The sequence below is a fragment of the Oryctolagus cuniculus genome, chromosome 7 (assembly GCF_051225735.1).
Source record: "Oryctolagus cuniculus isolate XC-2025 breed Fujian yellow rabbit chromosome 7, ASM5122573v1, whole genome shotgun sequence".
Lineage (NCBI taxonomy): Eukaryota > Metazoa > Chordata > Mammalia > Lagomorpha > Leporidae > Oryctolagus > Oryctolagus cuniculus.
In genome coordinates, this window is record NC_142873.1 from 20,965,990 (window position 1) to 21,038,078 (window position 72,089).

At 42.2% G+C, this 72,089-nt stretch overlaps 1 long non-coding RNA gene across 8 annotated transcripts; it reads right to left on the reverse strand.

Annotated features, from left to right (window-relative positions):
* Positions 1 to 16,210: 16,210 nt before the first annotated feature.
* On the reverse strand, positions 16,211 to 48,087 carry LOC149125356 (uncharacterized). 8 transcript variants are annotated; one of them, XR_016237014.1, is made up of 5 exons: positions 46,750 to 48,087; positions 44,938 to 45,018; positions 37,113 to 37,191; positions 17,172 to 17,343; positions 16,211 to 16,339 (listed from the first exon to the last, which is right to left on the reverse strand). It is a non-coding gene; the product is annotated as an uncharacterized LOC149125356 (long non-coding RNA). The 8 variants fall into 8 exon arrangements; XR_016237013.1 differs by having other exon boundaries at positions 44,823 to 45,018; XR_016237015.1 differs by lacking the exon at positions 44,938 to 45,018.
* Between the last annotated feature and the right edge of the window lie 24,002 nt (positions 48,088 to 72,089).

The following is a 72,089-nucleotide window of genomic DNA, read 5'->3' on the forward strand; positions in this document are numbered from 1 at the left end:
TATTTCTCTTCTCCTTCCCTTCTTTGTTTTTCCTTCTTTGTTTCTTGTCTCTTTCTTTCCACTGAATTAAAGTGCTGTGATGGTGAGGACTCTTGCTCATGCCTTATCCCAGGGCCTAAGCTAGTACCTGTTACAAGATGAAGAAAAAGTAGAATGCCTAAAAATAATAAATTAGTTATTCTAATCCTTAGGGTTAGCAAAAATAAAATCCAAATGTCAACTGCAGCTCACTTAATCAAGATATTATCCTAATTTAAATAAATTTTTAATGTAGAAATGAATTCTTTTTCATATTCTGCCACTTGAAGCATTATATAGAATAAAATATTGGTTCATTTACTTTCCAAATACATGATATACTATTGTGTATCAAAGGCAAACTCTGTGCTTGGCACAATTTCTTTCTCACTCTTTGTATGTATGTCTCTCTGTATGGATCTCTTGCTAGAAGGGAAGGGAAGAAAAGAGAGAAAGAGAGAAGGAAGGAAGGAAGGAAGGAAGGAAGGAAGGAAGGAAGGAAGGAAGGAAGGAAGGAAGGAAGGAAGGAAAGAAAGGTTGGGGGAAGGGAGGAAGGGAGGAAGATTATATCTTTAACCTACCAGTTTGCTCCTCTGGTTGGTTCTAGATCTAGATCTGGTTGGTTCTGCATCTATATCCAGATGAAAGGTAAATACTCCACCAAAAAGCATTACCGTGAGCCATTGTCTACCTGCTTAAAGGCCTGAAACGTAGGTCATATGTTGCAATGGATAAATAAGGCAGTCATAGATCCACAATACGAGCACTGCCTTGCCAGAGCAGACCTGCGTAAGGAGCTCTAGGCAGCCAAAACTGGAGACTAACACACACCGGACGGAGGTACTTTTTACACTGGTTATTTGAATCCTCCTGGGTATAAGTAAGTGCAATGGGAGAATCGATCAAAAGCTAGTCAGAAAGAACAGGGGAGGCCATGTCTGGGGACCAGTATGATAAACTCGTCATAATCAGCTTAATATGTCCCTTGGCTTTTAAGTACATACGTATGTTCTCATATGTGTGTATGAGCATGTGTGTTTGTGTGTGTGAAAGATGTATGGATGCATTTAAGCAGGTGCATCTACACATTAATTTCATCAGACTTGCACTTTGAAGGGCATTTACTTTTCCATCTTCAAGCCAATAAACAAATACAAATGTCTAACTAACTAGAGACATCTAGGAAACTGGCCAAATGACTGTCCTTCAAATTTCTCCTTTCTCTGAATGTAATTTTCCCAGGTCTGCACAAACCCTCATCTAAAGCAGGTCAGACATTTCTTCTTGATTCTCAACTACATTATTCCTCACATGCCTCTTTCGAGTGTTTGCTTTACTCTTTGCAGTTTGAACAAGACAGCAGCAAAGACCTTAAACCATTTTGTCCTCTGCCATCAGTTATCATCAGATAAACCTCAGGTCTGCTCTTCTTCTTCAACTTGTTCTGAACACTGATTTTCTTCAAAAGTATTTTGAATATCCTAAACATTGTTTTATAAGGAAGTCTGTCCTTACTAACTCTCTTCTTTTAATCTTTTTAATTTGTTAGAAAGAAAGACAGAGACAGAAGACAGCAGAGCAAGCCCCTAACTAGTTCACTTCCCAAATGCCCACAATGGCTGGGCCAGGCTGGGTGCTGGAAACACAACCCAGGCCTCCGACAAAGGTGACAGAAATGCAATTACTTCAGCCATCACTACTGCCCCATAGGGTCCTCATTAGAAGGAAACTGGGGTTGGGAGCTGGAGCCAGGACTTGAACCCAGTTACTCAGATATGGAATACAAGCATGTTAACCACTGGGCCACATGTTCACCCCAATCATGTTTTTTTTTAACTTTTAAATCACACTTGTAGAATTATTATGGATTTTTTGCACCTCTTCCCCTACTCATGAACCTATGCTATCAAAACTTTTGCTGCATCAAAAAGTATCCATATAATTTTTAGTATTTTCTCCTTTTCTGACTTTTCAAGATCACTAAGAAGAGCTATCATTTCTTTATCATCCACTGTTATTGAAACTGTACATACAACCTCTCTAATTCTCATAAGAAGTGAGTGTTATTACAGAGGAGAAAATTGGAAGGTCACAGAGCTAGGACTTAAGATGAAAAGTGACTCAAATGCCCACGTTCTGCATTATAGTAGGCTCCCTCTCATGCTTTTATTGTCAGAATTTCAAGCTTCTGTCATTTTTCTTTCCCTTTGAGGTATACTTTATTGTTAAGTCTCTGACCTAGCCATTGTGCAGATCTTTTCCTTGGGCTTGAAGTCAGCCTGCCTAAGCTCTTCCTTAGGCAGCTGTCTTTTAATGCCCTCACATGGCTTTTATGAATTTCAGAAGACACAGGATTTTTCCCCAGGATCTCTCTGCTCTCAGTGAGCTCATAATGTATCCTCAAAATAACATTTCCTCTCCTTGTCTCCTCCACCTTCTGAACAATGGAAATTACATAAAAGCAAGCCAGGAATCAAGCCACATAATATCACAACCACAGAAACCAAGCTTACATTAGGACCTTAGACCACAATGCACCTGGAGAGAAAAGTCTGAAAGCCCTAGAGAATGATTTCAAGGGTCATTGAGTCTAACTCCCTAGAGAACACTTGAAGCACACATTGGCAACTCTCCATCAACCTGGATCCCACTTGTTCTTCCCTGCACGAACACACACACTCACTCACTCTCCATGTAGGGGTCCTGACTACAGTCCCCCAGACTGTTACAGGGCTCAAGGTCAAGGTGATGCCCAATCAGCCCGTGGTGGAGGATTTCCATTCTGTGATTGGTGACCAGGCCCTCTGGTCTCACTCTCAACTACCCTACCCACAAATGGAAATAAGGAGGTAGCCACAAATGTCACCAACTGCCGTCTTACCATCTGTTGACCAGATGACAGCACCTGAAAAGAAACTTTGGGACCCTGATGGCATCATTCATCACCAAACCTGGAGACCATCAAGGTATGAAAAAACAACTTCCCCATTGTCCAAGTCAATATGAGTTGGGGTTTTTTTTTGTGTGACTTAACAGTCAAGGTTGCTCTAACCAATAGTTTTCTTTCCAAGACAGTCTAGACCTCAAGGAAAGCACATCCTACTCCCATAATGAGACACTTGCACCTCTCCTTGAGCAGTAAAGTCTACAGTGAAAGACGAGAACATGCTAACTGTGGTGAACAACCAGAGCTACTGCTTCCCAGACTTTTTCACCTACATACCAGCAATCACAGGAAACTGATTTGAGATGAGAGTTTTCTGTAGACAGTCAGAAGCAGTTTACCATAATCACAAATCCTTGTTAAAATCTCATATTTCAGTGCAAAAAAAAATCATGAGTAATTTACATTTTGCTTCAAGGTAGTATAAAAGGATGATATTTCCCTAAAAATAAATTTTTCCTTCAAGAAATAGTTTTGATAGCCCTTCCAGACTATTGTTTTGTACCGCCTGGAATCCAGGCACCTCTGTTGGAGAGTCACAAGCCAGATAGGTGCCAACACCAGGGGTTAGTTTGCTGGGCCACAAACCCCTGGGGCTTGACCACAGTTACAGGGAAAGAAAGGCACTTCAATCATTGCATTTCTAAATTCAGAATTTGTGTGATGTTCCCCACTCTAATACATGTTTTTAAAACATTATTTTATATTATTTTCAAGATAAAACCTATGAGATACATATCTATTTTTCTCATTTTACAGAAAAAAAATACGAATATATTCCTTAGTGTCTGAAGATCACAACCCAGGCTTTTTTTGTTTTAGAATCTATATGTATGCACTAGATCATGTTTCCTGTCAATATTTTTGAAACATGAGTAGGCATTATTTCCTGAGGAAGAGGAATATCAGAAAAAATGTAAGTATTATAATTTTCTTAAGAGTTCAAAGCTGGTAAATGGAGAAACCAAGGTTTCAAATCCAGATTTACCTTATTTAAAACCCTACACTGCACTCTTCACTCTACCTAAGATACAGAATCAACCTAAATGTCTGACAGTGGATGAATGCATTAAAGATGATATAGACATAGGTCTTTTGTTTTTAAGATAAGATGTTTTTAAATTTACATTATAGGCCAGTGCCACGGTTCACTAGGCTAATCCTCTGCCTACGGCGCCAGCACTCCGGGTTCTAGTCCGGGTCGGGGCACTGATTCTGTCCCGGTTGCTCCTCTTCCAGTCCAGCTCTCTGCTGTGGCCCGGGAAGGCAGTGGAGGATGGCCCAAGTGCTTGGGCCCTGCATCCGCATGGGAGACCAGAAAGAAGCACCTGGCTCCTGGCTTCAGATCGGCCCACGCGCCAGCTGTAGCAGCCATTTGGGGGGTGAACCAACGGAAAAGGAAGACCTTTCTCTCTGTCTCTCTCTCTCACTACCTAACTCTGCCTGTCAAAAATAAAAAGATGATATAGCTATAGATATAATGATATAGATATGATCATATACATAGAGGAATACTATCCAACCATAAAAAGAATGAAATCCTGTAATTTGCAACAAGAAGGAATGAATTAGAGGATGGTATGTTAACTAAAATAAGCCAGATACAAAAAAAATACCATATAATCTCACCTGTATATGAAATATAAAAAAAAATTGATCATTTAAGAGTAGAGAGAAAAATAGTGGTTATCAGAGATTGAGGAAGGGCGGTGGAGGGAAGAATAGAGGTTTGTCAGTCAATGGGTACAAAGTTGCAGATAGATATGAGAATAATTTCTAGTGTTCTAATTGCACAGTAGGGTAACTAGTTAACAATAATGCATTGTTGGGGCAGTGCTGTGGCATAGCAGGTAAAGCAGCCACCTACAGTGCTGGCATCCCATATGGGCGCCAGTTCGAGTCCCAGCTGTTCCTCTTCTGATCCAGATTGCTGCTATAGCCTGGGAAAGAAGTGGAAGATGTCCCAAGTCCTTGGGCCCCTGCGCCCACATGGGAGACCCATAAGATGTTCCTGTCTCCTAACTTTGGGTCAGTGCAGCTGCAGCCATTGCGGCCACCTGGGGGGTGAACCAGCAGATGGAAGACCTCCCTCTCTCTCTGTGCCTCTGCCTCTCTGTAACTCTGCCTTTCAAAGTAATAAATAAATCTTTAAAATAATAATGTATTTTTTGCTTCAAAATATACAAGAGATTTTTAATGGTCTCATCACAAAGAAACAAGAAGGTTGATGTTTACGTATATGTTAATATCCTGATTTACTCATTAAATAATGTATACATGTATCAAATGATCACATTAAACATCAAAATATGTATAATTGTTATGTATCAATAGAAAACATCAACAAAAATCCCTACAGTAGATCTACATCACTCAGGGGCTCAAGGTCTCATCATAACATAGCAAGCAGGCATTGACGTCAAGCACTTTCTAAGCACTGCATTTAGTACGTGAATTATTATCATTGTCATCCATGCTTTACAGGAGGAAGCGGAGACACAAAACAATGGCATAACTTGCCCGAGATGACATGACTATCAGGTGGCAGAACTGGTAATTAAACCCAAGCATCTGGCTCCAAAACCAGTGTCCTTGGCTCTAACATGTGCTACCTCTAAGTCAAAGCAGGCAGAACATTTGTGTCCTGATGACCAGCTCCAAGTAGACGTTTTTACTTCATTAAACTTAGTGATGCCAGTCCTTAGATGGGTGGATGGATGGGTGGGTGTAGATGGATGGATGAAATGGGATGGACAGGAGAGAGACAAGGGAATCAGCTTCATCAAGTCTTGCTATTTTAAGGGGAATAGCATATATAGAAGCATTATCATGGGCATGTCATTTAGCTTGAATCACACAGATAGTATCAGAGCCTGAATTCAAATCTGAATCTGACATCAAAGCATCACGCTGTGCTATCTTCCACTGTCAGACAATGACTGATAATAATACTGTAGCCACCTCAGTTCCCTGATAGATTTATTGCAACTTGGTCTGTCAGCGGCACCACTACATGTGAGAGTGTGAGTGTGTGTGTGTGTCTGGATGGTGCTTACTGGTAAGGGTAGAGAGAGTTTTTGATTGTTAATGAGATTTCACCTACCTTATGGTAAAAAGAGCCATCCATTTTAAGGATTCTTTCCTTCTGGTCCCCTCAATTTATGGCAAAAACAAAGATTACTCATGCATTTTAAGCTTTCATTCTTAAAGGTCTTGAATTAATAAAAAGATAATAATTATCTGGCTCCAGGCTTTTGAAAGAGCTCTTTATAACTGCATTCTCCAGCACATCATTAGTCACCAGGAATATCACAAAATCCCACTTGTCATTCTCCCATGACATGACAAGCGCTAATACAGTTAAAGTGCAGTCCTGCCAGTGGGAGATGATCTTTCTCCTCTGAAGTTGTGCAAACAAAGCTCTTCACAGTGTACTTCTTGCCAGTGCATGCCTTCTCCATCAAATAAGAGCTTACACGATTCCACAGGAGCCATCAGAGAACCAGGTGTGGGATGCAGGGAAATCATAAGATTTTTAAGAGCCAAAAAGCTCTTGAAAGTTCATTGAAAGTGATCATATAAAATTGGCACAAAATTTTTTCAAAATTCAACTCAGATGAATTGCACATGCCGTCTGTTCTGACTACAGTATTTACTGGGCCACCCCAGTGAACGTAAGAAGTGCAACCTCAGGGACTCTTTAGAGACAACACTGGACCTCCCTCTAATACTAATGATAATCCTCAAGTCCCAATGTTGTCAAAAATTTTATTTTCCCCTCAATCCAAGGAGAAGAGCTGCTATCAGGAAACCAATAAACAGACTTATATTCTGTCCTCCTTTATTTTCCTGACTATGATAAGTAGATGATTTATGCACTGTGCACAAACTCTATGCCAGAGAATTTGAGAGTTTCTCAAGAGTATTTATGGGCACACATTATTCACCAGGCACTGTTCTGGTGAAAGTGCAAAGATGAACAAGAAAAACCCATGTATCAGGGAAGCTGTAATTGCACGGGGCAAAAGAGACATCCCTATAACTAACAAAAATCCAGGGAGAAGCATGGGACTAACAGGTTCACAGCCATGAGATCAACTCTTAAATGCTTCATGGTTACTTTGCCTCAAAGGATGTGTGCATGTACATGTGCAAGTGTGTGTGTGTGTGTGTGTGTGTGTGAATCTAAAGTTTCAGCCAGGTAAAACTGAGATACAAGCCATGTTTACCACAGCTGTCCTCTAACTTCCTTTCATGAACCCAATGTCATTACTCCAGCATAAGCACCCTCTCAAGGCACTCATGCCTCTCCGGAATTGGCCTAACCCAACCCAAGCCTCTTCTTCCCACATTTCACCCCCAAACCCAGCTGGAATCAGGGCTCTGAAGAGGTGATCATTAAGATTCAAGGTTGAAAATGTAATAAAACAGCTGTCTGCGTTTCCCAATCTGTACCACATACTCATAGTCATCTAGAGTAAATGCTCCTAAGAGCTCTCCTTGTAGCTTCCCATCTTTCCTTCCTGTTAAGAATTCATGTGATTAGTTGGGTGGGAAGTACATTCGGTCTAGCAGTTAAGATGTCCATGTTCGACATCAGAGTACCTGGTTTCAATTCTTAGCTCCATTTCTGACTCCAGCCAATACGGGCTGCTACCCCAGTACAGATCAGGCTCCTACCAGCCCATGGGAAATATGGATGATTTTTCTGGCTCTCAGTCTCTCTCTTTCTCTCACTTTCACTCTCCCTTCCCTTTACCACTTCCCTCTCTTCCTCCCTTCCTCAAGCAGATAAATAACTGTTTTTAAAAACTCAGGATTAAAAGAACATGAACAAGAGGGAAATGACATTGTTATACAATCTTTGAAAATGTTGATACTGGAAATTTTCTGTTTATTTCATTCCCCAGATCAACTCTTCACTCTTCATCTGCCCTGTGGCCCAGGAAGTTGGCCTCTGAGTGCAGGTGGAAAGCAAGGCTCTGAGAGAGTTAGTGGCTTCAGTGGCTGGTCACATCAAGTGTAGTGATCACATGCTGTGTCCTCGGGCATGAGGTATGAGAGATAGTTGGCCAGAACCCCATCTCTTACCAGGCTTCATGTGCCTCCACTTAAGTTAGAAGTTCGTGCTATAAATGCCAGCCCAACCCACACGTTCCCTTACTAAGGAGTCAAGGGAATATTGTCTTAAATATGTATGGTGAAATTAAAGGATCCTTTTTCAAGGAAGTTCAGCTTCACATTAAACCTAAAAAAATATGAACATGAGAGCTGGCTCAGATATGGAAATTAGGTAAGAGAATCAAAGTAATTCATTGTGGAGACTGACTTTTTTTCTGTTCACACAACTCAAGCAATATAGCCAGCATACATGAATAAAATAATCATGAATGATTGGCCCTGACCACATATTTTTGTGAGTTAAGAATCTTTATGACAAGGCTAACTTTTGACATCACCACAAGGCTTAGAGCTCCTTGATCACCTTTCCAGTCTGTTGTCCATCATGGCATTTATATCCATCGCAATTCAACAGTTAATTGCTGTCACTTGGCTTCTGCTATTGCAGAATTCTATTACTCCACTGACGAAAAGAGCTGAATTCCTTGACAGTATCTTCTGTCCTCTCTCATGACCAACTCGGGGTAGCCACCACTGATTCAGAAAGATGCTAGCAAACCCTCACTACTACATCTTGCTGCCTTAGTGAATGAGTGCCCTCTGGGTTTTCTTAATGAACAAAAGTGAAGTTTTCCAATCTCGTGCAATAAATATCTTCCAAAATGCGTGTTTCTTTGTGTCTAATGAACCATTCTGCAGTGGGTAGTGGTGCGGGCATTGCTTCCTCATTTACTGTGTTCCTCCTCACTTCCAAACCTTAAGGAGCAGTCTCAGCTATCTATGAGAGCCAGTTCCCAATTTTTTTCCCAATACTCAAAATTGCTAACCACAAAAGAGTGCTCTCATATCAATCAACCCTCCCACACCCAGTCATATTCGGCACTCTTGCTATCACCTTTAAGTTCTACTCCCACACATTTCTTGGTTCATATCAGCTCATATTACAACATTTTCATTAAGTTGGTTGTCTCTTCCCTCTACAGAAACTGTATTTCCCTACTTGGGCTATGCTGAACCATGATTTAGTTGTTTGGAGGAGGTGAAAACATGTATCAGTAGATCTTTTTGTTTTTTAAGATTTATTTATTTGAGAGGCAGAGTCACAGGTAGAGAGAGGTCTTCCATCTGCCGGTTCACTCCCAGAAATTGCCACAACAGATGGAGCTGGGGTGATCTGAAACCAGGAGCCGGGGGCTTCATCCAGGTCTCCCATGTGGGTGCAGGGGCCCAAGCCCTTGGGCCATCTCCCACTGTTTTCCCAGGCCATTAAAGGGAGGTAGAATTAGACCTTGTGTAAGAAAACCATTATCTTCAAGGCATCACCTGTAGATGATATCTTTGACATCTTTGCAAGACCTCCAGAAAATATAGGCAGATACTGTCTGTGAAGGGCACTGCTTCTTCCAGCCTAGAGGCTTCAGGGGTCACTGAGATTTCAAACTTCTTAGGAGCATCTTTCCAAAGTTCCTACCCCAGATCTCAGCAGAGGAAACCTGTCAAAGTCAAGGATTCTGTGTCCTTTGCAGTTCTGAATTAAAGCTGGGCCTGACTTCCCTCACTGTTTACCTCTAGCTGCTATCAAGGGTTTCCTTAAATGCTGCCATGAAACCTTCAGGCCATCACAGCACACCCTGAGTTGACACTTGGCTAACATACACTGTCCCTCTATTTCTTCTCTGTGTCTAATCTGCCTACCACTCTTTTTTTTAAGATTTATTTATTTTATTTGAAAGGCATTAAGAGAGAAAGAGATCTTCCAAGTCCTGGTTCACTGCCCTAAGTGGCCACAATGGCCACAATAGCCAGGGCTGTGCCAAGCCTGAAACAGGAGCCAGGAACTCCATCTGCATCTCCCATATGTATGGCAGGCGCTCAAGCACTTGAGCCATCTTCTGCCACCTTCTCAGATGCATTAGCAGGGAGCTGGAAGGGAAGTAGAACAGCCAGGACTCAAACTAGTGCTCCGATATGGGATAACAGTCTCTCAGGCAGCAGCTTAACACACGGCACCACAATGTCAGCCTCACTCTTGCAATTACCATCCCTTTCGATTGCTATAGTTATTGCATAAGCCAGTGTTCCTCTTTCACCTGCACTTAAGGCAGATCCACCAAACTTGGGTCTTAGTTACTGTGAGGCTGCCACAGGACAGGGCTCATCACTAGCCTGCTTATTTCCAGCAAAAGGATTCTTGTATTCAGCTAACCATGAAGCAATCAGATTTTAGAAGCCTATCTTGAAAGTTCTGAATTATGGGATCACTTTCAGGATGAATTGTGTTCATCTGATTTCTCCTCAAACAGATCCCAACTCAAAGAATTTTGTGCATATAGTTTATTTTGGGAGGTGATGCTAAGAAACAAAAGTAAGGGAGTGAGTAAAATTATTCATGAGTAAAATTTCAATTATTGATCAAATACCACTGTGTCAACTGGAGCTCAAATCCTCTCTAGAAACTATGGAGAATTGATGGGTTATTTATTCACCAACTCCTATCCACCATTGGTAAATGAGGAATAAATGCCACAACTACTACCCGCTGCAGAATGGGTCATTAGATACGAAGAAGCATGCATTTTTGGAGTATATTTATTGCATGAGATGGAAAGCCTCACTTTTTTCATTAAGATAACCTTGGCCAGCGCAGCGGCTCAATAGGCTAATCCTCTGCCTGTGGCGCCGGCACACGGGGTTCTACTCCCTGTCGGGGCACCGGATTCTGTCCCGATTGCTCCTCTTCCAGTCCAGCTCTCTGCTGTGTCCTGGGAGTACAGTGGAGGATGGCCCAAGTCCTTGGGCCCTGCACCCGCATGGGAGACCAGGGGAAGCATCTGGCTCCTGGCTTCAGATCAGCGCGATGCGCTGGCTGCAACGCACCGACCGCGGCGGCCATTGGAGGGTGAACCAACAGCAAAGGAAGATCTTTCTCTCTGTCTCTCTCTCTCTCACTGTCCACTGTGTCTGTCAAAAAATAAATAAATAAAAAAACAAAAATAAAAAGATAACCTAAAGGACACTCATTCACTAAGGCAGCAAGTTGTAAGGGTTTACTAGTGGTGGCTATCCTCAGTTAGCCATGAGAGAGTAAAGAACTGGAGGCTTTAACTTCACTGCACTTTCAATTGTACTTATGCATGGCTGAGCAGCCTTGCACAGCCTCTGAGGAGGCACAGCCAGAGGGAGGCTGTGTCCTGTACTGATTGCTAAACATTGTGGTGGTGCATGGAGCTGTCCATGTAGCTGTGCTGAAATGAGGTCCAAGAGACACAGTGCAGTGCATCACAAACATCAGCTACCATATCTAGTAAAACATGTAAACACCAGAGTGGCACATACACACCAAGCTCTACCCAATGGAGAGTCATATGATGGCATAAATGTTCTTTCTATGGGCTACAATCACAGGTGAGTATCTGAAATGTGGCTACTGTGACTGGGGAACTAATTTTTTTTTACTTTAATATTCCTATGTGGTTAATGACCATGGTACCAAACCATACAATTCTAGAATGCCAGTAATCTGTAGCATTTTAGGACATCCCTTCTAAGGAAAGGGAAAAGTTACTGTACCTTGCAATGCTCAAAGAAAGCCACATGATGCTTGGTGAGCCTCACGGTATTGGGGAGCAGCATGTTCACTCTGAGACATCCTATTCTGTCACAGGTAGCAAGGCTGCCATTTTTGAAGAGTGCCCAGAGTAATAAGAGTCACTATAGTAGATGGAGGTATCAGTCCAGATTGCCCTACTGTTGAGCCTTATGGCCCAGAAGACCCAATGATATTAGATGTATGTACAACAGAGAGAAATGATATATGGATTTCTGGCAATAATCAGGATCAGAACTCTTAGGTTTTGGAGTAAGGTCATGCTTCCTCTGACAACAGCTATTCTCCATTTTAAAAGGTGCTTGTGAACTGTTTTATTCTGAATACCTAACTATAGAATGTCAGATGACTTAGTATCTGAAGCCACTAATCATGAATGAGGTGCTTTCTGGTCCACCAAACCATAAAGTTGCACTTGCATGGCTTCATTTTGATTTACAGAATTTCACAGCATCACTACGGTGTCCCACACAATGTGGTCACAGTCTCTGGTGTATGTGATGCAGTAATGAAAGGGTAACATGAGCCTCATGCCCATGGAATTTATGGACCTTCTGATGGCCTAAACACCCAGCAGCAGCTGCGATGTGGAAAGGCCCAATGAAGGGCTAGGTAGGAGCCACATCAGCAAGGCTAGATGCTTCCTGCTAGGTTCAGTCCATGCTTTGCCACTGACCAATATATGATGCCTTCTCCCTCTAAACCAGAACATGAGATTATGAGTAGAGGAGCAAAGCTGAGAAAACCAAACAACCCATGGGCATAATTTCTGCTTTCTCTTCTCCCCTTCCCCCAAACTTGAGTTTGAGGCACTAGTGCTCAAGAGAGGAATACTTCTAATAAGGAACACAGCCACGAAAATCATCACCCAGTCCAGTTTTGGATCTCAATGCTGCTGCATCAACAGTGAAAAGATATGACAGAATTGGTTAAGGTGATTAATCTTAATTATTAAAAGGAACTTGGGTTGTTGCCACAGAATTAAGGCATGGAAGACTAATGTGAACCTTTCAAAACTCAGTTGGGTATCTTTTAGTTTTCTCGTTTCTAATAGTTCTTGCAAATGCATCACCTGATAAAGACAAGACTATCAATAATTTCAATAATTAAGTTCTATAGAAATGGAGGATGTAGGGCCGGTACCATGGCACAGTAGATTAATCCTCCACCTGCAGCACTGGAATCCCATATGGGTGCTGGTTTTAGTCCTGGCTGCTCCTCTTCCAATCCAGCTCTCTGCTGTGGCCTGGGAAAGCAGTAGAAGATGGCCCAAGTCCTTGGACCTCTGCACCTACGTGGGAGACCAGGAAGAAGCACTTGGCTACTGGCTTCAGATGGGCACAGCTCTGGCCATGGCAGCCATTTGGGGAGTGAACCAACGGAAGGAAGACCTTTCTCTCTGTCTCTCTCTCTCACTTTCTGTAATTCTACCTGTCAAATAAATAAATAAAATCTTTTTAAAAAGAAAGAAATGGAGGTTTTTTTCACTCTATCACACAAACAAGTGTGCCTTTCTGAAGTACCAGCAAAGGTTGAAGAGTGTTGGAAGTGGGTAGTAGGAGAAATCAGCCACAATTATCATTGTCAGCTTTTTAATCAGCTGCAGAAATGTATATATTTATGTTAATCAGTTTATCTTTTCTCCTACCTTTACCAATTTTTAAATTTTTAACTGACAACTAAAAATTGTACGTAACTATAGGGTACCTTCCTTTGATGTCTTGATACATGTACCCACTGTGCAATGTCCAATCAGGGTAAATAGATCTATCTCCTGAAACTCCCCATCTTTTCTGATAGTACCTTTCATGAAAATGCCAGTGATATGATGGCATGACAGCTGATTCAAATTTGTGTTCCCAAATCCATGTTAGGGACATAAACTATTCACCCAGACAAGAACAAGAATAGATAGATGCTTAACATCAATGCCTCCAGTTCTTCTCTGCCCTTATTTCTACCCTATCTATGGTCCAGCATGCTGATCTTTTTAGACTATCTTGTGATTTCAATTTGAGGTTTCCAATGGGAAGCACCAGCAGGCGCAGGGCGTGGGAAGTGTTTGAATGTACTCACTTCCTTGGCTTCCCCTCTTCTGGGTCCCCATATGTGGCCATGTTGTCCTACAAAAAACCACATTTGTGCCAGCAGCCCTCTCCACATAGCAACATCCTCTGGGCTCCACTGCCCGGTTTCTCTCTTTACCCTTGAAGGTCTAGGAGTGGTAATGGGTCCATTGTTGACAGCCCCAGAATCCTGCTATCCCTTCTCAGTTTTCTAAACCCTGCCAATGTCTCCTACAAAAAGTCCCAGGGCACATGTACCATCTGCTTCCTGTCAGGACCAGACCGATATACTTCCCTAACCTATGCTTCTATGTAATGCTTCTGCAAACTGCACTATTCCATAACAAAACACTGAGATACTTGGTAGTTGAAGATATCTCAACATTGAATGAAGTTTGCCACTGAGCCAGGCACTGGATTGACTCCTAGAGAGAACACTTCTGCTCAAGGAGAGCTCACAGACCGGTGGAGAAGACGATTGGACTTATGTCAATTACAGCAGAGCCCAGGAGGGGTTATGGTAGAAATGGCCCCTAGTTGCCTGACAGCAGACTAGAAAGAACATCAGGCTCTCCCTTGAAGATCCATTGTTGAGACAGTTGTGCAGACCAGGTGAAAACTGAATAATTTTAGAGAACAAAGATCACCAAGGGAATGAGCATGAAATCTGGGAATGGCAGACTCCTAACATGCCAAAAAAAAGGTGGAGGATGTGGGCTGGCATTGTGGCATAGCAGATTAAGTTGCTACCTGCTATGCCATCATCCCATATGGGTGCCAGTTTGAGTCTCTGCTTCTCTATTTCTGATCCAGCTCCCTGCTAATGAGCCTGGGAAAGCAGAGGAAGATGGCCCAAGTGCTTGGGCACCTACCACCCACATAGGAGTCCCAGATAAAGCTCCTGGCATTGGCCTGGCTCAGTCCTAGCCATTGCAACCATTTAGGGAGTGAATCAGAAGACAGAGGATCTTCTGTCTCTCCCTCTCTCTCTCTCTCTCTCTCTGCCTTTCAAATCAATAAATAAATCTTTAAAAAAGAAAGAAAAGAAAGCTGGAAGAGGAATCAGGGGTTTTGTGTGATCACAAGGTCTTCACAAAATTCCCTGTCATCCAGAGCTGGGTGATTGCTGTTTCAGAGCACAAGGTCCATCCGGTTTTTCTCCAAGCAAAATAAAATGAAGAGCAGATTCATTAACTAAGTCATCCTTCTAACATAACACACACAAACAGGAAATATTCCCAAATGCACCTCTTTTATGCTCAAATATTCAGCTTCTTGTGTCTTTCAAGCCTTTGGAGGAAATTTTAATTCTTGTGGCTTTTCAAATGAAGCCAGAATATGAGAAATTGGTCACTGCTCTGTTTAGAGCTCTGCGTGGTTTGTCCCTGGAGGGCACAATCTGTCACTAGCCCAGGAAAGTGGCCCAGGAACAGATAGATCAGCAAGGCAATAATTCTCAGTGCAGCCTCACAATGCCACCTCCGTGGCCGCAAAGACATAATGTGCAAAGCATGTGTGATCATTCTCCCTCTGTCACAGGCTCTTGGTGGACAGCAGGAGCAAAGGCCAGGAGATGTGTGGAATGTCTCCAACAGGCAGGAGTATCAGTGCTAATGACATGCAGCTGTCTAGGGGGGACACTGTGCTTTGCTGGAGAGCCATTTGCTAAGGGACCTGTTTAATCTCCTGTCAGCCCATTACCATATTTGAACAATTTTAATCTGGCTTCATCACTTTGATTAAAATTGCTGACAAGGATGGAAAGTATTGCTTTACAGGATGACACACAGCAAACAGTGTGGGTATCAATTGGTGTACTGCAGGGCAGACATTTGCTTCCCGAGGACGTGCAGAGCCAGATCTGCATCATTTTAGCAATTGAGCTCTTCCCAAACATCTCTACATGCGTTGTCTCTGTACACCGTATGACTTACAGATACACGTTTTACTTCATCATCATGCCTCCTGGTGTGTAGCACCTCACAGATTTGAGATCCTTTCTCTTGTGCTATTTTATTTTTTATTTATTTGACAGGTAGAGTTATAGACAGTGAGAGAGAGAGAGAGAGAGAGAGAGACAAAGGTCTTCCTTCCGTTGGTTCACTCCCCAAATGGCTACTATGGCCGGCGTACTGCACCAATCCGAAGCCGGGAGCCAGGTGCTTCCTCCTGGTCTCCCATGCAGGTGCAGGGACCAAACACTTGGGCCATCCTCCACTGCCTTCCCGGGCCACAGCAGAGAGCTGGACTGGAAGAGGAGCAACTGGGACTAGAACCAAGAGCCCATATGGTATGCCGGCGCTGCAGGTGGAGGATTAACCAAGTGAGCTACAGCACCGACCTCTTATGCTATTTTCACAAAGAGAGGCAGGCATAGTACCCCCAGTTTCACTGATCAGGGCACAGAGGCCCAAAAAGTGCAGAGGCTTTCCCAAGTTCAAACATCACCTCCTCCTCACGTTCCTCCTTCGCCTCCTCCTTTTCCTCTTTATCCTTCATCTTCTCCACAATCTTCATCTTCATTACCATTTCCTTCAGCCTTGGATTACATGATTAGCATGTGCCATACGCAGCAGTAGACACCTAATAGATATGAAGATTTCTTTCTTCAGTATACTGAGAGGTAAATATTTTATCTCCTTTATATGAATGATAAAATAACCGATAGAATATTAAGGACCCGTAATGGTTGATTTTATGTGCTAACTTGAATGGTCAACAGGATGCACAGGTAAAACATGATGTCCAGGGGTTCCCCTGAGGATGTTTTAGGGGAAAGATGAGCATTTCAATCTGTAGATTGAGTAGAGAATTAAATGGTCACTCCCCACGTAAGTGGGGATCAGGCAATCAATTGCTGGCCCAAATGGAACAAAAGGGTGGAAAGGCAAAATCTCTCTCTCTTCTATATTATGTTGCTGAGGCCTAGAATTTGAGACACACCAGCAGCCCCTCCATTATGCTCTGTCTCTCAGAACTTTAGACTTGGACTGAATATCTTTGCCAGCTTTCCTGTTATTACAGGTTGCAAATGACAGATAAGCAGGTTAAGGAACTTCTGAACTGCCATATTCATATGAGCCAATTGCCATAAGTATTCTTATATTTTCCGATGGGTGTATAAAATGATAGAGAGAGGAGAGAGCAAGAGCGAGAGCGAGAGCGAGAGAGAGAGAGATCCTATTGGTCCCGTTTCTCCAGAGAAATCTTAATAACCCATCACCGTACCTAGCTACTTTCAGACACACCTAGTAAGAGACAGACCATGAATCAAATATAGTTCTTTCTGATTTGGAAGCACAAGCTAATAGTATTCCTTCCAAAATTAATAACTGTCTCTGTATTTTTTGAAAAAAAGATTTATTCAGATATGCCACCTTCTGTCTCATACATTCCTATTTTTAGAAATGATTACCATCAAATTTTCCTGATGAGGTGGCTTAAGGAAGACAGAGTTGACAAGCACCAGCCAGCCAGCCACAAAGGAAGCCATGAGCAGATCTCAGCAAGTTCCCACAGAAAGCCCAGCGCTCATCTCACCAGCTCTTACTGTGTCAGCTTTATGGCTTTCATCAAAGTGCAGGTCACTAGAAAAAGAAAAGCAACAGGAGAAGTTAGGATCACTGTCAGGGACACAACAAGGAACAAAATAAACATGGTCCCTGCCCTCAAGGATAAAAGGGTCAAGTGGAGGAGACAAAAGATAATTATGAAAATAAGAAAAATAATTGTGCTTCTAAGCAATTGATTTAAGAGAACCCAAAATTGACCTCAGAGGCAACAAGAAATCTGCAAAGTAAAACTTGTGAAAAGGATAGCTTCAGATCCTGGTGAACAACACTCCAGCAGAAGGATCAGGCCATCAAGGAGAGAGGCGCCTTTCTCTGAAGGGAGGAAGGAACCTCCACTGTGATATGGCCTTGACTAAACAAATTCAGAGTCGGTGAACTCAAGGGGCTTCCATAGCCTAGACAGCTCATAGCAAGAGACTCGGGTGATTGCTGACATCATAAATAAGAGTGCCAATTGTTAAATCAACAACAGTAGTCACTGGGTACATGCTTCCCATGTAGGATCTCTGTCCTTAATATGTTTATCTATGAAACTCAAAAACAACACTACTAGTCGAACAATACCCTATACCTGGTTCGGTTGTGTGAGTGCAACCTGTTGAAATCCCTGCTTAGTATATACTAAATTGATCTTCAGTATATGAAGGTAACCGAAAATGAAACGTGATGAAGGGGAGGGAGGGGAGAGGAAGTGGGTGAGGGGAGGGCCACGGGAGGGAGGGAGGTCGGGGGGAAGCCACAACAATGCAAAAGATGCATTTTATATTCTACTTAAAACTATTGGTTGAACTCTGTAATTAATACACAATTACTCTTAGGTGTTTAATTAATGCTATAACTAGTACTCAAATAGTATTTTACACTTTATGTTTCTGTGTGGGAGCAAAATGTGGTAATCTTTACTTAACATATGCTAAATTGATCTTCTGTATATAAAGATAATTGAAAATTAATTGTGATGTGAAGGGGAAGGGGAGAGGGAGTGGGAGAGGGGAGCGTTGTGGATGGGAGGGAAGACACGGGGGAGGGGGGAGGAGGCTATTGTGGTCCAGAAGCTGTACTTTGGAAATTTATGCTCACTAAATAAATTTAAAAAATAAAAAAATAAAAAATAAATAAATAAATAAAAATAAAAATAAAAAAATAAAAAATAAAGAAAAGAAAAGGATAGCTTCAGTGGTCATACAACCTGAGAGATAAGTGAGTATAAGTGAGCTAAGTGAAATCAACCAGCAGCTACATCTCACAGTCTAACCCAACACTTGCCAATGCCCCACTGACTGCTATTTTTCCTCTTTCCTAGAGGAAATAAATGAACAGAAGCCAAATGAACCACAGCTGGCCCTAGAAAAACTGGAGCGCAAGCAAAAATACTGTTATCCTCTCATCCTGCTCCCTTCTCCTCACCCCTGTGTCAGACGCCCTGTGCTTTATGACACCCTTCCCCTTTTAACCTGCTTTCAAAAAAAGATTACGTGATGAAAGATCACTGCAGGAGTCAAAACTCTAGATAGGGCTCTTAGCTCTTCAGATTACCATGTGAGGGGCTGGCACTGTGGGGCAGCAGGTTAATGCCCTGGCCTGAAGTGCTGGCATCACATATGGGCACCTGTTCTAATCCCAGCTGCTCCTCTCCTGATCTAGCTCTCTGCTATGGCCTGGGAAAGCAATAGAAGATGGCCCAAGGCCTTGGGCCCCTGCACCCACGTGGGAGACCTGGAAGAAGCTGCAGGCTCCTGGCTTCAGATCAGCGCAGCTCCGGCCATTGCGGCCATCTGGGGAGTGAACCAGCGGATGGAAGACCTCTCTCTCTAACTCTGTCTTTCAAATAAATAAAATAAATCTTTAAAAAAGACAAATTACCATGTGAATCAAGTGATTTAACTGCTCAAATTCTTAGTTGTTATTTTTAATGCAATAAAACCTTCACATCTCATCACAAGTTTATGATGATAATCAAGTGTGATAGTAACAAAAATATATTCACTTAAAATACTTAGATAACTTATATGTGAACAGTATCTGGCACACTGTGGACGTTCCAAATGCTGCAGAATGTTTAAATTAAATGGTCCTCAGGTTGCTTCACGTCTCTCAAACCCTAGAATTATATGACTTTGGGCTTTTCCTTCCCTTAGTAACTGCTATGTGGGAGAGATGAGAACTTTGGATTGGCTCAGCACTCCTCAGTGGTAAACAGATAAAGGGAAACAATCAAGGAAATAAGCTACCACAGTTTCTGGGAGCTTGTCAATTCATAAAAGCCATCATACCAGCCGATTCATAAAAGCAACCATACCATTCCCCAGTCCTCAGAATCCTTCTATTCAGGATGGGCCATCAGGTAGAATTAGTGACGTGATGTTGGGCTACACACATATTAAAATTATATAGACTGACTCTGGTAATACCAAGATGAAGTATATTTGTGTATATGTGACCTAATCAAGATTCAAACATACTTCTAGAATATTAGGAAGTTCGTTCATGCTCTTTGTCAGTTAATATCTACCCACAAATTTAGCTATCATTCTGAATTCTGTTCCCCATCAAAGATAGAATTCATGAACTTTTATTAAAAGAATCATATAATGGTATAACGCTCTGTGCCTGGCTTCTTTGTTTTGTCTCTCTGTCTTTGATTTTGATCCAAGTTGCTATGTACAGCAATAATTCATTATTTCTTATTGACGTGTCTATTGCATGTGTATATCATGGTTCTGTTATCGTTTTTCCTGTTGATGGACACTTGAGTAGTTCCCACTTTCTGTTGGTTATAAATAAAGCTGCTAGAATCCATGCACATGTCTTTTGATGGACATACATAATCTTTTTTTGAGGTATACACCCAAGAACGGAATTTCTGGGTCATTCGGTAACTGCACTTGAGGCTTTTGTAAATACTATCACTTGTATATATTTACCAGCAGCATATGCAAGTTCCATTTTCTCTTCAACTCCATCAATACTGGTAGTTTTCTAATTTCAGATACTATGTTGGGATATGTAGCAATATCTCCTTGTGGCACTTTCTTGATTTTCCTGATGAGTACTGAGGTTTTCCACTAGCCCATATGCTTACTTGCCATTTGGATATTCTGTTTTATGAACTGCCTCCTCAAGTGCATTGCCTGTCTTTAATGGGATTGTCTTTACCTTATCAATTTTTATGAGTTCCTGACATAATCCATATGCAAGTCATCTGTCAGATCTAAGTATTACGAATATCTGTTCCTCATCTGCAAAACGAATGATCTCTTTCCAGCATCTTCCTTTGTTTCTAGACTGAAATCTTCTTATTGGCATGGAAAAAGCTTATACATCTGAAGAATTTATAGTATTAAATGGTAGGCTTCTTAGACGTTGCTATAATTTGTCTTTTCCCTATCTTAATGATGTTTTATGTAGACAATAGTTTTAAAGTGTAATGAAGTTCAGTTTATCAACTCTGCATTTTTGGTTAGTGTGCTTTGTGCTATATTTTAAAATTTATTTCCCCCTTATATCATGAACTAGCTTATACTTTTATCTAAATCTTATATTTGACTTTTGACAGTCAGGCCTGCTGTTGAGTATTATATTAGAGAGAGAGGCAAGGATTCATTTTTTCTGTATGAATCTTTGATTGGCCTGGCACATTGTTTGATATGATCACCCTCTCCCACCCCCAATTCAATTGCAGAAGCGTCCTCATTGCCCATCAGGTCCTTGGACAGACTCTCCATCACACACACTCTACCTCCCATTCATTCCTATCAGTTCTGTGGGTCTCTAGGCTTTTTCCTATATAAATGAGAGCATTTCAATCAAGAAGCAAATAGCACAGATGGAAAGAAAAGTATTTGCTTTGCAGTTCATTCAAAAAAAAAAGACATTGAATATTAAACTACCTCACCCCTTAATGATAAAAACTGTGTTTCCAGATGCTCCAAGAGTACAACTTAATTAAACTCAATAAGCACCGATTTTACTGGCTTATGGTTCTATGCAGAAATCTGAACTAGGGAGAGAATAATATTTTACAGCCAGTTAAAATCCAATACGAAGAGTTTTATGGGAGACATGCTCCCCCAAAACACATGGCTATATAAAAAAGCAAGTAAAAATCAAAAGTAATAGATTTTTATATTTTCCTTGTTTTTAAAATGTTCAGGACACTGATGGTGGGAAAGCCTGCAGTCCCCACACCCACTCACATGCTAACTACTTTGGGCCTAGAATCTGTCCTGTACTCACTGCTTGCTGCCAGGCCTCATCAAGCACTCCCTTTCTCCTCCTACTTCTTCCTCCTGGGATCATGCAGGCTCCCCTCTTCTACCCAAGGACACCTGTCTAGGACCCAAATTTTTCACTAGCCTGTTACAAGGTGCACTGTCTGATAACACTGGGACACTTCTTCAAAGAAATCAAAATGTATGAGGAAGGAGAAGTTTACATGAAGGCAGCAAAATTGACAATGCTAGCCAGGAGTGCTGAAGATTCACAATCTGTAATACCTGATGGCAGGTGGGGAAAGTAAACCACAAAATAATACCAAGGAATAAACAGATGTCCCGCACGCGTCCTCTAGTTTCTTAACTTATTGCTTTGTTTGGAAACAAAGTTATGGAGAACCAAGTTTCTCACTGGGATATATTCTTAACAATCTCATAGAACTTCCATTAACTACTCATCTTGCAGCAATTCCATCAGAAATAGTAGCATTGAAGCAATCCCACTTCTGGATATTTACCCAAAGGGGTGAATATACTGAAAAGATACTTGCACCCCCATGTTCATTTCAGCATTATTAACAATAGCTAACATATGGAATCAACCTATGATACGAATTATGTGAATGGATTTTTAAAAACATGATATATATATATATATATATATACTCAACAAAATACTATTCAGCTTTTTAAAAAGAAGTTCTGACACTTGTGACCATGTGGCTGAATCTGGAAAACATTACGCTGAGTGAAATAAGCCAGTCACAGCAAGACAAATACTGCATGATCTCACTGGTAAGTGTGTACAAGCTAAAAAAGTTGAACTCAGAAGTAGAGTGGAGTTTCAGGTCTTCTATTTCATCTCTGGCCCATTTCATGTTGATTTTTTTCTATAGGGTGAGAGGTGGTGGGGGAGGTGGTTTCAATCTTCTGCATATAGATATCCAGTTTTCTCAACACCATTTGTTGAAGAGACTGTCCTTTCTCCAGTGTATGCTTTTGGTGCCTTGTCAAGTGTCACTTGGTTGTGGATATGTAGATTCTTTGGGGGGGATCTCTATTTTGTTTCATAAATCTATCTGTTTTTATACCAGTGCTATGCAGCTTTGTTATAATAGCTCTGTAGTTATGTCTTGAAAGCAGACATTGTGAGGCCCCCAGATTTTCCCATTTTTTTCCAAGATTGCCTGAGCTATTAAGGGCATTTTGTGCTTCAGAATGGATTTTAGTTTTGATTTTTCTAGTTCTGTGAAGAATGTCATTTGTAACTTGATAGAAATTGCATTGAATATGTATATCATATTAAGTAGTATGGACATTTTAATTGTTTTAATTCTTCCAATCCTTGAAAACTGGAGGCCTTTCTTTTTGTGTGTCTTCTTCAATCTCTCTAATTAGTGTATTGTAATTTTCACGGTAGAGATCTTTCACATTGTTAAGTTTATTCCAAGGTATTTTTGATCTATTATAAATAAGACATTCTTGTCATCTCTTTCTCAGCAAGTTTAAAATTAGTGTATAAAAATTCTGCTGCTGGCCTACACCACAGCTCACTAGGCTAATCCTCCACCTGCGGCGCCAGCAAACCGGGTTTTGTCCTGGTGGGGGTGCTGGTTCTGTCCCAGTTGCTCCTCTTCCAGTCCAGCTCTCTGCTGTGGCCCGGGAGGGCAGTGGAGGATGCCCCAAGTGCTTGGGCCCTGCACCCGCATGGGAGACCAGGAGGAAGCACCTGGCTCCTGGCTTCGGATTGGCGCAGTACGCCAGCCATAGTAGCCATTTTGGGGGTGAACCAACAGAAGGAAGACCTTTCTCTCTGTCTCTCTCTCTCTCACTGTTTAACTCTGCCTGCCAAAAAAAAAAAAAATGCTGTTGCATAATGTGGTTTGACTTTGTGACCTACAATTTTACTGAATTTATTTATCAGTTATAACAATGTTTTGGTAGACAGTTCTAAGAATATAATGATAATTCCTTCCTCCCACCCTCCTTCTACCTCCATCCTTCTCCCTTTTTCCTTTCTTTTGTTTTTGAGATAAGATATTTTTAAATTTACATTATAGTCAAGGGCTTAATGCTCCACCAGATAAAAATTTCAACAAGTAAAAAGCAAAAAGATCCTAGATGACCATTTTCTGTGATTATAATCATGTCATCTGCAAACAATAATTGACTTCCTCATTTTTTATTTAAATGTCTTTTCTTTCTTTCTCTGGCCTAATTTCTCTAGCTAAAACTTGCAGTACTATATTGCATTAGAGTGGTGAGAACAGATATTCTTGTCTGGTTTCAGATCTTAAAGAACATGTTTTCAGCTTTTCCCATTCAATAAAATGTTGGCTGTGGATTTGTTCAGATATGTTCTTTCTATACCTAAATTGTTCAAAATTTTCATGAGAAGCGAATGCTGAGTTTTATTGAACAATTTTGTTGAGTTTATTAAAATGATCAATGATTTTTATCCTTTATTCTGTTGATGTGATATATTACATTTATTGATTTGTGTATGTAGAACCATCCCAGTAGGCCCAGGATAAATGTCATTTAATCAAGGTGAATGATCTTTTTGATATACTGTTGGATTCAATTTGCTACTAGTTTATTGAGAATTTTTGCATTTGTGTTCATCAAGGAGATAGATATACAGTTTGCTTTTTGTTGTTATTGCTGTTTCTTATATGGTTTTGATGTCAAGTTAAAGCTAAGCTCATAGGATGAATTTGGAAGGGTTTCTTCCCTTTCAATTTTTTGGAATAGTTTGAAAAGAATTGGTGTTACTTCTTCCTTAAAGCCTTGATTAAATTCACTAGTGATGCTGCCTGGTCCTGGATTTTATTTATCAGGAGATTTTGATTTCTGATTCAAACTTATACTCATTTTTAGTGTGTTCAGGTTGTCTTTGGGGTTTAATTTTGGTAAGTTATATATGCTCACAAATTTATCCATTTCTTGGAGGTTTTCCAACTGTTGGCATGTGGAATTTCAAACAACAAGACACAAACTCTCCCTCCAAAAAGCACCGCCAGGCTAACCTAGTGTGTTTTCTTTATTGATAAGGATTACAATATAGCTAATTGTTCGTATTAGTATCTAATGATCCTTTGTATTTCTATGGTATTGGTTGTAACATCTCCTTTTCACATCTGATCTTGTTTATTGGAGTTTTTGCTCCTGTTTTCATGATTATACTAGCTAAAGATTCACAGTTTTATTCACCTTTTCACAAAAAAAGTAAAACTATTCTTTCCATGGACCTTTTGCATTACTTTTCAGTTTCTATTTCACTTTTGTCTTCTCTGATCTTTGTTATTGCTTTCCCTCTATTAGCTTTGGGTTTGATTTCTTATTGTTCGTGATTTCTTATTGTTCATCTCTTATTGAGATGCAATATTAGGTTGTTTATTTGCTATCCTTTATTTTTTTATGTAGGCACTTATTGTGATAAACTTTCCTCTTAGTGTTGCTTTTTCTGTATTTTACAAGTGTTGTTGTGTTGTATCTCCATTTTCATTAATTTCAAGGGATTTTACAATTTCCCTTTTGTTTTCCTCAGTGACCTGTAATTATCCATTCAGAAACATGAACATGCTCCATGTATTTGTATAATTTCTAGGGGTTCTTCTGTTGTTGATTTCTAGTTTTGTTCCACTCTTGTAAAAAGGACACAATATGTGATTTTGACCTTTTTGAATTTGTTAAGATTTGTTTTGGATCTCCACTTATGTTTGCTTTGTGAACAAAGAACATTCCATGCACTGATGAAAAGAATATTTATTCTATAGCTGTTAGATGTCTGTAGGTCCACTTGATCTATACAATAGTTTAACTGTGATGTTTGTTTGTTAGTTTTCTTGTCTGCATGATCATCCCACTGATGAAAGCAGTCATGTGGATTCGTGCCAGGTCTGTGTGAGGCCGGGGGTGGTGCAGGCTGAAATACAAGATCTCCACTTGATCACAGGACAGGTCTAGAGGCTCCATCCATTAGTGCTGGCCTGGAGAAAGGGGCCTAAGTGCTCCCTCTGGTGCTGGATGGCACTGCAGCAGGATCAGCCCTGGGGGCCTGAGCTCAATTTCCTGCCCTACTTCCTGGCAGTTGAAGTCTTACTCCTTGCTGACTGCCAGAGGTTGGGAGAAGGAAGGTAGGGGAAGTCCTCTGGCCACCCCAGCCAATGCTAAGCTGGACTGCACCTGGGTCTCAGTTGCTAAGCCTTGTGCAGTCTCAGGGGAACATGCCAGGCCTCTATGCAGCCAGTATGATACATGCTGAAACGAATCCATCCCGCCAGAGCACAGGTCTCCAGCTGATGCCAGTGCAGATCCAGAGTCTCCATCTTTGAGTGCTGACCTGGAGACAGGGGCCCTTTGACTTTGTCTGGCACTGGTTCTCATTGGGAGGGAAGGGGCAGTACTGGGCTCTGAAATAAAAGCCTAAGCTCATTTTCCCACCTTAATCCTCAGTGGCTGGAATCTTGCTGCATGGTCTCCTGGAGGCTGGGGAGGTGATGATGGAGGCAGTCTCTTGTCTGCTTGGCTAAGGAGGGACCAGAGGCTGTCTGCAGGTACTGGCCTTGGGGTAGGTGCCATGTCCAGCACTGACTTTCACTGTGGTGGGCCTGGGACTGAGTTTCAAGTATAATCCCCGCTTTCTCCCCTAAGCAGGAGGTGAGGCATTTCTCCACGCTAAACTACGTGGAGCTGAAAGACGGGTGATGCAATAATCTTTCCTCCCGCCTTCTTCAGCGCATCATTTCTTCACAGTATACTAAAACAAGACACCTCGGACTGTCATTTGGCTTTGTTCACTCTTGTGAAGGTGGCACAGCATGTGAATAACTGTGCAAACTGGTGTCTCTGTGGGGACATGGTTGCTGGAGCATCTAATTCAGCCACCATCTTGCTCCATCCCCTCCCTCAACTTTTTTTAGAACAAGTGAGGAAGAGACATACTCTCACATGGTAAGGTTTCACAGGAAGCTTCAGAGAAGAGTGGTGCAACTGTCTCCAAAACACATTGACCACACCTGACCCTGTCCTTGTAAGTGCTCTGAGAAAGGATGGTGCCTCCTTGCTCAGAACCTGCTATTTTCCATTCTCCTTCACTTTTTCTCGTTGCAGCTTCCTAAGGAGGCGATGCCTTGGAGCTTTTTTAAATGCCATATTATTGCTGTAAAATGTAATGCGGTACAAGGACAGATCAAATTTATGAAATGCCTTTTATGAGAATATCCCAAAGGGCTCTGTATAATGGCTATAAAATTGTGAAACACGTTGTGGAACAGATTTAATTTTTAAAGCAGCTGAAAATATCTATTAATGATTTACCATCATTATTCCTCATCAGAGGTCTTTAAGAATACTAATAAAATGACTCCACGTACAATTATTTCCATCCAAGTGTTTCTTCATGGAATTCAGTCTGATCTTACAGCATGTAATTGGCCAGTCAAAATAATGTTCTGCACAGGGAAAAAACGTGGAATTGTTTCAGCTGAGGAATCATCAATTTTGTCATCCTATTCCCTCCTCATTCCTTCACCACCTGCTCACCTTCACCTGTTTTGCTCATTGTTGACTTGCTCACAATGATGCACTACCTGGACACTAGGGTACTATGAATTTGAAGAAAATTCATTCATCCTTGGTGTCTTGGCAGGCAAGGCAGACGGGTCTAGGGCTATTGTATAATACACCATTTCCTACTCCTATCCAGCTTTAATATTCAAGTCCCTATCCCAACCTGGTAGAAGTCATGTTTGACTCCCTAACATGCATCCCAACTCTCTTCCATAGCTTTGCTCCCCTGTATTTTGGCAATCATTGACTCCATGTTCATCTCAAAGGAGGAGCCTTAATTGGTCTCGAATCACTTCATTGTGTCTCCAGGCAACTAACTCGGAACTCAAATCTCAGAACCTGCAGTTTCCCTTGCACTGTCATTGGCCCAGGTGTGATCCAATCCGAGTTGTGGTTGAAGAAGCTACACTCTTCCCTGCTGAATGTGCCCCAAGAAGCACGTTTCTGTAATTGCTACAGGCACCCATTTTGTATCCAGAAGGCATGTCGGTCCAAGGCCAGGACTTGACTTAGAGGTGGGCTGCATGAAGAGGACCACAGAGAAAAAGAAACACAAATCTCATTGAACTATACCTAAAACACCATCTGTTTCTGGATGCTTCTCCATTTAGTTAGGTCAATAAATAAGTTTAAATATTTAAATAAATTTTTACATGAATGTTATATTATTTGTAATGCAAAGTGTTCTTTGAAGCTTCTGCACCATGCATGTCGCAATTCCAGGCCCAAGAGCAGTTGAATGAAGGAGGAAGCTACGGAAGAGTGGGGTTATGTGATTGTAGGATATGTAACAATAGGATAGATTGTCTCCCACACACTACTCAGAATAACCAACTACCCAGTGTTTTTTTGGAGACATTGAGACTGAAGCCCACTGAGACAGATGTTGGTTTAAGGGGTCCAATCTGATAAACAACACAAGAACAGAATATTTTCATTAATGCCAATATTTTAAGGTGAAACGGATCTTCTAGTGTGATTTAAGATGCATGAACTCCAGCCAGCTAATAAACCCCCCAGACAGATCAGACATTGGACCCCCGAGAGTGAGGAAAATGCCAGGGCCTGCTTGCTATGACCCTATGACCGTGCTTATCTTGAACAGCTCAGAAACCACAGGAGGCCACGCTTTTCTCACAGCTGGTCAGCCATACAGATAGCAGGTGGTCATTAGCTGCACAATCCAATTCAGACCTGCAAGCATTTGTTGGGTACCGATGCTGCATGGAGAGTAATAAAGAAGCAGGGAATCACATTTATCTTCGAGAAATTAATTATTGGGATTCTTGGCAAGAGAAAAGAAAAGAAAAAGTCAGAGGGAGACAGGGCATAAAGATTTCTTTCCTCAATACATAACAGAATAAATAAAAACCAGACAATGGAAAAAAGAAAGGGAGAATCATACTTCACATCATAAACCTTGAGAAGTCCCATATAAGGAGAAAAAAGAAATACTACCCAAAGTAGCAAACCAAAATTTCCATGTATGTCTCAAGCTGTAAAATGACCTCATAATAAGTATTGGTTAGCATTCAGACAGAACAGCAGTGTAGGAAGAGAGTTTTGGTACAGGGATCCTACCTTTGCAATGTGGGAGCTGATCAAAATGCCTGTGGGAAGCAGTTGCCTCCATCTGCCTGGGGCATGAAGCCAGTCATCAGGAAGAGAGATGAGAGGCAGGCTAGAGCAGACTTAGAAGGCTACCACATCCTTCTCTTGCCACCTCTTATTACAAAGATGTGGGACCAGCGGGAGGACCTGCAGGTGCACCCCTGCCCAGGGTGCCCAGAGGCTGAAGGTGAGACCCTGGCAGGGGATGCCACCTTCCAGCACTAGACAAACCAGGGGGCCAGAAGCAGTGGATGTGAGCTCCAACAGCACCTTCTCTGCACCAAAATTCAGGGTGGAAAAGGGGTCACACATGCACACCTGCCCTGCCAACCTTTCCGAGTTCTCTACTGGCCAGTGTAAACCTGAAACCAGTAAAGAGAAGTCAGGGAACTGCGGTTGCATCATAACCAAATCAACTTATTCCTAAAGAATAAAGAACTCAAGACAAAGGTGGTAACAACTTAGTAAGACCAAAAGGATATGGAAAAGCAAAGCAAAAAGATTTAGGGCCAGAACACCATTTCAGTCATGGGTAGAAAGTAGAACCATGTCTGTTCTCAGTCTCTTCTTGTGCTCCCAGAAATATCTGGTAGAGAGCTGCTCACCAATATGTGGACAATATTTGCTGGCTGACAAGGAAAGATCACCTCTTTGCATTGGATCACTGCATCTGAACATGAGGCATCACAACAGGCACTTCCTGTTTCATTCTGTCCCTGCACATGTGTGCTGTTGACCTGCAGAGCGCCACTCACCTGAGCAGGGCCCTGGAGCATTTATATTTGTATCACCCTACCCACACCCATGCCATTTCTCATCCTAAACTCCCTTGTCATTGTAGGGTGAGAGCCTGTGGGTCACTCACCAGAATGCACGAGGGCAAAGAACAGTCTCCACCACTATACACTGTGTGGTGAAGGGAGGGACTCCACCAGGCAGACAGTCCTTCCAGGTGGCAGCTGGACAAGAAGCAAGGTGAGATCAGAGAATTCAACCTGAAATACTGTGCAGGTTTTGGGAAGTAGAGGCACTGTCCCTGTTCCTCTCTCTAGACTGCTTTGCTTGGGGACAGAGTACAGGTGAGAAGTGAGGAGCCTTGGTTGACAGCCACAGTCTCCCGTCTCCCGATGAAGCAGATAGGCCTTGGTTCTGGTGATCATCCATAACCACTGTGCCTGGTCCTGGCACCTGCATCTGACTCTTATTGTGATCTGGGTCCTCACTGCCTTCCGCATGCTCCTCTATACCTCCTGAGCCCCCTCTGGTGCCTGGTATCCTCTGCCTGCTCACAAACATTCTTAATACCCACTACCTACACGCCTGGGTCTCTGAATAGTCTCAGTTGCTACAACCTATGGGCCACCCCCTAACTCCTAGGGTCTCTCATGCCCTCCCCTCATGGGCCATTGTCTCTGAATCCTATGTCTTCCCTTCCTTCTAGAATGTCTCTAACCTCCTGCAACTGGACCCAAGCCATCAATAGGCATGCCCAGCCAAAAGGTGACCCTGAATTCATCTAAGAGGCACTCACTGTCTACTGAAGACGATGCCCCCAGTAGTCATGATCTTCAAGCAATCAGAAATGGAAAAAATCAGCACCTTCTCAAGAAATAGGGCCAAGCCACGTGTTCTCTCCAAAATGCATAAGAACTGCAGGCCACTTAACACCAGCCACACTCACTACCTCAGTCTAGATGGAAATTTTGCTCAGGGCAGAGCCAAAACATTGAGAAAGAGCCCAGAGAAGGAGGCAGGTGGGACCCATACCCTAGTCCCAGATTTGACCCTGATCTGTCATGACCTTTGACAAGAGAGGGCTGGAAGACCTCAGCTCTGAAACTCCATAGTTCTCTGGAACCCCCCGCCAGCCCAGCAGAGGCCTCCTCATCTGGGAGGTCTTTCTGTCCTGGCCCTGGTGGTTGCTGTGGTGCCCATGAATGCAAAACATGGGGTCATCACTGCCTACAGCGTGCACCACCTCGGAGCATTTTCTCATCATATTTCCATGTTTCCCTTTTCTCTTCTCCCTGGTTCACAATCCCATAACTTCCCTCAGCACACCACTCCCTTGGTTTTCTCTGGTAAAATGTCAGAACTGCTTGCAGCTCAAATTCCATGCATTTCACTGGACAGATACAGAGCATAGCAAATGCTCACCTCCAGTGTACTCTTCCTCCTCACTTGCCAGTCTCACTTCCTGGGGAGAGCAGATTTAAAAAAAAAACAGCAGTGCTAATTCCGGAGACAAAAGACCTGAGTTCTCCTCAGTGCTCTGCCTGGACCCTGCTGTGCGACCTCAAGCAAGTCAGTTAACCTTTCTTGTTCTCATATTTACAAAATGAGCTTTTAGACAGGGATTCCTTCTAAACTTCCTTCTACCTCTTACATTTGATTATTTATGCGTGACAAAGCAACAGAAGACTTCATCAGTTTTGACCTACCTCATTAATACAAATGAAAGAAGAGAACTTGGCATTTTAAGATCAGCAGCCCAGAAGTCAGAGCGCTGTGACCCTCTGGTGATGAGTTTGGAGATCCCAAGAAGGGGAAAGCTCCTTATAGCTTAATCCCTATCTCTCTAACAAGATAAACACAAAATCCTTTCATGAAATCTGATAAACTCAGCTAAGCTTTGAGACGGGACTGGGAAATAATGTATTTTCTGTCCACCCAGATTTGGCCATATGGTCTCCTTCATAAATATGCTCCCAAGTGACGCTGGGAGCAAACAGTAATGGAAAAAGCAAAGATTTGTCATGAGAGAGCTGAGGCCATGATAATAGCTGTGCATGCCATTGAGCTACGTTAGGTAGCTGTCCTCATCACTACAGGGACCAAGGCTGGTCTTACTGTGGATTATTAGGGAAGGGACTATGGAGGGTTCCATCCAAGATGATAGGGTGGACATCAGCAATGGTGGAGGCTTAGATCAGCCTTGGTGATTGGGAATCCATGCTGTTGGGCCCATACATAGTCTCCATTTCAGCCCCCATGGACACTTGCGTAAAGTGTCCATGGTGTCAGTCTTGGGAAGGCCGAAGACAAGGGACGACCAAGTTCATCAACCAAGTCACCTTATCCTTGGTCATTCAGTGAGTCTTCTGTAGTGTTTTCTGTCTGGTGTACATCATCATGCAGTAAAAGATCTTCACACATACCCACTGCCATAATCCCTTCTATACCCCACTTCCCCAGAGCGTCTTGGTACTGATTCTCCAGTTTGGCTCTTGCCATGGCTCTAACTACCCCAGCCATTTGCCACTGCCCACAATTCCATATGTGCTCTATGCTCAGGCTACTTCTACACAAGGTGGATGACAAAGGCCATGCCCATAAGGATTCCTCAGTAGTGTCTTTGAGGGTCACCTCAATGGAACTGAAGTGTGTCCACAGTTCATTTACAACTTGCATGTATATACATAATTGACTTATCAGTGAAAACAACATTTTTTCCTCTCCAGCAAGCGGCCCTAAAAGTTTCCCACCCCAACCATCTGCCATCCCACAATCTAATGAAGAAACCATGGTACAACAATAGTAGATGGCACTGAACTTAATTGGCTGGCTTTACAGCAGGCCAGTGCCTTCTGGTCCTGCTCATGCCTCAACACAAAGCACTATTTTTATATCTCAGTTGGCCATTTGTTTGGCCTACCCACCCTCGTAGCTGGTTAAGGGGTTCAAAACAGCTCATGAGGGGGTTGTTCTGGCTGTGTGGTCATTGATGTCAAGAATCAGATGCTTCCCATCCCCCAGGCCCCTATAAATAAATATTTGCTGTCTTCCCCAAGTAGATGCAAAGAGTGTCTAACAAAGATCAATGTTTATTAATGACTGCATACCAAAATATACCTGAGTATATGTTTGTTTGCTCTAGCGATATGATATCTAGCATAATAGTTGTAAATGAGGCTCATACTTGGGTACCTTTGCATTAGTCTCTTTCATACTCTATGAATGCATAGCTTTGTAAAGGTCAAGCTGGTGAATTAAATTAAAACATAATGAGTATTATAACTCTTGCATCCTTTTAAGTCCTTAATATATGTCCTAATCTCTATCAACCTCCCAGCTGTGATATTATTTTTGATATTTTTTATCTTGGGCATGAGAATGTGGTGTCACACTGATAGACCTTACCCATAGGACAAAATACCAATGTGCTTCAGTGTTTCCCTTTCCTGAGAGCATTGATACGTGAGTGAATGGTTGTAGGTCCCCCTGGAGAAGAACAGGGAGAATCAGCACCAATCCATCTGTTGTGATGTTGCATGGTCCTTCTTTCTGCCTCTAGCCTCTCCTTCAGCCAATGGTTCTAGGTCCCAAAAGTTGTCCATCCTCCTGCTTATCCCTCCTTGATTCCTCTGGCTGTGTAATAGAATATCTTTGTTGGCTACTTATATGCATTGAACCCTAAAGTTCCTTCATTTTGCTAATCATTTCAATAGATCTTTGTGGGCCAGGCCCTCTTGACTGTCACTCCAACTCTGCTGCCTGTTACAATGTGCTCATCTTGCTCCTGTTTAGCATCAACACCTGGTCCCTAATACTTCAGAATGCCATCATCCCATCACTCTCAGGGAGCTCATCCACCATGAGTCTTGACCTACAGAGGGATGTCCACAACTCAAGAAAGATGAACAGTAGTCCCCAAGGTTAAAGTGTGCATGTGCCTGTGAACATGAGTGCATGAGTGTGTATGTGCATGTCGGGGATAGTGGCAAGAAAAGGATCGCTGGTACTGGGGAGAGCACAGACTGCAAAAGGAATAAATTTTCACTTGCCCAGAGTGACCAACTATGGGTATTCTGAAACCTTCAAAATAAATCAGTGTGACCAGATTGGAAGATGGTATGTCTCTCACCAGCACATTTTTATTGCTTTGGCAAACAGAGTACACAGTAGAAAGATATGAGACCTCTTCATCATCTTTACAACTTAACTTAGTTGTCACCTCTCCTGGGAAAACATTCTTGACCCCTAAAACTGTGGCCATAGGCCTCATTTATGGGACACATTTATAATGATTCTATTTATGACACTTATCATACTATACTATAATTATCTAGATAGTCTATTTTAAGAGTAAGAGCTATCCCTGGTTAACAATTATAGCTCAGGAATATAGACATACTGAATCACAGTAGGAGATTGGTATGAATGTTCTGTGCTACCCCAGGGCCACAGTCTTCTTTGATGCCATGTGGATGGCTGCAGCCTTCCTTCTTATATTATGTCTCCCTTCTAGGACTCCCCTTTTCCCTCCCCAACAGATACCCAGCCTGACACAATTGCTCAGGAATTGTTCACTGGTCTGATAAATGCTTATGGGCTGTAAAAAGTATTACAAACTGAATGTGTTACCTTCCCAGGGTATTTGCCACTTAAAGAGGATTCATAATGGAAAAGGCAAGAAATGAATCTCTAATCTTGTAATTCTCAAAACAGTGAGCTCTTTGACCAAACTGTATAAACCTTTACACTAATGACCCTGGTAATCCCACCTACTGCCATCATACAAGATAATACCCCTCGGGAGAAGCAATTCAGACATGTGACACTGTTCATTTTTAGGTGAGGAAAGAGCATTACTTACTTCTGTGCCTTGTCTTTGTCACCTGTAAATGGGGTGACATTAATATCTGCCTTAACAGGTTGATAGATTAAATTAGGTGTTGTACCTCATGGAGTTTAAGATAGAGCATGGTACATAGTAAATGCTAGACATGTTCACTGGGTTTTATTCAAAACAGACTATGGTCAGATGTAGCCCAGACAAGAGGCCTCCACTCTGGGAAACCCCAGTCAGGGCTCATGAACTTTCCTCTTGGCCCAGTTGGCAACCCCTGGTAGCTAGTCCACTAAGAATTTTCTCTTCTGAAACAGGAAGCACAGGCTGTCTTGAGAAGAAACAATATGATGTTATGCATGCACAGGCTAATAATGTCACTTCTTGACTTTCATGGATCCAGAATTTGTTAATGAGGAAAGATGAATATTTCTACCTCTCTGCGTCTCTGATGCCAACTTCCACATTACTTGGGTGAAGAGTTCCAAAATGACAAATGTGTAGGCATTTTTGTTTAAGCTTACTTCATAACTGCTCTGAGTCACATTCTGACTCCTTTATAAGAAACACCCCCTCAAAATAAGAAAATAAAAATCCCAAAAATCACTCTAAATATAAGCTATAAGGTAGATGTAAACTTGATTCCCCCATTTCACACTCTTGCTCCTTGCTCTCATTCTCACTCTCATGCTCTCTTTCTCTCAAGCCATTTCTCACTCTCAGTAACTTACTTTACTTCCAGAAGATTTTAACCCTTTGCCCCCAAGTCTCTACAAAATAGAGATCTTGGAGCTACTGACTTGTCTTATACCAGATGAAGTTCTTTGATAATTAATTTTGTGTGTCAACTTGACTGGGCTACAGGGTGCCCAGGAATTTGGACAAATCTTGTTTTTAAAGTGTCTTGAAGGTGTTTCTGACTAAGATTAACATTTGAATCAGTAGGCTGAATGAAGCATCTTGTCCTCCCTCATGTGGATGATTCTTATCCAATCAACTGAAATTGTAAATAAGACAAAAATGCTAAATAAGAATGAATATCTTCTGTTTAACTTCCTTCCAGTTAGAACATCAGTTTTTTCCTGCCCTTGGGTTCATCAAAACGTTGTCCCTTTCTGAGTCTCAAGGCTATAGTTACACCATCACCTTTCCTAGTCCTCAGGCCTTCAGACTCAGAGTAGGACCACACCACCAGGTCTCCTGAGTTTCCAGCTTGCTGACCCAATCTGCAGATCTTGAGACTTCTCAGCCCACACAGTCACATGAGCCAATTCTCACACTAATTCTCATTATATACATATCTGCCTCCTTTTCTCTGTTTCTCTAGAGAACCCTGAACAACACTGCATTTTCCTTGCCACAGTGTCCTATTTGAGGGTCAAGTTAGTCTATTTTCTACTTATGAATTCTGCTGTGTAGTGAAAAATGTCATAATTAAGGCTAAGTGTACTTGGAGGCCCCCAGGGTTGATAGAAACACTGAGTCGTGTTCCATTTGCATATCAAGTGAGTAAAATGAAGGCTTACAAACTGTTTGGAAACCTTCTGACATTCTGATAGGGCCTCTGGAGAGCCATCTTTAACCATGATTAATGTGCTCCCTCTAATGAGATGCTTTCACTCCTGTGGTTGTCAGTCAACCCTTCACCAAGGCCTCTATGTTCGGAGCAGTGTCGGGTCTAACTATTGTAATCATGGTTTCTTTACGTGTCCCTGGGCCTTAGAATTCAGTCCACTCAAAGTCATCAGAGCACCAAAGTCATGTGAATGGCAGCCTTAATGTGTGGTCAGCTTTCCCCTTATGCCTCCTGTAAGCACATGCCAGCACAGAGAGGTTAAGTGCTTGGCACTTTCCTTCTCCCATAGCGATCACAGTCAGCAATTGAGATTCATGGCAGCCATTTTGGGCTCTTGTTGCATCATTTGTCATGAAAATGAGGTATTAGAATTTCAGTGCCTAATATGCTTTGTGAGTTATAGTGGAGAACAGAGCTGCTTCTTTGGTATTTCTGATAATATGTAGCTTTGTCAAAGGCTGATGGCAAATGATCAGTACCAAAGTGCCTTGGAAAAGCACACTCTTCCTGTCATGGCTTACATTGTGGGAAAAATTACCATCAGACAAAATGGCGCAGTGGAGAAGCTTGTAAGTGGAGGAAGACATTTTTACCCTCAGAAAAGACCTGCAATGTGACCTCCAAGCTGGATGACAGAGGACTTCCATGGGAGCCCATGTGACAATGACCGAGTGTGTGGCTCCCTGCTTCAGAGATACCACCCAGTCCTGAGGCTCCCCTAGAACCTCAGGCCCAGTCCTGTGTGGAGGAGAAAGCAGCTATCTAGACAAAGTTATTTGAACATTCCCCGTAAAACATCCGACTTCCTGAAAGGGTCTATCCACCCACTAAACTTTGTGCACAGAGTGATCACCATTAAATCCACTTTTTAAGAGCCATATGGAGGCAGAGGCATTTAACTAAATTAAACTTCCATCCTCCCAGAGAAAGATAATATGTTCACCAGTTCGGAGGACTTGTGTAGAGGGAAACACTAAGGCCAACTGTTGAGAGCTCTAGGAGATTTTAACTCAAGCAGAACCACAGTGGAAAGGGTTCTTGACAAAGAACTCACTGACAATGGAAGTATTCTGACAATGGCCACAAAGGATTAAAATTCCACAATGGAATGCCAGGTGGGCATTAAGGTTTCTCCTGACTCAAATGTTCTGTAATTTTATCACTAACTAAAAATAGGGAGAACAATGGATTCTCTCCTCTTCTTTGGGAAACATGCATATTAATGATATTAGCAGGTTACCTGGCAGAGAAATCTAAGTCTGCTCCCAATTGTGTAGATTTCCTCGGTTGATCCACATCATTTCTTCAGAGTTTCCCATCTATGAAACAAAGAGGTTATTCTCAGTCTCTAAGGTCCATTCCCATTCTGATATTCAGTAATTCTCTCATCCTGGATAAGTTATAGAGAATCTTTCTGACTATGTTAGAGTGATAAAATAACAAAATATCATCAGGCTGGCAAAGAGGGATCAAGTCTAGTACCAATCCAATTCTAATTGATTGGTAGTGGCTGCTTAGAACACTGTGTCAAAGAAGGATGCTGAGGGCCAAATCCAAAGATGTCTGAGAGATATTTCCACCAATAATTAGGGATAGCTGCCAAAGTGGTTGAAGTGGGAAAATGTTGACAATAATCCATGACAAGTTACCAGTCCTACAGTAGCACCTTGAAAATTTAATTTTTCAGGTTTCAGTTATCACAGATGATTGATAACACAAGACATGGCAAAGAATACAAGGTCTTATTGGGCTGAGAAGTTGAGTGAGTGCCACTAATCATAGCTACAAATATGTCCAAGGCCTTGAGGCCCAGAAACACAGCTTCAAGCTCTGCACTGGGATATAGCTTCTTCCTCATCATGTAGCCTTGTTATTCTCTGCTTATGATGACCAAAGTTATTTCTTTTAAACAGTTTAATTGCATTTTATTCCATTCTATGTAGGAAATGTCACACATGGATTCTGAAGACTTGAGAAGGCTTCTGGGAAAAAATCATTCATAAATGTCAAGAGCTTATTATACAAAGTCTTCTCTATAGTACAGGAATGTTTAAAGCAGAAACTGATATAAGATATCGGGTACATTCCACGATAGGAAGGTGTACATTGTAATGCACAAGTACTATTACTTTCATCTCTTCAAAAATGATATCTAGGGTCAGACAAATTGGCCTAGCAGTTAAGACACTCACATTCCATACTGGAGTGCTTGGGTTTGATGCCTGCCATCAGTTTCGACTCTAGCTTCCTACTTCCTCTGCAGGCCCTGAGAGGCAGTGGTGATGGCTCAAGTAATTAGATTCCTATAATTTACATGGGTGACCTGGGTTGAATTCTTGGCTCTCAGCTTCAGCCTCAGCCCAGACCCAGCTGTCACAGGCATTTGGGTAGTGAACCAGCAGATGGGAATGTTCTCTCTGTCTCTCTGTATGCCAAATAAATAAATATTTTTTAATTTAATGATACCTAAATACATTATGGAAGATGAAATTTCAATCAAACTGTACACCTTAACATTAAGAATATTGCTGAAGAATTAATATCTGATGTCCTAAATAGCGCTCTGGCCTCAGAATCAGCCCTTAAGGCATTTGGATATGGCTGAAGAGCCCATGAGAGTATTTTAGGCATGGAAAGCCAAGTCACTCTGTTAAAAAAAAAAAAGAAGAAGAAGAAGAAGAAGAAGACGACATCGACGACCTAAATGAAAGATCTCTGCGAGTGAGATACCAGTGGAAAGAACAGGCCATCAAAGAAGGAGGTACCTTTCTCTGAAGGGAGGAGAGAACTTCCACTTTGACTATGACCCTGTCGGAAGAAGATCAAAGTCTGGGAACTCAAAAGACTTCCATAGCCTTGGCAACTCATGACTAGAGCCTAGGGAGATTACTGACGCCATAAACAAGAGTGTCAAATTGTTAAGTCAACAACAGGAGTCACTGTGTACTTACTTCTCATGTGGGATCTGTCGTTAATGTGTTGTCCAATGGAAGTAATGCTATAACTAGTACTGAAACAGTATTTTACACTTTGTGTTTCTGTGTGGGTGCAAACTGATGAAATATTTACTTAATATATACTAAACTGATCTTCTGTATATAAAGATAATTGAAACTGAAAAAAAATTAATATCTGAGAGAACAGATAAAATGAAAGAATACTGAGGGGCCAGCACTGTGGTACAGAGGGTTAAAGCCCTGGCCTAAAGCACCAGCATCCCATATGGGCACCAGTTCTAGACCTGGCTACTCCTTTTTAAATCCAGTTCTTTCCTGTGGCCTAGGAAAGCAGTGGAAGATGGCCCAATTGCTTGGGCCCCTGCACCCATGTGGGAGACCCGGAAGAAGCTCCTGGCTCCTGGCTTCAGATCGGCGCAGCTACAGCTGTTGTGGCCATCTGGGGATTGAACCAGTGGATAGAAGACCTCTGTCTGTCTCTAACTCTCTCTGTAACTCTGTCTTTCAAATAAATAATATAAACCTTTAAAAAAAAATAAGAAAGAATAACGAAACCCTGAGAGGCATACCACACACCCTCCATTTGTATATTACCTCCTTTCTTCTTTTTCTGATTCGCAATTTCAAAATGTCTAAATGCAAGGACTGAGAATAAAGAAGAGAATTTTTTCATAATATTTGTATATTTCATGAACTTTTTTTTAACTTTTATTTAATAAATATAAATTTCCAAAGTACAACTTTTGGATTATAGCCACTTTTCCCCCCATAACCTCCCACCTACCTGCAACCATCCCATCTTCCACTCCCTCTCCCATCCCATTCTTCATCAAGATTCATTTTCAATTATCTTTATATACAGAAGATCAATTTGGTATATACTAAGTAAAGATTTCAACAGTTTGCACCCACACAGATACACAAAGTATAAAGTACTGTTTGAGTACTAGTTATACCATTAATTCACATAGTACAACACATTAAGGGCAGAGGTCCTACATGGGGAGCAAATATACAGTGACTCCTGTTGTTGATTTAACAATTGACACTCTTATCTATGACATTGTGGAGTTTCTTGATCTCTTTGTATATTCTGGTTATTAATCCTTTATCTGTTGCATAATTTGCAAATATTTTTTTCCATCCTGTCAATTGCCTCTTCACTTTCCTGACTGCTTCTTTTGCAGTACAGAAACTTCTCAATTTGATGTAATCCCAATTGTTAATTTTGGCTTTGAATGCCTGTGCCAATGGAATCTTTTCCAAGAAATCTTTGCCTGTGTCTATATCTTTCAGGGTTTCTCCGATGTTCTCTAATAATTTGATGGTGTCAGGTCGTAGATTTAGATCTTTAATCCACGTTGAGTGGATTTTTGTGTAAGGTGTAAGGGAGGGGTCTTGCTTCATGCTTCTGCACATGGAAATCCAGTTTTCCCAGCACCATTTGTTGAATAGACTGTCCTTGCTCCAGGAATTGGATTTAGCTCCTTGATCAAATATAAGTTGGCTGTAGACGTTTGGATTGATTTTTGGTGTTTCAATTCTGTTCCATTGATCTATCCATCTGTTTCTGTACCAGTACCATGCTGTTTTGACTATAACTGCCCTGTAGTAAATCTTGAAATCTGGTATTGTGATGCCTCCAGCTTTGTTTTTGTTGTAAAGAAAAGGCTTTTAAAACAGATGACTATGAGCTGCTAAATTGTCCCTTGAAATATTAAGTACAGGCACACTTCTGAAAAAAGCAATCCTCGATGAACCCTTCCAACAAAAACTCAATTGATAAGCCTCATTTGAGACAACAGGAGTATTTGGCTTAGTCTGGAGTCTGAGATCATGTTAGGAAAGCAAGTTTGGGCATCTAGGGTCACTGTCTTCCCAAGGGTAAGTCATTGTTGTAAATGTCTTGATTTAAGCTGAATTGCCACTTCTGGTTTGAATATGAAGGACAGAAAATTATTAACTCAAGATCTCCCATGAGTATATAGTAGTCAAGGGTCTCCAGAGACACAGAACCAATAGGAGATATACCAAGAGTAAGAGAGAGATTTTAAGGAGTTGGCTCATGTGAGTGCCAGGGCTGGCAATTCTGAAAACTTGGGCAGGAAATAGAGACAGGAGTTGACACCAAAATATTCAGGCAGAGTTTCTTCTTCTCAGGGGAACCTCGTTTTTTTCTGTTATCCACGACGTTTTTGTCCTACTAGCACCACCACAAAAATCCGTATGTGGGAGCCCTACCCCTAAATGGGATGGGATTTGGAAATGGAGCCTTTGGGGAAGTGACTTGGGTTATATGAGACCATGAGGATTTGTGATGGGATTGGAGTGACTTGGGTTATGTGAGACCATGAGGATTTGTGATGGGATTGGAGTGACTTGGGTTATGTGAGTCCATGGGGATTTGTGATGGGATTGGCGCCCTTTTAAGCAGATACACCATGGAGTTTGCTTTCAATCATGTGAGGAAACAGTGGGAAGACTGCCAACCGCACACCAAGAAGAGAGAGCTCAGCAGGAGCCAAATCAACTGGCACCATGAACTTGGACTTCTCAGCTTTAGTGCTGTGAGAAAAAATCCCTGTTGTTTCAGCCACCCAGGCTATGGTGTTACAGCTGCCTAGGCAGACCAAGACAAGCTCTTAAGGCCTCCCTCTGATTGAAGCATGACCATTCTCATTATAAAGGATAATATCCTTCACTTGAGTTCAACAGGTTGTAGATGTTAACCACACCCACAAAATATCTTCACAAAAACACCAATTACTTGGTGCCATAGTCTGGCCAAGTGGACACATGAGTCCAACCACCAGAAAGCAGCCCTTGAGAGTGCTTAGAAACATCACTGGTCTAATGCCTGTAGGAAGGTTGTGTAGTGAATCCAGGCAGGAAGGACTTTTCTGCAATTCCACTTTCAGCTTTCTGTGGGAACTTGGTCAAATTCAATCTAACCCAGTTTTCCATACACCGTGGTTGTAAATAAGAATAAACTTCAACAAATAGTAACAAAGATAATAGTCATGACCACTTACTAAGCACACCCTTTGTGCCAAGGCACTGTTTTAAAAGCTTCACAAGGATTATGCTCACAAAAGCCTATGGGAAAAACACTATTATCATCAACTCAGAGATTAAAAAAAAGAACACCACAAACAAGAGTTGAGAATTTGTATGAGGTTAAGAAATAGCAAGTGGCTACAAGAAAATATGAAGTTAAACGACCTGACTTCAGAGTCTGTGGCCTTGCTATCTAGCCTCCCACTTAGCACATTTCTGTTCACTTTGGGACTATCTCCCATATGATCAACACTCTGACACTATTCAGGCCACCACCTGCTAGGCAACCCTCCAGCGCCCTCCATGCCCCTTCTTCTCACCTCCTCTTTCAGAAACTTGTCCTGAGCTTTATTCCTTTGAAACCCTACACTGGCATCTTAGCCTGCCACCTCAAGCAAAGATTTGTCAATGGTCTTGATACAATAACTTAATCTTCCCAGAAAAATTTGCATGTTTGTAGAGACTCCCTGAAGCTATAATGCCTCTAGAAACCAGAGGGATTGTTTATAAATAATAGAATTGCAGGCATCTTGAGTCATGAGGAAGGGGAGCCTTGCAGAACCTCTCAAATCATATCCCACAGTGATAAAACTTCTTCACATAGAATATAGACACACTAACCTCTAGCACAGCCTCCAAATTCAATCATGCATATTTTAACCAAGTGGAAACCAGTAACACCTGGGCAGACAAATATAGTTTCACTCAAAGTAAATTTTAGGCTCTAGTGATGGGCAACTTGCAGTAGGGAGGAAGCCAACATGCGGTAAAGCTGGTTATTCTGAGCCACTGAGTTTCTTGCCCCTACAGCCTTCTAATAAACACAGTTAGATCTATTGAATGCTCATCATGGGAATCCTGGCCCCTGTGGCAGTCTGAACACACCCCTCACAAATATGTTCTACCCCTAACCACTGAAACCTATGAATGTGTTGCCTTACATGAAAAATGAATCTTGCAGAGGTGATTAAGATGAACCTTAAGATGGGGAAATACCTGGATTATCTCAACAGACCCAATCTAATTACTTAAGCTCTTAAGATCAGAGAACGTCAATGGAGGGAGACAAAAATATTGCAATCTTGAGAAAGATTCACCACACCTTTGCTGGCTCTGAGATAGAGAAACCTGTGCAGGGAAAAGAGAGAAGTCCACAGGACTAAGTCCACAGTGGACCCCAACTGTTGATCAGCAAGGAAATGTAGGCATTGGTCCTACAACCACAAGGAACTGAATTCAGCTGATAACCTGAACGAGCTTGGAAGTGGGTTCTTCCACAGAGCCTCCAGAAAGGATCATGGTCTGCCAACACTGGATTTCAGCCTGGCGAGATGCATGTTGAAGTTCTGATTCAGAGACCGAATTAATACATGCATATTATTTTAAATAGATAAGTTCATGGTCATTCATTTTAGCAGCAACAAAAAACTTATAACAAGGGCCAGTGTTAGGGTACAGCAGGTTAAGCTGCCATTTGCAACACCAGCATCCCATATCAGAGTGCTGGTTAGAGTCCTGACTGCTCCACTTCAGATCCAGCTCCCTGCTAATGTGCCTGCAAAGCAGAAGATGGCCCAAGTACTTGGGCCTTTGAAACTCATGTGGGAGACCCAGGTGGAGTTTCTGGCTCCTAGCTTTGGTCTGGCCAACGTATGCCCTTAAGACTATTTGGGGAATGAACCAGCAGATGGAAAATGCTCTCTCTCTCTCTAGCAGATGGAAAATTCTCTCTCTCTCCTTTCAAGTAAATAAATAACACCTTTCAAAAAACATAAAACAGTTAGCATGGACTTCAGGAAAACTCAGAACCTACCTACTTAGCGGTAGCTCAGCAGCTTGGCATCCACTTGTAGTTTTCAGCTGATCTTTTTCTACCCTTAATGTTCTGTTAAGGACTGTCTGCTCCCCCAACTTAGGTCTCTACTCAGCAGCTCTGCTCCTTAAGAGCCTAGGTCCTAAGTCAAGGTCCGTGTTCCCAACTTCAAAGCCAGAAGTCTAGTCCCTGGTGCTCGGTTGCTCTCACAAACTCCCTCGATTTGCCACCTGCTTTGCCTACTCCATTTCCTTCACTGTCTTCGACCCAAGGTCTTGCTAATTCCAGTGAAGGCGTATCCCTGACAACTAAGCTAATGATGCTGTTAACCCTGAAAGGTTGTTTTTTTGTTTTGTTTTGTTTTGGTTTGTTTGTTTGTTTTTTTTTTTTTTTTTTTTTTTTGACAGGCAGAGTTAGACAGTGAGAGAGAGAAAGGTCTTCCTTCCGTTGGTTCACCCCCCAAATGGCCGCTTTGGCTGGCGCACTGTGCCGATCCGAAGCCAGGAGCCAGGTGCTTCCTCCTGGTCTCCTTGTGGGTGCAGGGCCCAAGCACTTGGGCCATCCTCCACTGCCCTCCCGGGCCACAGCAGAGAGCTGGACTGGAAGAGGAGCAACCAGGACAGAACCGGCGCCCCAACCAAGACTAGAACCCGGAGTACCGGCACCACAGGTGGAGGATTACCCTAGTGAGCCGCGGCACCGGCCCTAAAAGTCTTCTTGAAGGAAACCAGTCTTTATTTAAACACAGCTTAGAAGTTAGTGGAGGACAAGATCTTCAAGGGAAATGGCATGAGAAAATGCCCTGAAGCAAGAACGAGTGTGATGCCATTCCACAAAAGAGATCAGTGGACTTAGGAAGTGCTGAGGGCTTGGTGATCAGGTAAGTGTGGGATGCTCTATTAGGCAGACCCGGGTAGTGTGTTTGGAGAGGACTGTCCTAAGGAGACTTAAATACAAGGCTTGGAAGGGAAAGCATTTGATACAAGGATCCAGATGCACAGTTGAGCAGATTGAATTTAACAGTCCAGGCAGGGAAAGAGAGACCAGGAACATATGCAAGAAAGGCAGAAAGAAGTAGGAAAACATGAACAATAGAAAGGAAAAATGCTACCTGACTTCATACCTTACGGGAAGCATTGTGCTCTGCATTTGTTTTCTCATTTAATTCTCCATATTGCAAGGCAGATGGACCTTTCCCTCCCTTACGAGTAAGGAAAAGGAGGCTCCAGGTCAAGTACCTCAGAGGCAGAGCTGCAATTCCTGCCGGATCGGTCTCACACGAAGCTCCCGCTCTTCCAGCCCTCTCCTCTCAGCCACAGCTTCTCATTAAAGGAGAGAGGTTTAAAATGTGTGAAAATCAGAGTGACTCTGGCTCCGGAGAACAGCCTTTGCCATTCATCTGGTGCCTTTCTATTCACTTGCATCAAAAGAAAGAAACTCCCCCAAAGGAGAGAAGTAACAAAGGTAGACAAGGCTCAGCTCCCCTGGGAGTGTTTCATTGTACGCTCAAAGACAGAACAAAATGCAACAGACATTTTCATCCCTAGAAATATCCACTTCCGAGTTCCCAGACAGGTGCCAAAGGTAGTGAGGGGCTGCTGTACTTCTTTCACATCTCTTCTTTCCCTTCCACCAATCACATGGCTCAAGTGATTGAAACAGGGGAGCTTAATAGGATGGATTCTTGGGGGAGGGACTGATTGAGGAATTCTATTTCTCAGTGCAATTGCGTTATTAATTAATAGCTTTATCCTTGGAAACAGTTATTGTCCTATATCTAATTTGTCTGACATAACTGTTAAGTACCAGAAAGCTTTGTTTGTTTATTATATTGTTACTTTAAAGTAGCACGATGGGACAGATACAATTGCCATATAAGGCATTTATTGAAGATTAAAGACAAATTTGAAGGAATGGCTGACTTGACACACATCTGAAAGCTATTTATCCATCAAGTTGCTGAACTTTTTTTTTCGAGACTGGTGTTGTGGCACAGCAGGTTAAGCTGCTGCCTGTGAAGCTGACCTCCCATAGCAGAGTGCAGGTCCAGGCCCAGCTGCTCTGCTTCTGATCCAGCTCCCTGCTGATGCACCTGGGAAAGCAGCAGAAGATGTACCATGTACTTGGGAGATTCAGATGGAGATCCTGTCTCCTGGCTTCCTCCTGGCCCAACCCCAGCTGTTGTGGCCATTTGGGGAGTAAACCAGAGGAAGGATGGTCTCTCCTCCCGACTGTCTTTATAACTTTCAAATAAAAAAAAGATCATTTTAAAAATTATTTTTTCTGGGGCCGGCGCTGTGGCGCAGTGGGTTAAAGCCGCAGCCTGCAGCACTAACATCTCATATAGGTACCGGTTTGAATCCCTGCTGCTCCACTTCCAATCCAGCTCTGTGCTATGACCTGGGAAAGCAGTGGAAGGTGGCCCAAGTCCTTGGGCCCCTGCACCCACGTAGGAGACCCAGAAGAAACTCCTGGCTCCTGGTTTCGGATCAGCTCAGCTCTGGGCGGTGTGGTCATTTGGAGAGTGAACTAGTGGAATGGAAGACCTCTCTTTCTCTGGCTCTGCCTCTCTCTGTAATTCTGTCTTTCAAATAAATAAAATAATTCTTTAAAAATTATTTTTCTTGTTTTTCCACAGCTTTATTAAAGTATAATTGACAAATAAGAATTATATATATTTACAGTGTACTACAGGATATTCTAATATAGGTATACTTCATGAAATGATCCAATGAAGCTAATGAACATATCCATCACTTCACGTAATTCCTTTTTGAGTGGGTACTGAGATTTAAGACCTTGCTCCTTGCCAACTTCAAATATACAGGACAATATTATTAACTATAGTCAACACTGCCGCACAGCAGATCCCAAGAACGTATTCCTTCAGTCTAACTGAGACTTTGTGCTCCTTGACCTCCCCACTTGCCCCAGTATTTCCTTGGCTTGAATTCCTTTTGGGAGACTTCTTCCTTGGGGTCACCATGCACAGAAAGCTCTTTATATTTAGTTTCCTGAAATACCAGGTGGGAATGAAAAACAGTACTAACCTCATCGGCTGTCAGGAGCATTGAAGGAATTGACACACGTGGAGCACTTAGATGGTATGTAAGGCCACTCACACGCAAGACGCTTACCACAAACAGGGAAGAAAGAGGAAGGCTGTGAAATGCCGAAGTGCGAAAGCACACCTGGCTGTCTCCACAGCTCCTCCAAACACGACTACTGTTGCGGTGATCTGGCATCCTCACTTTTCACTCACCGTCTGAGCGAGCCAAGAAATCAGTCAAGCATCAGAGCACAAAAAAGTGCAAGTCTAAAGCCGTAGATGAGGGAGGAAGCTCTGCCAGGTGAAATGACTTATCCAAGATCACACCACCACTGATTAAAGAGGAAGCTGCTGACTTCTAGTCATTCCTCACTCCATTACTGTAGGGCTGAGTTCATCCCTCTTAAGTGACAGCTGGATAAGAAGAAAATGTTAGAGTGAATGCAATTTAGCATCTTGAAGAATGGGATGGGTTAGGCAGCTGCTTCCCATTACTTCTGGAGACAGGATATTGCAACAAGAGAGTCTCAGTGAAAGCTGAGCTGGAGCTGGTTTCCACTGCGCACCTGAGAGTGGGCAGCTTACTCTTAAAAAAAGAGAGAGAGAGAGACATTTATTTATTTGAAAGGCAGAGTTACAGAGAGGCAGAGGCATAGAGAAATAGAGTTCTTCCAGCCACTGGTTCACTCCCCAAATGGCCACAGCAACCAGTCTGAAGCCAGGAGCCAGGAGCTTCTTCTGGGTCTCCCATGTGGGTGCAGGGGCCCAAGCACTTGGGACATCCTCTACTGCTTTCCCAGACCACAGCAGAGAGCTGGATCTGAAGTGGAGCAGCTGGGACGCAAACTGGTGCCCATATGTGATGCTGGCACTGCAGGCAGCGGCTTTACCCACTACACACAGCGCCGCCCCTGGCAGCTTATTCTTGTGACTCCAATCCTGCACCTGGAGAGATGGATGCAAGCCATATGGCTCCTGGATGCTACAGCTCTGGGCTGTGTTAGCGAATAGATCAATGTTTATCTGAGTCACTCCCCCACCCCCAGTACCATGAAAAGGAGTAATGTCACCTTCTCACTCCCACATTTATCAAACTCTCCCTCAGAATGGGCCAAACGGATTCCCAAGAAGCCATGTAGCAGCTGCTGATGTCTAGAGGGAGCCAACACTCATCATCACCATGTAGTGCAAATGATGTAGCTGCCTACCCCACAAGACCACTGGCTGTGGAATGGGATTACTTGCCCCGGTACTGGCCGCCCGGGGAGTCCCTCTGCACTTCCCTGTTCACTTCCTCGCCATACCACCGGAAGGTCTCCTCCCAAAAATCACCCCTGTCCCTGGGCAGCCACAAAACCTGAATCCCCATCATCAAACTTGCCTAAATAATTGGTCTTTGGAGACAGGTAATTTGGCTGAATAAAAACCAAATCTACCCCTGAAAGGTTAACACACTGGAAACCAGCTAAAAAGCAAGGACTAATTAGGCTAATTAACATTTTCATGTTCACTTCAGAATATGTCGTATAAAAAAGAACACTATGTGTAAATTTTAAATTATAGTTTCCCCTCTCCCATCTCATTGCTCTTGGTTCCTCCCCAGAGGTAATTACCATGAAGGATTTGTGTATATTTTTCCAGTCCATTTCTCAAATGTTTACTGCATATAGTACTTCTGTATGTTGTATAATGTTGCATACATTTTATCAACTGCATGTATTACTCTACAATTTGATGCATGTCGACAAGGCTCATACATTTCAACTGCTATCTAACAAGCCACTGTTAATAAGGTAAGTTAATAAGTAATTAAATCTTTTTATTTTGATTGTGAGTAGTAATTAACTGAACATACTAGTGCCATACTTTTTTTTCCTCCTTTCCTGACCTCAGTAGATCAACTTTTCTTTTATTCTTTTACTAGTTTAGCAAGAATATATTTTATGTTTGTTGTGTCAATGATTCTTCTACATGTTTAAAATGTATACTTAACAAAGTCTAAAGATGATCAATACATCCATCTTCCCTTGAAATATAAATAAATGCCTTAGAACTCATTTTAATATTCTGCTTGCTACCTACCAGGATTTTCATTCATTATTTTAATACCATGTTTTGGACTCATAAATTAATGTTTTAAATTAATATTTAATGGTATTTTACATGCTTAGCCTTGTTTTTATTCCACTTGTTTTTGTGCACTCTGCTTTTTCTCAAGGATCATTGCCTGTTGTTGATACACAGCTTTTAGTTGTTTTTCAGCAGGAATCTATGAAAAGCAAACTCTTGTTTATATACCTTAAAATATCTTCATTTGCCCTCACTCTTGGATGACAGTTTAGCTGAGTACAAAATTCTGATTGAAAGATGTTATCGGCCGGCGCCGCGGCTCACTAGGCTAATCCTCCGCCTTGCGGCGCCGGCACACCGGGTTCTAGTCCCAGTCGGGGCGCCGGATTCTGTCCCAGTTGCCCCTCTTCCAGGCCAGCTCTCTGCTGTGGCCCAGGAGTGCAGTGGAGGATGGCCCAAGTACTTGGGCCCTGCACCCCATGGGAGACCAGGATAAGTACCTGGCTCCTGGCTTCGGATCAGCGCGGTGCGCCGGCCGCAGCACACCAGCCGCGGCGGCCATTGGAGGGTGAACCAATGGCAAAAGGAAGACCTTTCTCTCTGTCTCTCTCTCTCACTATCCACTCTGCCTGTCAGAAAGAAAGAAAGAAAAGAAAGAAAGAAAGGAAAGAAAGAAAGGAAGAAAGGAAGGAAGGAAGGAAGGAAGGAAGGAAGGAAGGAAGGAAGGAAGGAAGGAAGGAAAGAAGGAAAGAAGGAAAGAAGGAAAGAAGGAAAGAAGGAAAGAAGGAAAGAAAGGAAGAAAGAAAGTTATCAAGGCCGGTGTTGTAGCACAGGAAAGCAAGCTGTTGCCTCCAATACCAGCATACCATATAGTCACCAGGTGGAGTCCCAGCTGCTCCACTTCTGACCCAGATCCCTAGTAATGCGCCAGAGAGAGTACTGGAGGAGGGCCCAAATCCTTGGTGCCTGAATCCACATGGGAGACCCAGATAGAGTTCCAGGCTCCTGGCTTCAGGCTGGCCCAGCCAAAGCCATTGTAGCCATTTGGGGAGTGAACCAGCAGACAGAAGATCTCTCTCTCTCTCTCTCTCTTTCTCTCTCTCTCTCTTCCTCCCCATCTCCCTCTCTCTCTCTCTAATCCTCCAGCTGACTGTAACTCTATATTTAAAATCAAATAAATAAATCTTTTTAAAAATGTTAGTAAGCACTTCAAAGGTATTATTCTATTTTCTGTTTGAACCCATTGTTGCTAATATTAATTTTGCTTAATAGCTAACTATTCCTCCTTTGGGAAGATTTTCCAATAATTCCTTTTTCTTTGATGATCTACAATTTTGCATGATATGCTTAGATGCAGACAATTCTTATTTATCCAGTTCTGAGCCCTTGTGCTTCCTCAATCTTTAAGTCAAGGACTTCTTTTTATTCTAGTACATGCTCAGCAATTGTTTTTTTAAAGATTTATTTATTTATTTGCAAGTAAGTTACACAGAGAGAGGAGAGACAGAGAGAGAGAGAGGTCATCCATCCAACAGTTCGCTCTCCGATTGGCCGCAACGGCTGGAGCTGCGCCAATCCGAAGCCAAGAGCCAGGATCTTCCTCCGGATCTCCCACGTGGGTGCAAGAGCCCAAGGACTTGGGCCATCTTCTACTGCTTTCCCAGGTCATAGCAGAGAGCTGGATCAGAAGTGGCGCAGCCGGGTCTCGAACCAGCGCCCATATGGGATGCCAGTGCTTGGGGCCAGGGCATTAACCCGCTGTGCCACAGCGTTGGCCCCAGCAACTGTATGTTCAAATATTTATTTTCCTCAATTCTTTCTATCCACAACTCTAGAACTACTATAAAACATATTTTTAATGTATGTTTCACTTTTTTCATATTTGCACCTTTTAATGTATCTATGATACAGTATGGACGATTTCCTCAGGTTTATTTTTTAAAACCTATGCATTTTCTCCTCTGCTAATATTAATGTTTTTTAATTATTTATTTATTTATTTGAAAGAAATACAGAAAGAAAGAGAAAGAGGCAGAGAGATCTTCCATTCTACTAGTTCACTCCCTAGATAGCTGCAACAGCCAGGGCTGGGCCAGACCAAAGCAAAGAGCCAGGAGTTTCATCCAGGTCTCCCACAGGGATTCAGAGGCCCAAGCACTTGGCCATCTTAGGCTACTTTCTCCAGCACATTAGCAGGGAGCTAGATCAGAAGTGGAGCAGCCAAGACTGGAACCAGAAAGCATATAGGATGCCTGTGCTGCAGATGGCAGCTTAACCCTCTGCGCCACAGCGCCAGCCCAATATTCATTTTTTAGTTTAACTTTCTCCTACTCTTTTGAACATTTTTTATTGACATGACTGACTTTACCTTATATGTAACTACACTACAGCAAGAAGTTCTGCAACAAGAAATTATATCACTATGCCACACATGCTAAGCAAATGGACAAATACATACAGCAGGTAGTCAGACAAAGCAAGCAAAATCCAAAGAAAGTCATAGCTAACAAATCAGAGAACAGTGGCCGAATACAAGGATATAGGAAGAGTGAGTTAAGTAGAAAAATTGGTAGTTACTTTTAAATAGTCTAAAGTGTACATATAATATAAACAGAATACACATAAAAATAAAGATAAACAAGGCAAGGAAGACTTTTTTAATTTGATCTATCTACTTTGTGATTGCAGCAACTTGTGAGAAAAAGCAGTCCACCAGCAAAAACAATAAAGTGATACAATGAACTAGAAATTTAGAATTCAAACTGTCCAAGATGAAAGCAGAAACTCAAAATTCAGTTGTGAATAATTATGAAGATTTTTAGATATTTCATGCCAGCAGGTGAAATCCACAGCAAGGTTACATTTACAAGGTTATTGATAGCTGTCCAATAAGCAGAAAAATTCTCCTTTGATTGGGACTAAATGATGGCAATTCTGCTGCTCAAAGTTTTCATCAGGAGGAGAAGAGATGGCTGTCAAGAAAATACTTTTAAGATGAGCCTACTGTGCTTTGTGATATCATGTCCCTGGCTTATGCTTTTATTCATTTCTTTTACCATTTTAAATATATATCGCCAACATTCTGTTATCTCCAGTTCCCGGAACACAAATCTTCATGTGTGTCACTGTTGTATCCAAAATTGGGTTCATTTCCTTATCTGCCTTTAACTATTTATTTAAATTCATGTTCAGTGTTGGCCACTCCTTGGGGGCACCTTGAGCACCTGGGCATACCCAATACAGTGTGGTATAGGTTTGTCTCTTAACAGGATACCTGTCGTGTTCAGCCATTCATAACCAGTTTTTATTACTTTCTCAAGGGAGGCTCCATGATCCATGTAGTTAGAATGAATCCACATACCCATATCTGTGGAATGCAGTGAAGGACAGAGATGCACCAAATGTCAGGTTTCCCTGCAGCTTCCCCAAGTGAGTGGGCAAAAGTCTTCATGATTTCGCATGTAGGGCGGCTCTTTGTATCCTCTGGCTGTCTGTAGCTGGTTGCCTTCCAGTCCTCACGCACATGGACCACAACCCCAGTCACCTGTGTGCACAGGTAGTCAAGCAACATCCAGATGTTTTAGTTTCTGCCTCCTGTCTGAGCCCTGAGGACTTCTCTTTCTTGAAGTCCCATGTAGCTGTGTCTATGAAGCTTTGTTGCTATTGTTGCTACTGCTGTTTTTGCTTTGTCTACTCTTTCTGTGTGTTGTCAGCTCAGTCTGCCATACGAACCTGAAGTCACTCTGATGAACTCTCAGCACCCACTGTAAATGTTACCCACAGACAGCAGAATCCTTGCAGATGGAACACAAAAGGGTTATAACAGGGGTTATAGAATGAGATGAGCTGATAGGTGCCAAAGCTTTACCTGATAAAATTTCAAGAGACTTGATTTCCTCTCTAGCATCACTTGTTAACATTTCCATCCAATGTGATTCAAAAAGCATTCATTGAGATAATTTTGTTTATTTTTATATACTATATATAATATATAAATAATTTAGTATATAGTATATAATTTAGATAATCTATGTCTGGTGGGGCTATAAAAATTGAAGGAAATAAATTAAGAAAATGCTTGCTACCCATAGGAGATAGGTAGTTCACAAATAGTTAAGCCTTAAGACAAAATGTGCTATGTTTGCAGAGCAAGAGAGAAAATGCCATTTGAGTACAAGGAGACACATGGTGCTTCTGGCTGAGGGGCTAGAGACAGCCTCATGGAAAACAGAAATCAGCTTTGAAGGCTGCCTGGGTTGTGAGACCTGAAAATGCACAGAAAGTCAAATTAACAAAATAAATAATAAAATACAAGATTTTTAATAAAACAAAGTATGAGCAAAGGGATACAGTGGCAAATGAAAAACATGTTCTAGGGAGCAGGGCACTGCTTGGTTGGATAGGGATAAAGGGCCTCCAATAAGAAGAAAATGGGATATGAAATTTAAAGGTAGGCTCTGTCATAATTGCCCAATAATCTCACATGATATTGTGCTTTCGGTTTCTGTTGACTGAAGAATACATAATGATAACGACGGATTCAGTGGATACTTTAAAGTCATAGTGAACTGTGCATCCTTACACATGTTATCAAAGTTGGGTAAATACAGGTGCTGTGGTTTGGATGTTGAATGTCTCCCAAAAGCATGTGTGTTAAATGTCGCTCCCCAGTGTGGCACCATCAGGAAGTGGTGGGACCTTTAGCAGATGGGTCCTACTGAGAGTCCCTAGATCATCGGGGTCATGCCCTTGGAAGGCTGTTCTTAAGAGAAGGTTGTCTGAGTTTGGCCCCCTCAACACGGTCTCTGCCCCTTGGATTGTCATGTGAGCCTTCTTCCACATCTCTCCACCACTAGCCATTTGCCACTGGGTTTCACCAGAGCCTGCATCATGCCATTTAGACTTCATCCTCCAACCATGGGTGTTAATAAAGCTCTCTTTCTTTCAGAAATAGCTTGTCTCCACTTTTTATTGTAGAAAAGCGTACTAATACAATATGCAAGTCAATCACTCAAAGTAAAACAATGCTTGGAAGCTAGCACTGTGGTGTAGTAGGGTAAGCCTCTGCTTGTGGCATCAGCAGCCTATATGGGCACTGCTTTGAGTCCCAGCTGCTCCACTTCCAAACCAACTCCCTGCTAATGGCCTAGGAAAGCAGTAGAAGATGGCCCAAGTCCTTGGGTCCTTGCACCCATGTGGAAGACCCAGAAAAAGCTGCTGGCTCCTGGCTTCAGATCAGCCCAGTTCCAGCTGTTGTGGCCATGAGGAATGAACCAGTGGATGGAAGACCTGTGTGTGTGTGTGTGTCTGTGTGTGTAACTCTGCCTCTCAAATAAATAAATAAATCTTAAAAAAAAAAAAAAAGACAGTGCTTGAACCCTGTGCAGCAACTCCTCAGCCCCAAAGTTGGGAATACTGCTTTAGGACATCCTACCTTCTACCCCAAGTTTCCAATTTCCAATACCCTCTCCATCCTTGTCAGAGGAGTTGCCCAGGCAAGTTGGTAGCTAGAATTTCTGGCAGCTGAACAGAGCAATTTTTAAACAAGGAAATGTGCTTTTACAAGAGCATTCAGCATGGCCTGCCAGAATTGGCAGTTCCCATCCCCTTCTCTCTAGGTCAGCAAAGAGAATAAAACATTTTTTAAAAAAATAAGAAATTGCTTTGGGGATGCACAGAGAGGAGGCAGGTGGAAAGTGGGAGAAAGAAAGCATAATTGTAGCCAAGTCTCTTTGAGGTACACTTCCTGCCCCACCCACTATTAGAGGTCAAGGCAGCAGGCACAACTCTTCTCTCCGGTTATCCCTTATTACCTCTCCAAATGCCCCTCCCCTGTCCTCCCATGTTCCACTGACATATGCACGCATACCTGCACACATACACACACAGGGCACCCTTTACTGACATCAAAAGTGTCAGGGAAGCTTGCCTCAAAGTAAAACTAATTACAGCCACTTATGAGCTGTTTATCATTCATGCCTAATTACTAGTAGCATAATATCCATGGTGCATGTAATTAATTACATGTTTGATTAGCTTTATTGTAAGTTTTATTTAATATCAATACTGTTCTGTGAACTCAGCCCTTTTTTGTCTGAGTATCCTGGTTGTGGGAATAGAAGGAAGAGCTAAAACACAGCAGAGGCACCTCTTGTTGAACAGCCAGGAAACGGACCAGCCAAAAGGCACTTCGATGATGGAACCAACAGGTTTAGTGCAGTTCTGGAGATGAGGACAGAGCAGGGTTGGGAATAAGGACAGAGCAGGATGGAAATCCTTCTAACACGGCAGGTAAAGTAGAAGCAAATACAAGTTGAAGGTGATGACTGAGCTCAGACTGAATACAATCTGGGTAGAAGGTGTATATATAAGGAGGTGAAGAAAAGATCCATGAAACAGGGGTCAGTGTGTGGTGGACAATAAAACCACCTCCTGCAGTGCCAGCATCCCATATGGGTGTCTGTTCGAGTCCCAATTGTTCCACTTCCCATCCAGCTCTCTGTTACATCCTGGGAAAGCAGCAGAAGATGGCCCAAGTCCTTGGGAGACCCAGAAGAAGCTCCTGGCTCCTGGCTTCAGATCTGCTCAGCTCCAGCCATTGCAGCTATCTGGGGAGTAAACCAGCAGATGGAAGACCTCTCTCTCTCTCTGCCTCTGCTTCACCCTCTCTATAACTCTATGTTTCAAATAAATAAATAAATCTTTTTAAAAAATTCATGAGACAAGCCTGGTCTTTGTGAAAAGGTTGTTAATGATGTGTTCATTTTTATCCATCACAGAGCCAAAAGGTAAAAACAACAGAACTGTTTGCTAGTGGATGAACAGGTAAACAAAATGTGGTTTGGCCACACCATGGAATATTATTCGGCCCTAAAAAGACAAGAAATTCCATGACATGCAACCTCCAGGACATGATGTTAAGTGAAGAAAGCCAGTCACAGAAGACAAAGGCTGCATGACTGCACTTCTATAAGACCCCTGAGGAGTTGATTTTTTAGACAGAAAGTAGAACCACTGGTGGCTGCCAGTGGCTGAGAGGGGAGGTACAGTGGGTTCAATTTTGCAGGATGACAAAATTCCAGAGATGGATTCTGGTTGTGGCTGAATAAACATGTAAAAATGCTCAACACCACTGAACTATCCACTCAGAAATGGCTAAGACGGTCATGGTATGGTATCTGATATTTTACTACAGTAAGAAAAAAATCTGGAGAACAGCTGGAACACAGAGGGGGAAGGAGGCTAACAAGAGGCGAAGCCATTTAAAACCGTTTGCTGAGGCATTCAGTTCAAGTTGAGAAGACAGGCGGGGGTGGTTTATACCTTAGTGGGCAACGCATCTCCTTTTGCAAGTGCGTTTTGCCTCATTCCTCCACCTTTGCCCCCTGCATCTCCTCTTCCATCTCTAACCATGGTCATGCAAGAGGATACCACACAGACCACAGGGCTGGAAAGCACAATTGCTTAGGAAAGGAAAATGCAGCCAGAAGGCACCAGAGTAGCCTGAAAAAATAAATACCTTTTGATCTTTACCATAAAAAAAAATGTTCTCTTTTTTAAAAGATTCTACCATTTGCTATCCTGAACAGTTTTGGTCTTTTAAAAATTACCTTATCATAAAAAGATGTACAAATGACTACTTATTGTTACATGCTGTTACTTTCACATATGTGATCTAATTTGACCCTCCCAGAAGCTCAACTGGAGAAGTAAAAGCTTCCATGTCAGGGCTGCAGTGAGTTGAGCCCAGCTGGACATTGGCAGATCCCACTCTGCCTGTGAACATCTTCAAGGGACAGGAGGCCACCCTGCAGCACCAAGGCCTGCAGAGTCCGGGCAGGCTTAGCCCTGATCCATATGTCTTTTTCTTACAGTTGGCAGCTGCTATGTGAGTTTAGATGGTAGTGGCAAGAGCGATTTATCATCCTAGGGCACCTCTTGATCACATTTTAATAAAATCATAAATCAACACCTGACAGTGAGCTAAATCCCCAGAAGTCATGGACAGGAGCACAGGAACAAGGGCCAGGCCAGAAGGCAGGTCAGAGCCATCAAGGACACCTGGTACAGAGAGGGGTCTGGCAGAGGAGGTCCCATAGAACAATGTCTGAGATATGCATATAGTAAATAAATACGGACTGAAGAAAAATAAAATCAGAAACCATCCCATGCAACTTCAGAGAAACAAGGGACTGAGGTCTAGGTAGTTACTAGAATAATAACCAATAGAGTCAGCATATATTAAAAACATATAAAAGTACTCTGTGGTTACATGTTAAATGGAACTGGGCTCTGGGCTCAGAAATTATAAACTAATTTTCTACCTTTATAAATGAAATTTTAAAGTCACGTTGAACAAGAACTACACTTTCTTGTAGCAGTAATGTCCTCCACACACACAAAGCATCATCCAGTACTCCATCCTGTGAATGCCCATGTTACGGAAAATTCAGTCCCTGTCCAAGGTGTTGAAGCAAAATAACAAGGACAAAGTCTGAGGGTAAAGGAAAGAGAAAGTTTAATCCATCAACAGATGAAGATAATCGCCAACTTCCATCTCAAGAACTACCAAACTGCTGAATGAGAGTTTTAGAAGGCCACAAGGTAGGGGAGTCAGGAATAGGGCAAGCAAAGAGTAGGGACAGCTACACATTGACCTCCCACCAGGCATTAAGGAGCTGGTTGGAGTCATGGTGGGTATTCAGTCCAGGTACATGTTCAGCTCATGTCCAAGGTACCTTGTTGGTCAACAATGCCATTCCCATGAAGTGGCCAGCTAGGCTTCAGAATATCTGCTGTGGGCCTGGAATTCCCCTCCCGGTACCTGAAAGTCACCTAAACAAAACCCCTCAAGGTAATACTGCTTATCAAAGTGTTATCTATTGGAGAAGCAAATGATCTCATGAGACCACTAATTAGAACCTTGAATGGCTGGCTGTACCACTCCCTCAGTTCAGTGGCTTAAATTTTAGTGCTATCAAAAGGCAGAGCAGGGGCCAGTGCTATGGCATATCGGGTAAGGCCGCCACCTGCAGCGCCAGCATCCCATATGAGCACCGGTTCAAGTCCTGGCTGTTCTACTTCCAATCTAGCTCTGCTGTGGCCTGGAAAAGCAGTGGAGGATGGGCCAAGACCCTGTACCCACATTGGAAGACCTGGAGGAAGCTCCCGGCTCCTGACTCCTGGCCCCTGACTTCGGATCTGCGCAGCTCCAGCTGTTGCAGCCAACTGGGTGATGAACCAGCGGATGCAGATGGTAGATCTGTCTTCTCTCTCTCTCTCTCTCTCTCTCTCTCTCTCTGCCTCTCCTTCTCTCTGTAACTCTGACTTTCAAATAAATAAATAAATCTTAAAAAAAAAAAAAAAAAAAACAGTGCAGGGGCCAGCGCTGTGAACACCTTCAAGGTTGGCACTCCATATGAGCAGCAGTTCAAGTCCCAGCTTCTTCACTACCAATCCAGCTCCCCACTGACCTACCTGGGAAAGCAGAGGAAGATGGCCCCAGTGCTTAGGCCCCTGCCACCCATGTGGGAGACCCGAATGAAACACTTGGCTCCTGGTTTTGGTCTGGCCAAGGCCTGGCCATTGTGGTCAGAGATGAAAGATTCTCTCTGGCACACTCCCTCTCACTCTCTTGCTCTGTGTCCTAAATACAGCTTTTTTAAAAAATAAATAAAGGCAGGGCAAGGACACTTTAAGCTAAGAGATGGAGGCTAGGAGGCGAGGGCCTAATAGTACCCAGTATCGGCACTCAAGGCCAGTGCCTTGGGAGCTCAGTGTAACAACCAGGAATAGGAATACTCCCACAGATTCCCAAAGTACTCCTAGGGCTACCTCAACTCCCTGTGACATGTTTGCATGTATGTGTCACAAGGTTTGAAATGGGGGAGAAATCCAGCCTATTCTCCCAGTGTTGGATATTGGAAGAAAATGGAAAGGAAGAGGGTCCAATGTGAAAGGTTGGGTTTTAAGTGTGAGTGACTTGGATAGTGTGCAGTCAGCAAAAAGCTGACATTACCTCACAGGGGATAAACTATGTGCCATCCTCCCAAACCCACAACTCAGCCTTGGTTGGAATATATACACCCAAAAAAAAATCAGGACCCCGTTTTTCTGAGATCCTGTATACTACTGGGTACATCCATCACTGTAAATGAGAAAGAGAATAGAAAGAGAGCTTTTAGAAACAGAGAATTTAGCTTTAGACATATTGAGTTGGGAGGGTGACAATGTTTAATGGCTAGTTAGTCTACAATTCGCTTAGGAAATCAGAAATTCTAGCTGAGTAATTCTCACTTTCTTCAGTTCTAGAGAAGGGAATGAGGGCCCTGGCCCAATGCTTGGAGTACTGGATGCTGGAGGCCTACCCTATGCTTGCCTGGAAGAGGTGCCTGGGAGACAGCAGATTTGGTGGAGAAAGAGAAGACCTGAGAGGCTCATTTCTCCTTGGGTAAGCATCAGTTCACAACCCAGCTCGGGGGGAGCCCAGCTCACTTGTTTCTTGTTCACTTTGTCACTCCACACAAATCAAAGAGCTCAGGCCCCATACAATGTCTGTCCCCTCACAACGGTTGTCACCAAATAAAATCCATCCTTACCTCTTGGACCAGCATCCAGCTTTATCTTGGACAAAGCACTTGTCCTTTCCCAAGATTCTACACTCCTTTAGGATTCCCACTTGTAGTTACTTTTGTCCTTCAGTGCTGCCCTTAAACAGTGCCTAGCACATATTTTTGAATGACCGGATGCTCTAGGTGTTGACATTACCCAGACTCCTTGAATCAAGAAGGGAAAGAGGTGGGGCAGAAGCATCTGAATTGCCTGCCCTTTGCACAGCTCAGACAGAGCAGGCAGCACCGCCACAGCAGTAAGGCTCACTCTGGACTGATCTGGAATCTTCAGACCACAGAACTCAGAGTCTCCCCACATAAGAGCTGCTCCCTAATGAAGTTCCCTCAGTGTTCACATTCATCATTGTCTTGGATGAGGGCTGCACTTAACCACTGGGAGAATATTAAGTTAACAGGAACACATTAAGTGCTGGTGTAAATTAAAAGCCAAATCATTCTATAATCAAATAGTCATTATTCCAAAAGGAATTACTCACTAGGAACACATTTATCAGTATTTATTGCCCTATTATATTATAATGGGGTACTTAATAATAAAAAAATACATTATATTGATTAGAACTTAGCATTGGATTCAGACAAAATTGCAGAGGTCCTGTGTATATTTCCACTCATCCCATAATTTATCCCCCACTGCTCCACTTTTCTTTTGGCTTGATCTATGAGGACAGTTAAGGACATAGAGATATATGGCCCTCCCTGCCAGGGAACAATACAAGGGGACTGGATGAACCAGTTTTGAATTAGGCATTGTCCTTTGCTGTGCCAATGGAAATCACATATCACTACTTAATAAATAAATCCCCTCTTTTCTGGGATTGGGCCACCTGTGGCCCAGAAGGGAGAAAACAGAATACTCAGGCCACCGTGATTGCCACCAGGAGGGAATGAGCTATGAGAAAAGAGACAGAAAGGGAAGTGAGGAGCCAAGGGAAAGGGGCTAGGGGAGAGGGAACAGGAAAGAGGCAAAGAGGTTAAACCACCACCTACAATGCTGGTATCCCATATGTGTGGCAGTTTGAGTCCTGGCTGTTCACCTTCCTGTCCAGCTCCCTGCTAATGCACCTGAGCTAATGCCTGGCCCAGCCCTGACTGTTGCCCTGACTGCAGCCATTTGGGGAATGAACTAAAAGATAGAAGACCTCTCTCTTCTCTCTCTATCCCTTTCTCTCTCTCTCTCTGCCTATAAAAACAAGTAAAATAAATATTTTTTAAAAAAAAGACAGGAAATTGGAAAGGAAGGAAGACAGAGAGGGGAGGGAAAATAGGATTACTAGGTTTGGGTTACATCTTCAGTAACATTGTAATGTCTTATAAGTCAATAAAATCAGAGAACTTTTGAGGTTATCTTCACTGATCACAGAAAAAAAAATCAGGCTTTATCGGTTCTCTACAAGTTAGTCTCCAATTTTCCTAGGTTGTAACATCTGGGTCTTAATTATTGGTCAAAGACAATTATACTTCCAAAGATCAGATGACTTTTAAGTGGGATTAAAAACTGCTTGCACTTAGCACCCAAAGGTTATGTTTTTGTCAATCTTCAAATGTTGGACTGTATTTCATGAAATTCACTTCATAAAAACTCTATTGCTGGACTTGAACTGGTGCTCTGATATGGGATACCACCATTGCAAGCAGCTTACCCTGATGAGCCACAACACTAACTTCCAGATCTATAATTTTATGGCTTTTCAGATAATTTTGCACCAGTTAAGCCATCACCACAATCAATACAATGAGTGAGATACCCAACCCAAGGTTGGATGAATACACAAGATGGGCAGGTGTCAATGTAGGGACACAGGAGACATGAAAAAGCAAGGTAGCATGATGCCTCTAAAAGAATACAATGCTCCTCCAGAATTAGATCCTGACTGAAGGAAATCTATTACATGCAAGGTATAAAATTCAAAATAATGATTGTAAGGAAACTCAATGAGATGCAAGCTTTTAAAATGAGGTAATCAATGAACTGCATGATTGGAAACATTACTAATGATCTAGAACTCATTAAGAAGTGCTAAACAGGAATATTGGAGATGAAATCTTCAATCAGTGAAATAAAGAATATGAGTGAGAGCTTTAACAGCAGACTAGACCAAATGGAGGAAAGAATTTCTGACATTGAAAATAAGAATCTTGAAATAACCCAATCAGGGAAAAATAAAGAGAAAAGAATTGAAAAATAATGAAGAGTCTATGTGAAATATGGAATATCATTAAATGACCAAGTATTTATATTATAGGTATTCCTGAAGGAGAAGAAAATGAAAAAAGACATTGAGAACCTGCTAAATGACATAATAGTTGAAAATTTTCCTGGTCTTGAAAGGCACACAGACATATAAGAAGCTCAAAGAACTCCAAGGAGACTCAACTGAAAAAGGTCTTCTCTAAGATAGATTGTCATCAAACTATGAAAAGTTAAAGACAAAGAGAGAAAAATGTCAAGTTAAAATATAGAGGAAAACTACATTAACATCAGATGTCTTAGCAAACACCCAACAGGCCAGAAGAGAGGGATGATATATTCAAATTCTTAAAAGAAAAAAGTTTAAACCAAGAATATTATATCCAATGAAGCTATTCTTTATAAGTGAAGGAGAGGGCTGGCGCCGCGACTCACTAGGCTAATCCTCCCCCTTGCGGCACCGGCACACTGGGTTCCAGTCCCGGTTGGGGCGCCAGATTCTGTCCCGGTTGCCCCTCTTCCAGGCCAGCTCTCTGCTGTGGCCAGGGAGTGCAGTGGAGGATGGCCCAAGTGCTTGGGCCGTGCACCCCATGGGAGACCAGAAGTACCTGGTTCCTGCCATCGGATCAGCGCGGTGCGCCGGCCGCAGTGCACCGGCCACGGCGGCCATTGGAGGGTGAACCAATGGCAAAGGAAGACCTTTCTCTCTCTCTCTCTCACTGTCCATTCTGCCTGTCAAAAAAATCAAAAAAAAGTGAAGGAGAAAAAAAGCATTTTCCAGATAAGCAAAAACAAAGAATTTACCACCACCAGACCAGCTTTACAAGAAATTCTGAAGGTCATCCTGCATTAGAAGTAAACACCAAACACCATAAAAACACATGACTCCACTAAATTCACTAACAGAGCAATCAACAAAATGACAGGTCTACATTCTTCTCTATCAATACTAACCTTGAATGTAAACAGATTAAGTTCATCAACCAAAAGACTTATGTTGGCCAAATGGATAAAAAAAATCCATGACCCCACTATATGCTGCCTACATGAAACTCACTTCATAAACAAAAATGCAAACAGATTGAAAGTGAAGGGTTACAAAAAGATATACCAGGCAAATGGAAAACAAAACCAAGCAGATGTAGCCATCCTAATTTAAATCAAAAACAGTAAAAAGGAGGACATTATATTTTTGATAAATGGTTCAATACAGCAAGAAGATATAGCAATCATAAATATATATGTACCCAACACAAGACCACCCAGATATATATAGAAAATGCTATTAGACTTAAAGGAAGAAATAGAATTCAATATGATAATAGTGGGTGGCTTCAACACCCCACTCTCCTCAATGGACAGGTCATCCAGACAGAAAATCAATAAATGTATACCAGAGTTGAAATGTACTATTGAGCAAATGGACCTAACAGACATTTGCAGCCCATTTCTCCCAACAGCTACAGTACACACATTCTTCCCATCAGCACATAGAACATTTTCGAGGGTAGACCACATATTAGGCCACAAATCAAGTCTCAGCAAATTATGGAAATGAAAACACAACATAACAAAACTTGTGGGGTACAGCAGAAGCAGTATTAAGAGGGAAGTTTATAGCATTAAGTGTTTACATTTAAAAGAGAGAAAATTCTCAAACTAAAGATCTAATGATATATTCTGAAGACAGAAAAACAAGAACAAACCAAACCCAAAATCAGCAAGAGGTGAGAAATAAGAAACATCAGGGCAGAAATCAATTAAATTGAACTAAAAAAAAATACAAAAGAGCAACAAGACAAAATAGTTGGATTTTTGAGAAGATAAACAAAATAGATAAATGTCTAGCCACACTAACAAAGAAAAAAAGGAGAAAACTCAAATAAATAAAGTTAGAGATGAAAAAGGAGACACTACAATTGACACCACTGAAATACAAAGGATCAAAAATAACTGCTTGGAAGAACTGTATGCTAATAAACTGGAAAGCTTCAAAGAAATGGATAAATTCCTGGATTCATGTAACTTACCGAGATTAAATCAAGAATATATAGACAATCTAAACAGAACTAAAACAAGCAATGAGATTAAAGAAGTACTCAAAAGTCTTCCATCAAGGAAAAATCTAGGGGGCCGGCACTGTGGCATAGTGGGTTAACGTCCTGGCCTGAAGCGCTGGCATCCCATATGGGTGCAGGTTTAAGACCCGGCTGCTCCACTTCCAATCCAGCTCTCTGCTATGGCCTGGGAAAGCAGTACAAGATGGCCCAAGTCCTGGGAGACCTGGAGGAAGCTCCTGTTTCCTGGCTTTGGATCAGCACAGCTCTGGTCATTGTGGCCAATTGGGGAGTGAACCAGTGGATGGAAGACCCCACCCCCTTCTCTGCCTCTCCTGTCTCTGTGTAACTCTGACTTTCAAATAAATAAATAAATCTTAAAAAAGAAATCATCAAGGACACACCAAAAAATGGAAAGATATTCCTTGCTCATGGATCAGAAGAATCAGTATAATTAAAATATCTATACTACCTAAAGCAATTTACAGATTCAATGCATCCGTATTAAAATACCAATGGCATTCTTTACAGAATTAGAAAAAAAAGATCCTAAAATTCAAACGGAATCACAAAATACCCCAAATACCCAAAGCACTCCTGAACAAGAAAAACCAAGCTGGAGATACCATAATACCTGATTTCAAAGCATACTACTAAGCTATAGTAATTAAAACAGTCTAGTACTGGCATAAAAACTGATATATGGATAAACAGAATATGGAACCCAGAAATTAATCCGCATACACACAGCCAACTGATTTTAGACAGAAGTGCTCAAACCACACAGTGGAGTAAGGATAATCTCTTTAACACATGGTGTTGACAAATCTGAATATATATATATATACACATATATATGTGTGTGTATATATATGTGTGTGTATATATATATATATATATATATACATAGAAGAATGAAATTAGATCCATACCTCTTACCATATACAAAAATCAACTCACAATTTGATCAAAGACTTAAACTTAAGGCCTGAGACTATGGCATTGCTGGAAAAAAATAGGGAAAACACTTCAAGACATTGGTACAGGAAATGACTTTCTGGACAAGACCCCCAAAGCACAAGCAACAAAAACAAAACTAAACAAATGGGACTTTATCAAACTCAGAATCTTTTGCACAGCAAAGGAAATAATCAACGGAGTGAAGAGACACCCAACAGAATGGGAGAAAATATTGAAACCAGCTATCTGGCAAAGGACTAATATTCTGGATAGATCAGCAACTTAAGAAACTCAACAACAAAAAGCAACTAATGCAGTTGAGAAATGGGCAAAGGACTTCATACACAGTTCTCAAAAGAAGAAATACAAATGGCCAACAAATATATGAAAAAATGCTCAACATCACTAGCTATCAGGAAAATACAAATCAAAAACACAAGGAGACATCACCTCACCCCTGTCAGAATGAAAATATTCAAAATACAGAGAGTAACAAATGCTGTGGAGGATGTGGAGAAAGGGGAACACTTATACACCGCTGGTGGGAATGCCAATCAGGGCAACCACTGTGGAAAACAGTGTGGAGATTTCTTTAAAAACTAGAAATAGACCTGTCATGTGATCCAGCAACCCCAGTACTGGGCATATACCCAAAAGACTTGAACACAGTGCATCAAAAAGACCCCTGCACCACCATGTGTATAGAAACACTGCTCACAACAGCCAAAATTTGAAACCAACCCAGGTGTCCATCATCAGATGAATGTGATACAGGCAGGCAGATAAGACCCAATTGATTAGATTTGTGAGCTGGAGACCACGCCTTCGCCCTGCCTCCCTTCATAATCTCATGCCCTCACCTATACGCCCACCTGTCAATCAGACTACATAACCACTCCCCTCTGGAAGTGAATAAAAGGCCTGGAGCTCCTGGGCCCTGACCCCCCCTACCCCTCTCTGTTGTCCTGCGCCTTCAGGCCCACAGCCAAAAGGCCACAGCTCTGTCTCTGCTTTCCTACCCGTGCTAAGCTATCTGTGGCTGCTCCTAATCCATGTGGCTCCTGGCCTGCTCTCTGCCTGGTATGGACCCAACTTATGTTTCTAAACTTCTTTCTCCCTTAAATAAAGCCCTTACTTTCCTGTGTATATCCCTCACTGAATAAATGCTAAAGCGTTACCATGCTGCCTGGTTTATTGGAGTTGATATTCAGAATTTAAGAACTCTCAAAATATTAATATTAAATATTATTAATAAGACTGGTTGATTTCAAATGGATAAGGAAAATGCAGTATATATATGTGTGTGTGTGTGTGTGTGTGTGTGTGTATACATGATGGGGTATTATTCAGCTATTTAAAAAAAGAATGCAAATCTACCATTTGCAAAATGGACACAACTGGAGGACATCACGCAGAGTGAAATAAGTTGGACCCAAAAAGGCAAATGCCACACGTTCTCTCTTATATGCGGGAGCTACAGTTTAAAAAACAAACAAAAAAGAAATATCTGTGTGTATCAATATTGCTTCAAATACAGTTTTGTAAAACATTTCTTTATGGGGCCGGCACTGTGGCGCAGTGGATTAAAGCCCTGGCCTGAACTGCCGTTATCCCATATGGGTGCCAGTTCTAGTCCTGGCTGCTCCTCTTCTAATCCAGCTCTCTGCTGTGGCCTGGGAAAGCAGTGGAAGATGGCCCAAGTGCTTGGGCCCCTGTACCCACATGGGAGACCTGGAAGAAGCTCCTGGCTCCTGGCTTTGGATTGGCTCAGCTCTGGCAGTTGTGGCCATCTGGGGAAGGGAACCAGCAGATGGAAGACCAATCTCTCTGTCTCTACCTCTCTCTGTAACTCTTTCAAATAAATAAAATAATTCTTTTAAAAAAAAGAATGAAACCAATGGTTAATGTTACACTTCTATAGTTTTAATGATCTGTGATTATTTTAACATTTACTGTGTATGGGTGATGATGAAACAGGTTCACAAGCTTCAGCCATTATATCTCCCTGTCCAAAAGTAGGTAAAATTCCATTTTACCCCTTACCCCTGCCTTCTTTCCAGAGACCAGCTCAGCCCCAACCCTGTATTGATCCTCACCCACCCCCTGCATTCTTTTCCAAGTACAAACAACCTGTCAGGAGAGACTCATCTCTGCCCACTGCCCTCCCACTTCGGACACTCACCCTGAGGTCTAGCCTACTGGAGGATCAGACCCTCTGCTCTCTGTTGGTTACTCTTTTCCTGCTTTTTTCAGCATCTTTTTGTGCATTATTCTATGTTATTACTAATCATTAAATGACTTGGACTTCGCTGGAGACAGAAGATCCTCTAGACTGTCCTCTCTCTATCTCTCTCTCTTTTTTTTTATTTTTGGACAGGCAGAGTGGACAGTGAGAGAGACAGAGAGAAAGGTCTTCCTTTGCCGTTGGTTCACCCCCCAGTGGCTGCCGCGGCTGGCGCGCTGCAGCCGGAGCACCGCACTGATCCGATGGCAGGAGCCAGATACTTCTCCTGGTCTCCCATGGGGTGCAGGGCCCAAGCACCTGGGCCATCCTCCACTGCACTCCCGGGCCACAGCAGAGAGCTGGCCTGGAAGAGGGGCAACCGGGACAGAATCCGGCGCCCCAACCGGGACTAGAACCCGGTGTGCCGGCGCCGCTAGGCGGAGGATTAGCCTAGTGAGCTGCGGCGCCAGCCGACTGTCCTCTCTTACAGAGGTCACTTGCTCTGTTGTTGGGTCTGTGTGCATGCCGGTAGCTGACCATCTCTGAAAATTTATTTTTTTTTTTTTTTATTTTTTGACAGGCAGAGTGGACAGTGAGAGAGAGAGAGACAGAGAGAAAGGTCTTCCTTTGCCGTTGGTTCACCCTCCAATGGCCGCCGCGGCCAGCGCGCTGCGGCCGGCGCACCGCGCTGATCCGATGGCAGGAGCCAGGAGCCAGGTGCTTTTCCTGGTCTCCCATGGGGTGCAGGGCCCAAGCACCTGGGCCATCCTCCACTGCACTCCCTGGCCACAGCAGAGGGCTGGCCTGGAAGAGGGGCAACCGGGACAGAATCCGGCGCCCCGACCGGGACTAGAACCCGGTGTGCCGGCGCCGCTAGGCGGAGGATTAGCCTAGTGAGCCGCGGCGCCGGCCTGAAAATTTATTTTTCTTCTTGAATATATTCAATCTGGCTGCGAGTTCATATCCAGTCTTCTCCCTATTCTGCACCCCTTTTCCTTACAAGTGAAATGATCATTTTCCATTCAATTATTGCTTAAAGCCATTATCTATATTTCCACTAAACTAGGGTCTTCTTGCTTTTTACTGTTAAACTTCTTTACTTGTATTACTATAATGAAATTTTAAAATATGTTATCTCAAAACCTATAAAAGAAAAGGAGAAGAAAAGAGGATGGGAGAGTGAGAGAGGGAGGGAGAGAACGGGAATATCACTATGTTTTAAGAATTGTATCTACAAATCAATTGAATCTGTTAAAAACAGATTAAAATAAAATAAAAATTTTTAAATGTTATATATGAAATTCTGTATTTCTAATTTTTAATGTCAGAGACAGAGAAGGAAAATGGTTCAAATTCATCTCTTTTTATAGCACATTTATTTCCATATATAAATAAGACCACTTACTTTACAAATAATGTTCTTCATTTATTATGTATTCCCTGGGTTTTAATCATTCTCAACTACAAAGAAGGCTCCAATCCTGCTCCTGGCAATCATTGCAAAGTTGCCTATTATTGTGTATAAATGCATTTACCTGATACTTTCCTAGAATTTATCCAATCTACAAGTCTGTATTGATGCCTGCTATTTAAGTAAAAAATGTGAGGTAGAGGAGTCTTATTTTGAGGAAACAAGTGACCTCTGTAAGAGAGGACAGTCTAGAGGATCTTCTTGTCTCCAGCCAAGTCTAACTCGTTTAATGATTAGTGATAACATAGAATGAAAAGATGCTGTAAGACAAAGGCAGGAAAAGAGCAACCAAGTGCATCCACAGAAAAACAACATTAACCAGAAAAACTGCTGCCATGAAACAGCTGAAAACAGTGACCTAATACATTATGTGCATTTTTTTACCTCAAAGATTAAGGAATGGCATGAAGCAGACACACAGTAACTCAAGAAAGAGAATGAGATGATAATGAAGAGAAGAAAACGCACTGGGAAAACTCAGGAAATAAGTTGAAAAAGGAATAAAACCATTCAGAATCAGGATGAAATAGGAAACCAGACAGGGCAGACAACTGGCAGAGATACCAGCATCACGGAACTAAAATCATACAAGTAAACAGAATGAAAACAAAAGCTGAATTTTAAAAAGCTATAAAGAATATGATATGTGTAGAAAATAAGCAGAAGCAGTCCACTGCATGCATAATTGAATGTTTTAAAAAAGGAAATCAAAATAATGGAACAAGTTAAGCTTATAATTTAAGAACTCTCTCTTGAAATAAAGATGTGTAATATTCACATTTAAAAGAAATCCAATGTGCTGGGGAAAATTAATTTGAAAATGTTGACCTTTGGCGTACTAAAATTATTGAACTCCAAAGATTAAAAAAAAAAAAAAAACTGTGCAGCCAAACAAAAAGACAAAGTCACCTACAAGGAGAAGAAATTGGTTGCCTCTGTTGCCTCAGAAAAATTCGAAGCCAGCACAACATAACAGTGTTTGAGAGCTAAGGTCCTCAGCCAAAGATGGTGTAAGTCCAATATTTTATATCCAGTCCAATGATCTTTCATTTATAAAGAATACAGATAGTGCCGGTGCTGTGGGGCAGCAGGTTAACACCCTGGCCTGAAGCGCTGGCATCCCATATGGGCAACGGTTCGAGTCCTGGCTGCTCCACTTCCAATTCCGCTCTTTCCTATGGCCTGGGAAAGCAGAGGAAGATGGCCTAAGTCCTTGGGCCCCTGCACCCACGTGGGAGTCCCAGAGGAGGCTCCTGGATCCTGGTCCCTGGCTTTGGATCGGTGCAGCTCCGGCCGTTGAGGCCAGTTGGGGAGTGAACCATCAGATGGAAGATCTCTCTCTCTCTCTCTCTCTCTTTCTCTTTGCTTCTCCTCTCTCTGTGTAACTCTAACTTTAAAATAAATAAATCTTTTTTAAAAAGACTACAGATAAAGGTTTTTACAGGAAGGAATTCAAGTAATATTGGTCTTAAGAATTTTCTTGAAGAAACGACTAGAGTGTGTATTTCAAATCATCTTAAGACAGGGTAGGAAAACCAAACGAAACAGACTAACAGTCTTGACTATACTTAACAGTGAAGTCCAAAACATTCATGAGGATTAGTACCAGGGCAGAGTGTATGTGCCCATCAGTGTAGAAATGATAAATGGGAGAGCAGCAAGATGGCGGAATAGGAAGGGAGCACACTGATAGTCCGGGAAGAGACAGTTCAATAAAAGTGGAGATACTGCAGATTCAAGGAAGAGTAGGGGAAGAAACAGCAGAGGAAACCCTTCCGGAACTAATGATTCACAGTGGACCTGTGTGGAGAGCGTGGGAACCCACGGTTCAGGACACCAGCGGCAGAATCAACACACCAGCACAGGAATGCGAGGTGAGCCGAACCTCAATAGCCCAAGACACCGGCAGGCAAGCGGAAAGAGGCAACTAGAGGGAATGAGGCTTGAAACCCCATGGGGAAAAGTTCACCAGGCTAACTAGAAGAGAGAGGAGAAACAAAAAAAAGTGACCGATACGGACACAGGTTTCTCTCTCTCCGCTCACCTCTCAAGTACGAGCAAGACAAAGAGAAGGCACCATTTTGGACATACGTCATAAGCGGGGTGACTTCAGGTCTGCACCCACCCTCAGCCAAGCAGAAAAACCTGACTCTGGGGGGAGTGAAATAACAGGAGATTAGGACCTAGTGAATGTGTGGTGCTAATGAACTGAGACTGTGAAAAAAGAGACAGTGGGGGAGAGAACTCACGGAATTCACGTGAGTACTCTCCAGAGACACGACCATTTGGTAACCTTGGCAACCCAGTGGGAGACTGCAGGAGAATTTGAGCCCACACTGAGGGCAGAACAGATTCCCTGTGTGGTCCTTGGGAAAGAGCTTCCAACTCTGCCTCCTGTGGGTATATCATTCACCTGCTAACTACCTGCAATTCTGCTCAGGTGTGGGGAATTACTTTCCTTTTAATCAAAGGAAGGAAGGAAGGAAGGAAGGAAGGAAGGAAGGAAGGAAGGAGGGAAGGAAGGGAGGGAGGGAGGGAGGGAGGGAGAGAGAGAGAGAGAGAGAGAGATTTACCACGCCTAACCTGGGAGTGTCACTTTTGGCACATCCTTAACCCTGAGGAACCAAACAGAGCCCTCAGGCCACACTCATCTCAAGCCTCTAAGGCTCCATCAAAAGCAGACAGTCCACTTAATACAGTCATAGTATAACAAGAAAAAGCACCACAGAGAGGGAAGAAGAATCCAAAGAATATCTCCACAGTGCCAAGCAACAAACACAGAAACGGAGGAAACAAGAACAAGGAAGACATTATGGCACCCCCAAATGAACAAGACACCCAAAGCCAAGATTATGAAGATGATGAGATGGAATAAATGCAAGATACCGATTTAAAAAAATTTATTTTTTTATTTTTTTATTTTTTTAACTTTTATTTAATGAATATAAATTTCCAAAGTACAGCTTATGGATTACAATGGCTTCCCCCCCATAACGTCCCTCCCACCCACAACCCTCCCCTTTCCCTCTCCCTCCCCCCTTCCATTCACATCAAGATTCATTTTCAATTCTCTTTCTATACAGAAGATCAGTTTAGCATATATTAAGTAAAGATTTCAACAGTTTGCACCCACATAGAAACACCAAGTGAAAAATACTGTTTCAGTACTAGTTATAGCATTAAATCACAATGTACAGCATATTAAGGACAGAGATCCTACATGAGGAGTAAGTGCACAATGACTCCTGTTGTTGACTTAACAAATTGACACTCTTGTTTATGGCATCAGTAATCACCCTAGGCTCTTGTCATATGATAAGAACAATTAGAAGTCTTCAAAAACAAATGGTTGAGCTGTGAAAATCCTTACTGGACAGGATAGAAAATCTCCTTCGAGAAAATGAAATCTTAAGGAGGAATCAAAATGAAACGCAGAAACTAGTAGAACAGGAAAGTTTGATAGTGAAGAGAAATCAAAATGAAATGAAGAACTCAATAGATCAAAATGACAAACACATTAGAGAGCCTTAAAAATAGAGTCAGTGAAACAGAAGAGAGAATATCAGACTTAGAAGACAGAGCACAGGAAAGTATACAGTCAAACCAAAGAAAAGAAGAGGAAATTAGAAATCTAAAAAATATTGTTGGGAATCTACAGGACACTATTAAAAAAAAAAAAACCAACATTCGGCTTCTAGGAGTTCCTCAAGGCATGAAGAGAGAAAAAGGAATAGAAG